General features: G+C 34.0%; 11 protein-coding genes across 11 annotated transcripts in view; 1 reads left to right on the forward strand and 10 right to left on the reverse strand.

The window, feature by feature from the left end:
- The window catches only part of LOC123883986 (expansin-A23-like), a 19,656-nt gene extending 16,899 nt beyond the window's left edge, over positions 1 to 2,757 (reverse strand). Inside the window, exon 1 of the mRNA XM_045932952.1 lies at positions 2,622 to 2,757. Within this exon, the coding sequence (XP_045788908.1) occupies positions 2,622 to 2,757 (136 nt within the window). The remainder of the gene's footprint in view (positions 1 to 2,621) is intronic.
- A 1,985-nt stretch (positions 2,758 to 4,742) lies between these two features.
- Positions 4,743 to 5,882, reverse strand: LOC123885486 (expansin-A23-like). The gene is made up of 2 exons (XM_045934771.1): positions 5,747 to 5,882; positions 4,743 to 5,449 (listed from the first exon to the last, which is right to left on the reverse strand). The coding sequence occupies exons 1-2, from the start codon at positions 5,880 to 5,882 to the stop codon at positions 4,836 to 4,838; spliced, it is 750 nt and encodes a 249-aa protein (XP_045790727.1). The 3' UTR covers positions 4,743 to 4,835.
- A 1,985-nt stretch (positions 5,883 to 7,867) lies between these two features.
- Positions 7,868 to 9,007, reverse strand: LOC123885511 (expansin-A23-like). The gene is made up of 2 exons (XM_045934793.1): positions 8,872 to 9,007; positions 7,868 to 8,574 (listed from the first exon to the last, which is right to left on the reverse strand). The coding sequence occupies exons 1-2, from the start codon at positions 9,005 to 9,007 to the stop codon at positions 7,961 to 7,963; spliced, it is 750 nt and encodes a 249-aa protein (XP_045790749.1). The 3' UTR covers positions 7,868 to 7,960.
- Positions 9,008 to 11,088: 2,081 nt separating this feature from the next.
- Positions 11,089 to 12,135, reverse strand: LOC123886235 (expansin-A23-like). Its single transcript, XM_045935568.1, has 2 exons — positions 12,000 to 12,135; positions 11,089 to 11,702 (listed from the first exon to the last, which is right to left on the reverse strand). Exons 1-2 carry the CDS (start codon positions 12,133 to 12,135, stop codon positions 11,089 to 11,091), a joined length of 750 nt encoding a protein of 249 aa, XP_045791524.1.
- A 1,984-nt stretch (positions 12,136 to 14,119) lies between these two features.
- On the reverse strand, positions 14,120 to 15,259 carry LOC123885720 (expansin-A23-like). Its single transcript, XM_045935036.1, has 2 exons — positions 15,124 to 15,259; positions 14,120 to 14,826 (listed from the first exon to the last, which is right to left on the reverse strand). The coding sequence occupies exons 1-2, from the start codon at positions 15,257 to 15,259 to the stop codon at positions 14,213 to 14,215; spliced, it is 750 nt and encodes a 249-aa protein (XP_045790992.1). The 3' UTR covers positions 14,120 to 14,212.
- A 12,056-nt stretch (positions 15,260 to 27,315) lies between these two features.
- LOC123886236 (expansin-A23-like) lies at positions 27,316 to 28,362 on the reverse strand. The gene is made up of 2 exons (XM_045935569.1): positions 28,227 to 28,362; positions 27,316 to 27,929 (listed from the first exon to the last, which is right to left on the reverse strand). Exons 1-2 carry the CDS (start codon positions 28,360 to 28,362, stop codon positions 27,316 to 27,318), a joined length of 750 nt encoding a protein of 249 aa, XP_045791525.1.
- Positions 28,363 to 30,401: 2,039 nt separating this feature from the next.
- Positions 30,402 to 31,500, reverse strand: LOC123885533 (expansin-A23-like). Its single transcript, XM_045934814.1, has 2 exons — positions 31,353 to 31,500; positions 30,402 to 31,055 (listed from the first exon to the last, which is right to left on the reverse strand). Exons 1-2 carry the CDS (start codon positions 31,486 to 31,488, stop codon positions 30,442 to 30,444), a joined length of 750 nt encoding a protein of 249 aa, XP_045790770.1. The 5' UTR covers positions 31,489 to 31,500; the 3' UTR covers positions 30,402 to 30,441.
- Positions 31,501 to 33,474: 1,974 nt separating this feature from the next.
- On the reverse strand, positions 33,475 to 34,626 carry LOC123885585 (expansin-A23-like). The gene is made up of 2 exons (XM_045934870.1): positions 34,479 to 34,626; positions 33,475 to 34,181 (listed from the first exon to the last, which is right to left on the reverse strand). The coding sequence occupies exons 1-2, from the start codon at positions 34,612 to 34,614 to the stop codon at positions 33,568 to 33,570; spliced, it is 750 nt and encodes a 249-aa protein (XP_045790826.1). The 5' UTR covers positions 34,615 to 34,626; the 3' UTR covers positions 33,475 to 33,567.
- Positions 34,627 to 36,601: 1,975 nt separating this feature from the next.
- On the reverse strand, positions 36,602 to 39,037 carry LOC123886237 (expansin-A23-like). The gene is made up of 4 exons (XM_045935571.1): positions 38,998 to 39,037; positions 38,640 to 38,779; positions 37,606 to 37,684; positions 36,602 to 37,308 (listed from the first exon to the last, which is right to left on the reverse strand). Exons 1-4 carry the CDS (start codon positions 39,035 to 39,037, stop codon positions 36,695 to 36,697), a joined length of 873 nt encoding a protein of 290 aa, XP_045791527.1. The 3' UTR covers positions 36,602 to 36,694.
- Positions 39,038 to 42,448: 3,411 nt separating this feature from the next.
- On the forward strand, positions 42,449 to 45,844 carry LOC123885541 (two-component response regulator ARR2-like). The gene is made up of 6 exons (XM_045934821.1): positions 42,449 to 42,866; positions 43,421 to 43,573; positions 43,718 to 44,095; positions 44,286 to 44,362; positions 44,626 to 45,582; positions 45,676 to 45,844. The coding sequence occupies exons 1-6, from the start codon at positions 42,692 to 42,694 to the stop codon at positions 45,760 to 45,762; spliced, it is 1,827 nt and encodes a 608-aa protein (XP_045790777.1). The 5' UTR covers positions 42,449 to 42,691; the 3' UTR covers positions 45,763 to 45,844.
- A 154-nt stretch (positions 45,845 to 45,998) lies between these two features.
- Positions 45,999 to 48,343, reverse strand: LOC123885540 (COBRA-like protein 7). Its single transcript, XM_045934820.1, has 3 exons — positions 48,021 to 48,343; positions 47,656 to 47,941; positions 45,999 to 47,428 (listed from the first exon to the last, which is right to left on the reverse strand). The coding sequence occupies exons 1-3, from the start codon at positions 48,264 to 48,266 to the stop codon at positions 45,999 to 46,001; spliced, it is 1,962 nt and encodes a 653-aa protein (XP_045790776.1). The 5' UTR covers positions 48,267 to 48,343.
- Positions 48,344 to 70,706: the final 22,363 nt, after the last annotated feature.

Raw genomic sequence — 70,706 nt, forward strand, 5'->3', positions numbered from 1 at the left:
TGTTTGTCACCAGTCATATGCCTTGAACATCCACTATCCAGATACCATGAGTGTTTCATGATACTTCTTTGAGTGGCAGGCTCATCAGTTACTTCTGAATCTGATTCTGATTCATCGTCTGAGTCTGCATCTGAGTCAGTTGAAGCCATCAGGGCTAGATTTGCCTCTTCTTCTTCCTCAACTTCTTCCTCAGATGATAGCTCTTCAAAAGTAGCCATCAGACTCTTTTTCAATTTGCTCTTGAATTGTTGCTTCTTTGAGCTGTATCTTTTGCTTTTGTCTTTAGCAGACATTTCTGGACAATCAGCAATAAAGTGTCCTGGCTTCTTACAGTTGAAGCAGTTCTTCTGATCATCCTTTTTGCTGACAAAATTTCTGGAGCTGTTACCTCTGAAATTTCTTTTGTTAAATCTGTTCCATTGCTGAAACTTGGTGAATAAAGCAAACTCATCTTCACCCATTTCCTCCTCTTGACCATCTGCAGAAGATTCCTCTTCAATGTCAAGAAGCTGAGTCTTAAGAGCTTTAGAAGGAGTCCTAGTTGACTGTAAAGCTACAGACTTGGACTTCTTCTTAGCTTCTGAGTCAGCGTTCAGAACCATCTCATGGCTTCTGAGATTGCTTATCAGAGCCTCAAGACTCAGAGTCTTGAGATTTTGAGCTTCCTCTATTGCAGTGACCTTAGGTCTCCAAGCAATAGGAAGACTTCTCAGAATCTTCTGAACATGGTCATAGGTGGAATAACTTCTCTTAAGAGCTTTAAGACCAGATACAAGGATTTGAAACCTTGTAAACATAGTCTCAATGTTTTCATCTTGTTGCATAGTGAATAGTTCATATTGCCTTATCAAGAGACTAGCCTTAGCCTCTTGAACCTTTTCATTACCATCATAGGTAGCACACATAGAGTCAAAGATAGATTTAGCAGTAGACTTGTTCTCTATTCTGACATAATCCTCATGTCTAATAGCACCAACAACAATGTCCTTTACTCTATGATGCTTAGTGTAGGTTTTTAAGTTAGCTGGTGTGAGTAACTTTCTATGCTCAATGGACAATCTTCCATGTTCATTTAAGTTTTCAAAAGTTACTCCCAGCTCAACCAAATCCCACAACTCATGATCAATAGCAGTAATATTGCTATACAGTCTTTCCTTCCACCACTCAAATAATGATGCATCACCATTGAATATAGGGGCTTTTCTATTGCCACTATGTTCATGTGATTCATTACTTAAGTAGTCAAAACCAAAGGCATTTCTAGGACCACCACCAGCACCACTGGCCTCACCGGCTTCACCGGTTGTTCTAGTACTACTATCGTCTCCTCCAGACATAGTGTTCTCACAAGATCTTTACTGTCTCACTGTTAAGTGAAAGTAACAGACCAGAGCTCTAGATACCAATTGAAGGTGTGAAAACACAAGAAGGGGGGGGGGGGTTGAATTGTGTTTTAGTCAAGTTTAAAACTTTTTCAAGTTCTTAACTTAACTACAACAGCAGCGGATAAATAATACAATAAAACAAGTTAAGAAAGAGAGAGAGAGATCACACAAGCAATTTATACTGGTTCCTCTCACAAAACGAGAGTAGTCCAGTCCCCTTGCACTTCCAAGGGATTTCACTATAATCACACAAGATTACACCTGCTCAAGCACACAAGCAAGAGACTTCACAACAATGCTCAAGCACACAAGCTTAAGACTTCACACTTAAGCACACAAGCTTAAGTTTCCTCAAGTAATAGTAAAGTATATGAAAATATACAAATGCTCTTAGAAGAACCTAAAGAGAGCAAATACAAAGAGTACAGAGTATTTGACTAAAGTGCAAAAACACTTGATAAGAGGTTCAGAGCTTGTATACAGAATTCAGAGTTTGTTCAGCGCACGTTCAATCCTTGATTATTGTTATATTTAATGCAGCTGATCCTTCTAGTATATATACCACCAGAAAAGAGTCGTTGCAAAAAGAACCGTTGGAGTTGATAATCTTTTGTCTTCAAGCAGTCTGTCTTGATGCAGTTTGTTTGTATCTAAACTGAGTAAGAGTTTCAGATACTTTGACTACTGCAGAGTGGACTTTCCTTATTCAGCTAACAAGTCTGAAGACCCACGTTCTCAAGTGAGGACAGACAAAACGAGAGTAGCTGAACTGATCAGGCTTGAAAGGTCCTTTTCTTCATTGGTAGAAGAGTTGACTTGCAAAGGGAATCTTTACAGCTATCAAAGAGATCTTCAGATGTTGATGAAGCTTTAGTCATTCAAGAAGTTCTGAAGACTTCATCATCTGAAGGTTGTAACTTCTGAAGTCCAACATCTTCTGAGCGCTTGTGAACTTCTGAATTCACATCCTCTGAGCTTCACTCAGAGCTTATCTGATGCTTATATCTGCGCACTTAAAATAAATTTTTAGTCCTTCCAATTGTTTATTAATACTTTGTTATCATCAAAACCTTTATAGATTTAGGGGCAAACATTTTTAAATCAATTTTGTTCCAACAAAACAAAATAATTGAGATTCATTGTTCTTTATTGTTGAGAGAATAAATTACGTATAAACAATTTGTATCATCTAAAATGTTATAAAGTAAAAAATCGAAGTTTAATTTTAGAACTTACGCATGGTTCCAGCTCCTGAAGGACCACCGTAGAAGGTTGCATGAGCATCATACCAATTTAGGTCAATGCCAGCTATGGCCTGTATAAGTAGCAATATGAAAAAGACCAGAGGAATGAAAGAGTGAGACATAGCCATGACTGAGGTACGTAAAAGACACAAAAAAGGGTTGTGGAATATTTGCATGTTAGAGTGGTGAATAAATGATGGTATTTAAAGGAAATGAAAATAAATATAAAAGGATATATTTCAATTCTCAAGACAAATAAAGATATAAAGTCAATTCTCGAGACGACTAAAAATAATAGTCAACTCTCAAGACTAATAAAAAGTCAATTGTCCAAAAAATAAAGAAGATAAATTCATTAAAGAATTAACATTTGCATATATATGATAAAATCTTAGAAAATGATTTTCAAAATAATAGATTTTGAAAAAAGCTATTGGAAATAGCTTTTCATTTTGTAGGAAAAAATGATTTTCTTTTTACTAAAATGATTTTTAAAAAAATCTAAAACAAACACAAGTAAAATAAAAAAAATTGATTTTTTTTTTTTGCTAGAAAGTCTGAAACAAACCAGGCCTAAAAGAGGGCAAACACCACAATAAAGTCAACTCATTTTTGCTTAAGATTCTATAAAATGACTTCATCACCATTTCATCTTATGTCCCATCAACCTTAGTTTTCTCGAACCAAATTCCCTTTCTCTTTCTTTTTGTTACATTTTGTTGGTATAAAGACGATATAGAGCTAATTGACTATAAATAAAACATATAACAACAACTTATTTGAAACGATAATCACAAAATTGGTTGTCGTCAATATAATACAAATGATAAAACTAATTTGATTGTAAATTGTGGTGACATGTTCAACATTTAACAACGATCAACTATGAAAAAAGTTTCTTATAAAAAAAAACTATGAAAACAGTTAACAGAAAATGAACATCGTTAATGAGAAAGGGAGGTATTTGTGTATTTGATATGAATTAAAGGGAGATTAGTGTAAGTTTATAAAACTAGAGGGAGTTATCGATATCATTTAAATAGATTCCAGGGGTTGTGAGTGTAATTTTTCCTTCTTCTATAATATGAAATCTCAAAAAAAATGTTTCAAACGGTGCTACTTTCATCCAAGGTCAAACTCGAAACTTTGCAATTGTGTATGCAAGTTTCAGTGGTATTTGTCACTTTGCCTATAGAAAGAAAAATTTAATGGAGCATGTGAAAAATGTTATGTGAGTTTTAGTGATACTTGTCATTTGTTTGTGAAATTTGTGACTCAAGCTATTCCAACTTACTATATGAGCACATTTTTGCTACCGTCATCCCTCGGTGAAAAATTGGAGAGGATGATGAATTCTTTTTGGTGGGGTTCAAATAAGGGTGTCCGGAGAGGTATTAATTTTCTAAGTTAGGAACAATTATCCATGCGGAAAGTGGTATGGGCTTATTTGGAGCAAAAGTTTTAACGGGGTTAGGGTGTGTTCCACGTATTATTGTACCATGAAGGAAGTTATAGATAATTCGGAGTTTCGAGTTGAATGAGAGTGGATTCATCTCCGGAACTTGATAAGGAGAAAATGAATCATATTCCACAGTTTTTATACGTGATAGCGATGAAATACGAGAAACAATGAGATAATAAGGTTGATTCATTGAACAACTCTGTCACTGACGCGCAAGCTTTAATAACAGATAAATGCCCCAAATTTCGACAACTATACTCTATTACGTACACTATTAATGAATATATATACCATAAAAAAGTGTATGTGCGCGCATACACTCACATGTATATATATATAATAACTAAATTTGTCTTGAATGTATTAAATAGCTTTTTTAACAAATGAATTGTATATAGAATTTCACAATATGTAAATTTTTATAAGTCTATATTCAATTCACTTGTGAAAAATGTCATTTATATAAGTCTAAAAATATTGACCAAAAAAATAAATTAGTATTTTTTTTATATATAAATGGCAAAAACAAACTAGAATTCTAAGTGGATTTGGAAATATCATTTAAACATAAATTATACAACGAAAAGACGTACAAGAAAACCATTTTAAAAATTATAAACCGTAGACTTTTATTTCATCAAAATGCTAGAATTGAAATAACATGATACTCACAATAATTATTATCTCTTAACTCAATTCTCCTAATAATTTTGTGACTTGATATATTTATGAGTTAAATTTTATCTAAAAATTACCCTGGCTCTGATAAGTCTGTCCAAATTGCCAGTTGTAAGGAGAAACTGAATAAAACTCCAAAGTTTTTCCATCACTTGTAGTAACTTGAAATGACAAAGCTTGTCCTACCAAATTCACTCCAGTATTCCACTTTTGTCCAAAATTGCGCTTCATGGGAATCCATCCAGTCTTAGACCCTTTGACACTAACACGAGAAACATCACCAGCATTGGCAACATTGAACACCAAAACAAACAAGAAATTAGGGTTTCCGTTGATCTCAAACCTAACACCCCCTTGTTTCACACATGAAACACGTCGATATTTAACGGGTATGATACCGCCTTTTTCGTAGGCAATAGAAGTGAACATTTTATAACTTAAGTCAAAGTGTTTTAGTGGTGGGTTACAAGCACCGGGCTGGGCGGAATTTGGAGGACAAAAATTTGTTGCGGTTACTGTGATTGGCTTTGCGCCCTTTATGCACCATTGGGGATCGTTGACACAAAATAACTGAAAACAAGCACCACAAGTAGCTCCATTATTGAATAGAGCTGTGCTTAGTGCTGTGTTTGCAAGTCCATATCCTTGTTTGTACAGATCACCATAACCACAAGCCCCCTCTGCACAAATACAAGAAAGGATTAGCGGCACAATTTGTTGCTCATTTATTCTTAATTCATGTATATATAATAAATAATAAGGATTAGTCATCTGAACTTCATCTAACGCATACCATATGATATTAAAAAATTGAAATATGATTTTATTTACAATTGCATGTGGGTGAAGAATATTAGACAAACAAAATAATTGAGATTCATTGTTCTTTATTGTTGAGAGAATAAATTACGTATAAACGATTTGTATCATCTAAAATGTTATAAAGTAAAAAATCGAAGTTTAATTTTAGAACTTACGCATGGTTCCAGCTCCTGAAGGACCACCGTAGAAGGTTGCATGAGCATCATACCAATTTAGGTCAATGCCAGCTATGGCCTGTATAAGTAGCAATATGAAAAAGACCAGAGGAATGAAAGAGTGAGACATAGCCATGACTGAGGTACGTAAAAGACACAAAAAAGGGTTGTGGAATATTTGCATGTTAGAGTGTTGAATAAATGATGGTATTTAAAGGAAATGAAAATAAATATAAAAGGATATATTTCAATTCTCAAGACAAATAAAGATATAAAGTGAATTCTCGAGACGACTAAAAATAATAGTCAACTCTCAAGACTAATAAAAAGTCAATTGTCCAAAAAATAAAGAAGATAAATTCATTAAAGAATTAACATTTGCATATATATGATAAAATCTTAGAAAATGATTTTCAAAATAATAGATTTTGAAAAAAGCTATTGGAAATAGCTTTTCATTTTGTAGGAAAAAATTATTTTCTTTTTACTAAAATGATTTTTGAAAAAATCTAAAACAAACACAAGTAAAATAAAAAAAATTGATTTTTTTTTTTTTGCTAGAAAGTCTGAAACAAACCAGGCCTAAAAGAGGGCAAACACCACAATAAAGTCAACTCATTTTTACTTAAGATTCTATAAAATGACTTCATCACCATTTCATCTTATGTCCCATCAACCTTAGTTTTCTCGAACCAAATTCCCTTTCTCTTTCTTTTTGTTACATTTTGTTGGTATAAAAACGATATAGAGCTAATTGACTATAAATAAAACATATAACAACAACTTATTTGAAACGATAATCACAAAATTGGTTGTCGTCAATATAATACAAATGATAAAACTAATTTGATTGTAAATTGCGGTGACATGTTCAACATTTAACAACGATCAACTATGAAAAAAGTTTCTTATAAAAAAAAACTATGAAAACAGTTAACAGAAATTGAACATCGTTAATGAGAAAGGGAGGTATTTGTGTATTTGATATGAATTAAAGGGAGATTAGTGTAAGTTTATAAAACTAGAGGGAGTTGTCGATATCATTTAAATAGATTTCAGGGGTTGTGAGTGTAATTTTTCCTTCTTCTATAATATGAAATCTCAAAAAAAATGTTTCAAACGGTGCTACTTTCATCCAAGGTCAAACTCGAAACTTTGCAATTGTGTATGCAAGTTTCAGTGGTATTTGTCACTTTGCCTATAGAAAGAAAAATTTAATGGAGCATGTGAAAAATGTTATGTGAGTTTTAGTGATACTTGTCATTTGTTCGTGAAATTTGTGACTCAAGCTATTCCAACTTACTATATGAGCACATTTTTGCTACCGTCATCCCTCGGTGAAAAATTGGAGAGGATGATGAATTCTTTTTGGTGGGGTTCAAATAAGGGTGTCCGGAGAGGTATTGATTTTCTAAGTTAGGAACAATTATCCATGCGGAAAGTGGTATGGGCTTATTTGGAGCAAAAGTTTTAACGGGGTTAGGGTGTGTTCCACGTATTATTGTACCATGAAGGAAGTTATAGATAATTCGGAGTTTCGAGTTGAATGAGAGTGGATTCATCTCCGGAACTTGATAAGGAGAAAATGAATCATATTCCACAGTTTTTATACGTGATAGCGATGAAATACGAGAAAAAAGGAGATAATAAGGTTGATTCATTGAACAACTCTGTCACTGACGCGCAAGCTTTAATAACAGATAAATGCCCCAAATTTCGACAACTATACTCTATTACGTACACTATTAATGAATATATATACCATAAAAAAGTGTATGTGCGCGCATACATTCACATGTATATATATAATAACTAAATTTGTCTTGAATGTATTAAATAGCTTTTTTAACAAATGAATTGTATATAGAATTTCACAATATGTAATTTTTTATAAGTCTATATTCAATTCACTTGTGAAAAATGTCATTTATATAAGTCTAAAAATATTGACCAAAAAAATAAATTAGTATTTTTTTTTATATATAAATGGCAAAAACAAACTAGAATTCTAAGTGGATTTGGAAATATCATTTAAACATAAATTATACAACGAAAAGGTGTACAAGAAAGCCATTTTAAAAATTATAAACCGTAGACTTTTATTTCATCAAAATGCTAGAATTGAAATAACATGATACTCACAATAATTATTATCTCTTAACTCAATTCTCCTAATAATTTTGTGACTTGATATATTTATGAGTTAAATTTTATCTAAAAATTACCCTGGCTCTGATAAGTCTGTCCAAATTGCCAGTTGTAAGGAGAAACTGAATAAAACTCCAAAGTTTTTCCATCACTTGTAGTAACTTGAAATGACAAAGCTTGTCCTACCAAATTCACTCCAGTATTCCACTTTTGTCCAAAATTGCGCTTCATGGGAATCCATCCAGTCTTAGACCCTTTGACACTAACACGAGAAACATCACCAGCATTGGCAACATTGAACACCAAAACAAACAAGAAATTAGGGTTTCCGTTGATCTCAAACCTAACACCCCCTTGTTTCACACATGAAACACGTCGATATTTAACGGGTATGATACCGCCTTTTTCGTAGGCAATAGAAGTGAACATTTTATAACTTAAGTCAAAGTGTTTTAGTGGTGGGTTACAAGCACCGGGCTGGGCGGAATTTGGAGGACAAAAATTTGTTGCGGTTACTGTGATTGGCTTTGCGCCCTTTATGCACCATTGGGGATCGTTGACACAAAATAACTGAAAACAAGCACCACAAGTAGCTCCATTATTGAATAGAGCTGTGCTTAGTGCTGTGTTTGCAAGTCCATATCCTTGTTTGTACAGATCACCATAACCACAAGCCCCCTCTGCACAAATACAAGAAAGGATTAGCGGCACGATTTGTTGCTCATTTATTCTTAATTCATGTATATATAATAAATAATAAGGATTAGTCATCTTAACTTCATCTAACGCATACCATATGATATTAAAAAATTGAAATATGATTTTATTTACAATTGCATGTGGGTGAAGAATATTAGACAAACAAAATAATTGAGATTCATTGTTCTTTATTGTTGAGAGAATAAATTACGTATAAACGATTTGTATCATCTAAAATGTTATAAAGTAAAAAATCGAAGTTTAATTTTAGAACTTACGCATGGTTCCAGCTCCTGAAGGACCACCGTAGAAGGTTGCATGAGCATCATACCAATTTAGGTCAATGCCAGCTATGGCCTGTATAAGTAGCAATATGAAAAAGACCAGAGGAATGAAAGAGTGAGACATAGCCATGACTGAGGTACGTAAAAGACACAAAAAAGGGTTGTGGAATATTTGCATGTTAGAGTGTTGAATAAATGATGGTATTTAAAGGAAATGAAAATAAATATAAAAGGATATATTTCAATTCTCAAGACAAATAAAGATATAAAGTGAATTCTCGAGACGACTAAAAATAATAGTCAACTCTCAAGACTAATAAAAAGTCAATTGTCCAAAAAATAAAGAAGATAAATTCATTAAAGAATTAACATTTGCATATATATGATAAAATCTTAGAAAATGATTTTCAAAATAATAGATTTTGAAAAAAGCTATTGGAAATAGCTTTTCATTTTGTAGGAAAAAATTATTTTCTTTTTACTAAAATGATTTTTGAAAAAATCTAAAACAAACACAAGTAAAATAAAAAAAATTGATTTTTTTTTTTTTTTTTGCTAGAAAGTCTGAAACAAACCAGGCCTAAAAGAGGGCAAACACCACAATAAAGTCAACTCATTTTTACTTAAGATTCTATAAAATGACTTCATCACCATTTCATCTTATGTCCCATCAACCTTAGTTTTCTCGAACCAAATTCCCTTTCTCTTTCTTTTTGTTACATTTTGTTGGTATAAAAACGATATAGAGCTAATTGACTATAAATAAAACATATAACAACAACTTATTTGAAACGATAATCACAAAATTGGTTGTCGTCAATATAATACAAATGATAAAACTAATTTGATTGTAAATTGCGGTGACATGTTCAACATTTAACAACGATCAACTATGAAAAAAGTTTCTTATAAAAAAAAACTATGAAAACAGTTAACAGAAAATGAACATCGTTAATGAGAAAGGGAGGTATTTGTGTATTTGATATGAATTAAAGGGAGATTAGTGTAAGTTTATAAAACTAGAGGGAGTTGTCGATATCATTTAAATAGATTCCAGGGGTTGTGAGTGTAATTTTTCCTTCTTCTATAATATGAAATCTCAAAAAAATGTTTCAAACAGTGCTACTTTCATCCAAGGTCAAACTCGAAACTTTGCAATTGTGTATGCAAGTTTCAGTGGTATTTGTCACTTTGCCTATAGAAAGAAAAATTTAATGGAGCATGTGAAAAATGTTATGTGAGTTTTAGTGATACTTGTCATTTGTTCGTGAAATTTGTGACTCAAGCTATTCCAACTTACTATATGAGCACATTTTTGCTACCGTCATCCCTCGGTGAAAAATTGGAGAGGATGATGAATTCTTTTTGGTGGGGTTCAAATAAGGGTGTCCGGAGAGGTATTGATTTTCTAAGTTAGGAACAATTATCCATGCGGAAAGTGGTATGGGCTTATTTGGAGCAAAAGTTTTAACGGGGTTAGGGTGTGTTCCACGTATTATTGTACCATGAAGGAAGTTATAGATAATTCGGAGTTTCGAGTTGAATGAGAGTGGATTCATCTCCGGAACTTGATAAGGAGAAAATGAATCATATTCCACAGTTTTTATACGTGATAGCGATGAAATACGAGAAAAAAGGAGATAATAAGGTTGATTCATTGAACAACTCTGTCACTGACGCGCAAGCTTTAATAACAGATAAATGCCCCAAATTTCGACAACTATACTCTATTACGTACACTATTAATGAATATATATACCATAAAAAAGTGTATGTGCGCGCATACACTCACATGTATATATATATTAACTAAATTTGTCTTGAATATATTAAATAGCTTTTTTAACAAATGAATTGTATATAGAATTTCACAATATGTAATTTTTTATAAGTCTATATTCAATTCACTTGTGAAAAATGTCATTTATATAAGTCTAAAAATATTGACCAAAAAAATAAATTAGTATTTTTTTTTATATATAAATGGCAAAAACAAACTAGAATTCTAAGTGGATTTGGAAATATCATTTAAACATAAATTATACAACGAAAAGGTGTACAAGAAAGCCATTTTAAAAATTATAAACCGTAGACTTTTATTTCATCAAAATGCTAGAATTGAAATAACATGATACTCACAATAATTATTATCTCTTAACTCAATTCTCCTAATAATTTTGTGACTTGATATATTTATGAGTTAAATTTTATCTAAAAATTACCCTGGCTCTGATAAGTCTGTCCAAATTGCCAGTTGTAAGGAGAAACTGAATAAAACTCCAAAGTTTTTCCATCACTTGTAGTAACTTGAAATGACAAAGCTTGTCCTACCAAATTCACTCCAGTATTCCACTTTTGTCCAAAATTGCGCTTCATGGGAATCCATCCAGTCTTAGACCCTTTGACACTAACACGAGAAACATCACCAGCATTGGCAACATTGAACACCAAAACAAACAAGAAATTAGGGTTTCCGTTGATCTCAAACCTAACACCCCCTTGTTTCACACATGAAACACGTCGATATTTAACGGGTATGATACCGCCTTTTTCGTAGGCAACAGAAGTGAACATTTTATAACTTAAGTCAAAGTGTTTTAGTGGTGGGTTACAAGCACCGGGCTGGGCGGAATTTGGAGGACAAAAATTTGTTGCGGTTACTGTGATTGGCTTTGCGCCCTTTATGCACCATTGGGGATCGTTGACACAAAATAACTGAAAACAAGCACCACAAGTAGCTCCATTATTGAATAGAGCTGTGCTTAGTGCTGTGTTTGCAAGTCCATATCCTTGTTTGTACAGATCACCATAACCACAAGCCCCCTCTGCACAAATACAAGAAAGGATTAGCGGCACGATTTGTTGCTCATTTATTCTTAATTCATGTATATATAATAAATAATAAGGATTAGTCATCTGAACTTCATCTAACGCATACCATATGATATTAAAAAATTGAAATATGATTTTATTTATAATTGCATGTGGGTGAAGAATATTAGACAAACAAAATAATTGAGATTCATTGTTCTTTATTGTTGAGAGAATAAATTACGTATAAACGATTTGTATCATCTAAAATGTTATAAAGTAAAAAATCGAACTTTAATTTTAGAACTTACGCATGGTTCCAGCTCCAGAAGGACCACCGTAGAAGGTTGCATGAGCATCATACCAATTTAGGTCAATGCCAGCTATGGCCTGTATAAGTAGCAATATGAAAAAGACCAGAGGACTGAAAGAGTGAGACATAGCCATGACTGAGGTACGTAAAAGACACAAAAAAGGGTTGTGGAATATTTGCATGTTAGAGTGGTGAATCAATGGTGGTATTTAAAGGAAATCAAAATAAATATAAAAGGATATGTTTCAATTCAAAAGACAAATTAAGAAATAAAGTCAATTCTCGAGACGAGTAAAAATAATAGTCAACTCTCAAGACTAATAAAAAGTCAATTGTCCAAAAAATAAAGAAGATAAATTCATTAAAGAATTAACATTTGCATATATAGGATAAATTCTCAGAAAATGATTTTCAAAATAATAGATTTTGAAAAAAGCTATTGGAAATAGCTTTTCATTTTGTAGGAAAAAATGATTTTCTTTTTACTAAAATGATTTTTGAAAAAATCTAAAACAAACACAATTAAAATAAAAAAAAATTGATTTTTTTTTTTGCTAGAAAGTCTGAAACAAACCAGGCCTAAAAGAGGGCAAACACCACAATAAAGTCAACTCATTTTTGCTTAAGATTTTATAAAATGACATCATCACCATTTCATCTTATGTCCCATCAACCTCTTAGTTTTCTTGAACCAAATTCCCTTTCTCTTTCTTTTTGTTACATTTTGTTGGTATAAAGACGATATAGAGCTAATTGACTATAAATAAAACATATAACAACAACTTATTTGAAACGATAATCACAAAATTGGCTGTCGTCAACATAATACTAATGATAAAACTAATTTGATTGTAAATTGGGGTGACATGTTCAACATTTAACAACGATCAACTATGAAAAAAGTTTCTTATAAAAAAAAAACTATGAAAACAGTTAACAAAAAATGAACATCGTTAATGAGAAAGGGAGGTATTTGTGTATTTGATATGAATTAAAGGGAGATTAGTGTAAGTTTATAAAACTAGAGGGAGTTGTCGATATCATTTAAATAGATTTCAGGGGTTGTGAGTGTAATTTTTCCTTCTTCTATAATATGAAATCTCAAAAAAATGTTTCAAACGGTGCTACTTTCATCCAAGGTCAAACTCGAAACTTTGCAATTGTGTATGCAAGTTTCAGTGGTATTTGTCACTTTGCCTATAGAAAGAAAAATTTAATGGAGCATGTGAAAAATGTTATGTGAGTTTTAGTGATACTTGTCATTTGTTTATGAAATTTGTGACTCAAGCTATTCCAACTTACTATATGAGCACATTTTTGCTACCGTCATCCCTCGGTGAAAAATTGGAGAGGATGATGAATTCTTTTTGGTGGGGTTCAAATAAGGGTGTCCGAAGAGGTATTAATTTTCTAAGTTAGGAAAAATTATCCATGCGAAAAGTGGTATGGACTTATTTGGAGCAAAAGTTTTAACGGGGTTAGGGTGTGTTCCACGTATTATTGTACCATGAAGGAAGTTATAGATAATTCGGAGTTTCGAGTTGAATGAGAGTGGATTCATCTCCGGAACTTGATAAGGAGAAAATGAATCATATTCCACAGTTTTTATACGTGATAGCGATGAAATACGAGAAACAATGAGATAATAAGGTTGATTCATTGAACAACTCTGTCACTGACGCGCAAGCTTTAATAACAGATAAATGCCCCAAATTTTGACAACTATACTCTATTACGTACACTATTAATGAATATATATACCATAAAAAAGTGTATGCGCGCGCATACACTCACATGTATATATATAATAACTAAATTTGTCTTGAATGTTTTAAATAGCTTTTTTAACAAATGAATTGTATATAGAATTTCACAATATGTAATTTTTTATAAGTCTATATACAATTCACTTGTGAAAAATGTCATTTATATAAGTCTAAAAATATTGACCAAAAAAACAAATTAGTATTTTTTTATATATAAATGGCAAAAACAAACTAGAATTCTAAGTGGATTTGGAAATATCATTTAAACATTAATTATACAACGAAAAGGTGTACAAGAAAACCATTTTAAAAATTATAAACCGTAGACTTTTATTTCATCAAAATGCTAGAATTGAAATAACATGATACTCACAATAATTATTATCTCTTAACTCAATTCTCCTAATAATTTTGTGACTTGATATATTTATGAGTTAAATTTTATCTAAAAATTACCCTGGCTCTGATAAGTCTGTCCAAATTGCCAGTTGTAAGGAGAAACTGAATAAAACTCCAAAGTTTTTCCATCACTTGTAGTAACTTGAAATGACAAAGCTTGTCCTACCAAATTCACTCCAGTATTCCACTTTTGTCCAAAATTGCGCTTCATGGGAATCCATCCAGTCTTAGACCCTTTGACACTAACACGAGAAACATCACCAGCATTGGCAACATTGAACACCAAAACAAACAAGAAATTAGGGTTTCCGTTGATCTCAAACCTAACACCCCCTTGTTTCACACATGAAACACGTCGATATTTAACGGGTATGATACCGCCTTTTTCGTAGGCAACAGAAGTGAACATTTTATAACTTAAGTCAAAGTGTTTTAGTGGTGGGTTACAAGCACCGGGCTGGGCGGAATTTGGAGGACAAAAATTTGTTGCGGTTACTGTGATTGGCTTTGCGCCCTTTATGCACCATTGGGGATCGTTGACACAAAATAACTGAAAACAAGCACCACAAGTAGCTCCATTATTGAATAGAGCTGTGCTTAGTGCTGTGTTTGCAAGTCCATATCCTTGTTTGTACAGATCACCATAACCACAAGCCCCCTCTGCACAAATACAAGAAAGGATTAGCGGCACGATTTGTTGCTCATTTATTCTTAATTCATGTATATATAATAAATAATAAGGATTAGTCATCTGAACTTCATCTAACGCATACCATATGATATTAAAAAATTGAAATATGATTTTATTTACAATTGCATGTGGGTGAAGAATATTAGACAAACAAAATAATTGAGATTCATTGTTCTTTATTGTTGAGAGAATAAATTACGTATAAACGATTTGTATCATCTAAAATGTTATAAAGTAAAAAATCGAAGTTTAATTTTAGAACTTACGCATGGTTCCAGCTCCTGAAGGACCACCGTAGAAGGTTGCATGAGCATCATACCAATTTAGGTCAATGCCAGCTATGGTCTGTATAAGTAGCAATATGAAAAAGACCAGAGGAATGAAAGAGTGAGACATAGCCATGACTGAGGTACGTCAAAGACACAAAAAAGGGTTGTGGAATATTTGCATGTTAGAGTAGTGAATAAATGATGGTATTTAAAGGAAATCAAAATAAATATAAAAGGATATATTTCAATTCTCAAGACAAATAAAGAAATAAAGTCAATTCTCAAGACGACTAAAAATAATAGTCAACTCTCAAGACTAATAAAAAGTCAATTGTCCAAAAAATAAAGAAGATAAATTCATTAAAGAATTAACATTTGCATATATAGGATAAATTCTCAGAAAATGATTTTCAAAATAATAGATTTTGAAAAAAGCTATTGGAAATAGCTTTTCATTTTGAAGGAAAAAATGATTTTCTTTTTACTAAAATGATTTTTGAAAAAATCTAAAACAAACACAAGTAAAATAAAAAAAATTGATTTTTTTTTTGCTAGAAAGTCTGAAACAAACCAGGCCTAAAAGAGGGCAAACACCACAATAAAGTCAACTCATTTTTGCTTAAGATTCTATAAAATGACTTCATCACCATTTCATCTTATGTCCCATCAACCTCTTAGTTTTCTCGAACCAAATTCCCTTTCTCTTTCTTTTTGTTACATTTTGTTGGTATAAAGACGATATAGAGCTAATTGACTATAAATAAAACATATAACAACAACTTATTTGAAACGATAATCACATAATTGGCTGTCGTCAACATAATACTAATGATAAAACTAATTTGATTGTAAATTGGGGTGACATGTTCAACATTTAACAACGATCAACTATGAAAAAAGTTTCTTATAAAAAAAAACTATGAAAACAGTTAACAGAAAATGAACATCGTTAATGAGAAAGGGAGGTATTTGTGTATTTGATATGAATTAAAGGGAGATTAGTGTAAGTTTATAAAACTAGAGGGAGTTGTCGATATCATTTAAATAGATTTCAGGGGTTGTGAGTGTAATTTTTCCTTCTTCTATAATATGAAATCTCAAAAAAAATGTTTCAAACGGTGCTACTTTCATCCAAGGTCAAACTCGAAACTTTGCAATTGTGTATGCAAGTTTCAGTGGTATTTGTCACTTCTCCTATAGAAAGAAAAATTTAATGGAGCATGTGAAAAATGTTATGTGAGTTTTAGTGATACTTGTCATTTGTTTGTGAAATTTGTGACTCAAGCTATTCCAACTTACTATATGAGCACATTTTTGCTACCGTCATCCCTCGGTGAAAAATTGGAGAGGATGATGAATTCTTTTTGGTGGGGTTCAAATAAGGGTGTCCGGAGAGGTATTAATTTTCTAAGTTAGGAACAATTATCCATGCGGAAAGTGGTATGGGCTTATTTGGAGCAAAAGTTTTAACGGGGTTAGGGTGTGTTCCACGTATTATTGTACCATGAAGGAAGTTATAGATAATTCGGAGTTTCGAGTTGAATGAGAGTGGATTCATCTCCGGAACTTGATAAGGAGAAAATGAATCATATTCCACAGTTTTTATACGTGATAGCGATGAAATACGAGAAACAATGAGATAATAAGGTTGATTCATTGAACAACTCTGTCACTGACGCGCAAGCTTTAATAACAGATAAATGCCCCAAATTTCGACAACTATACTCTATTACGTACACTATTAATGAATATATATACCATAAAAAAGTGTATGTGCGCGCATACATTCACATGTATATATATAATAACTAAATTTGTCTTGAATGTATTAAATAGCTTTTTTAACAAATGAATTGTATATAGAATTTCACAATATGTAAGTTTTTTATAAGTCTATATACAATTCACTTGTGAAAAATGTCATTTATATAAGTCTAAAAATATTGACCAAAAAAACAAATTAGTATTTTTTTTATATATAAATGGCAAAAACAAACTAGAATTCTAACTGGATTTGGAAATATCATTTTGTTGGATATTTGAATTGGCTTAATTTTGCTAAAACAAATATACTAACAAGATGTTGGAAAACATGTTACAACATCATATTTATTCAAGGAAATCTCGCGCATTTATGAGAGCATCTGCTATTTATGGAAATCCACTTAAAGAGCACGCTCAATGGAGATTTGATCTGATCAGGAGCTTTAAGGATAAGATAAGACTTAATGGTACAACGGTATGATCACAATTATCCTATAAAGTCCTTAAACACTTTTGGAAAGTTTCTATACACTCTTGATGAAGATCAAAAGAAAATCAGATCACCTTTTATGAGCTACAAGGAGCGTCCTATCAGTAATGAAGAAAGAGGAGCGTGCTAGATCATTATATATACGAAGACCAAGCTCAAGACTAAGTATCTTATTGAAAAATATCAGTTACACATATTGAGTCTTTGTTGAGTCTTTGTTGAGTCTTTTATTATTTGATTGTAATTCTTGCTTGTGGATTCTATAACACGAGCTAAGAAGTAAGTTTATTAGTTTAAGGTTACTCCTAAGCTTTGAAGTACGGAGTTTACCGTGTGTGATTCACTTGAAGCTTTTAAGCAAAAGTGAAGTGTTGTCTTGGCAAGTTGTCGCCACATCATTCTTAACATTGTATAATCAACACAGGTTGTGTTGTGTGAGTGGAAGTGAGATGGGATCTCATGTCTAGGAGTTCCTAGGCAGAAGTTGCATGAGTAGTGTCGAGGTTATAAGACGTAAACCAGGGGTTTGCTGGAGGTCTTAGTGTAAGGCGTAAATCCTAGGGTTTGCTGGAGGTCTTAGTAACTAGAGCTATTAGTGGATTTCCTTCCTGGATTGGTATCCCCCAGAGTAGGCAGTTGGCTGAACTGGGTTAACAATTACTTGTGTCATTTATTTATTTTCTGTCAGTTTTTTATATGTTATATAAGATGTGCCAACAAAAGAAACAACATTAATCATAAAGTAGTTGTTGGGACATCTTAGGCAACATCATTCTAGTGATACCAGAATTTCAATTGGCATCAGAGCAGGCACCCTGTTCTGTTATTTTGGGTGAGCTCCAGGGAGAGTACTTTCTGGTACAATGGATAAAGAAGGAGGGTCAGTGTCTAAACCCCCCTTACTGACAGGTCCTGAGAACTATGATTATTGGAAATCTAAAATGGAGGCTTTCATAAAATCAATTGACAGTAGGACATGGAAGGCTGTGTTACGTGGATGGGAACCACCAATGGTTCTTGACAAAGATGGCAATAAAACTGATGTCAAGAAGCCAAATGATGAATGGACTAAAGATGAGGATGATCTGGCACTTGGCAACTCCAAAGCCTTTTATGCTATTTTTAATGGTGTGGATGCAAACATGTTCAGGCTTGTTAAGAGATGTATTACTGCTAAGCATGCCTGGGAAGTTCTGAGAAAAGCTCATGAAGGAACATCAAAAGTTAAGCTATCTAAACTTCAGATGCTCAAAACCAATTTTGAGAATCTCAGAATGAAGGAGGAAGAAACCATTCATGACTTTCAGATGAATGTGCTTGATTTTGCAAATTCGTTTGATGCACTTGGAAAACCTATCTCAGATGAGGAGCTAGTTGGAAAAATACTCAGATCTTTGCCTAAAAGATTTGATATGAAGGTGACAGCTATTGAGGAGGCTCATGATCTTTCAAGTCTAAATTTAGATGAACTCATAGGATCACTTCAGACCTATGAAATTGGCCTAAACAGGAGAAATGAAAAGAAAGATAAGAATCTAGCCTTTGCTTCAAAAAGTGCTGCTGATGACTTACAAATTGAATCTGAAGGTGAAGAAAGCTTAGCTGAATCTATGGCTATGCTTGGAAGACAGTTCAACAAGTTGATGAAGAAAGTGGATCAAAGGCACAAGCCAAATGGACGACTCAACAACAACAAACAGTCCAGCTTTCAGAAAAAGACAAATGAAGATGAAAGAGGAATGAAATGCCATGAATGTGAAGGTTTTGGACATATCAGACCTGAATGTCCAACCTTTCTAAAAAGGCAAAAGAAAAGTCTTGTGGTTTCATGGTCTGATACAGATTCAGAGGAGGAAGAATCTGCCAAGTTTGTTAATGCTTTAACAGGAGTTTGTGTATCTGACTCAGAATCATGTGATGAGGAGGTAACTTATGAGGAACTAGCTGCTACTTATAAAGATCTTCATACTAGAAGTATAGAAGTTTGCAAAGCATTAGAGAAACAAAAGAAGATCAATGGTAAACTACAAGCTGAGAAAAATGACTTACTCATAAACATTGATAATCTCAATGCTAAGGTTGAAGATCAGAGTAGTCAAATTCAACAGCTGGAAATGGAGAAGTCTAACCTCTTGTGTAAAGTTGCTGAACAGAATGAAGAAGTAACCAAATTAAATGCTGATTTAGATCAAGTCACTAAAGTGGCTAAAATGATGACCAAAGGTACTGATGCCTTTGAGGAAATGTTACAGAGACAAAACTATGGGAAACCTAAGCCCATTGGTTTTGAACATGAAAGAGTAAAGCAGCAGATGAAGTTCAACAATGCTACTATACATACTCCAATCAACAGCACGTTTGTGTCAGGAGGATTGTCGCAACATCTGATGGGACATTCTATGCCCAGGTTCTATAACTGGACATGTCATCATTGTGGCAGGAAAGGACACATTAGGCCTTTCTGCTATAGGCTGCACGGATATCCAAGGAGAGTTCATCAAGAATTCTATACTCCTGTCTTTCCTAATGTTACGACAAGACAGGAATGGAGAGAAAAGAAGAAGATCACAGGTCTAATAGCTCATACATCCTTGAGAGCTTCTTCAAGAGAAACCTGGTACTTTGATAGTGGCTGTTCTAGACACATGACAGGTGTTGAACATTATCTTGAAGACTTGAAGTCATATGCTACCAGTTTTGTGACCTTTGGAGATGGAGCCAAAGGAGAGATCAAGGGAGTTGGTAAACTTGCAAACCATGGCTTACCAAAGCTTGATAATGTGCTGCTTGTAAAAGGGCTTAAAGCTAATCTAATCAGCATAAGCCAACTTTGTGATCAAGGCATGAAAGTTAACTTCACAAAAGCTGAATGCCTAGTTACAAACGAGCAAGGAGAGCTGTTGATGAAAGGAGTAAGGTCTAGAGACAACTGTTATCTCTGGATTCCTAAAGAAGAAGATGTATCCACATGTCTTATTAGCAAAGAAGATGAGGTAAAATTGTGGCATCAAAAACTTGGCCACCTACACCTCAAAGGCATGAAAAAGGCAATAGCTAAAGAGGCAATCAGAGGACTTCCAAAGCTCAAAATAGAGGAAGGGAGTATATGTGGAGAATGTCAAATAGGAAAGCAGACAAAGATGTCGCATCCAAAGTTGCAACATCTTACCACAACAAGGGTACTAGAATTATTGCACATAGACCTGATGGGGCCAATGCAAGTGGAGAGCCTTGGAGGAAAAAGGTACGCGTTTGTCATGGTAGATGATTTTTCAAGGTTCACATGGATTGAATTTCTAAAAGACAAATCTGAAAGTTTTGATGCATTCAAAGAACTTTGTCTTCAACTCCAAAGAGAAAAGAACTCTGCTATTGTTAGGATACGAAGTGATCATGGTAAAGAGTTTGAGAATGCAAGCTTTCTTGAATTCTGCATCTCTGAAGGAATCAAGCATGAATTTTCAGCTCCAATCACACCTCAACAAAATGGTGTTGTTGAGAGGAAGAACAGGACAATACAAGAGTCAGCCAGAGTGATGTTGCATGCAAAACATCTTTCATATCAATTCTGGGCTGAGGCTATGCATACTGCTTGTTATATTCACAATCGTGTCACACTCAGAACTGGAACTTCTACTACACTATATGAACTGTGGAAAGGCAGAAAACCATCTGTCAAACACTTTCATGTGTTTGGAAGTAAGTGCTATATCCTATCTGATAGAGAGCACAGAAGAAAAATGGATCCCAAAAGTGAAGAAGGATTGTTTCTTGGATACTCAACAAACAGCAGAGCCTATAGAGTTTACAACCAGAGAACTAAGGTAATAGTAGAATCTATCAATGTTGTGATAGATGATTTGACACCTGCTAAAACATCTGATACTGAAGATGATGTTGCAACAACTTTGCCAACATCTGAAGAAGCTGTAGCAGATAAGGAATCAGATTCAGATGATGAATCAACCATTCCTACACCGCGTCCTGTGAGTAAAGTTCCTTCAATAAGAATACAGAAGAACCATCCCAAGGATCTCATCATAGGAAACCCTAACCAGGGAATTGCTACAAGAAGGACAAATGAAGTGGTTACTAATTCATGTTTTGTCTCAAAGGTCGAGCCTAAAAATGTAAAAGAGGCTCTCACTGATGAGTTTTGGATAGAAGCCATGCAAGATGAATTAACTCAGTTTAGAAGAAGTGATGTGTGGGATCTTGTACCTAGACCCAATGGTGTTAATGTCATAGGCACAAAATGGGTGTTCAAGAACAAGTCAGATGAAAATGGTGTTGTAACAAGAAACAAGGCAAGATTAGTGGCTCAAGGGTATACTCAGGTTGAAGGACTTGATTTTGATGAAACATTTGCGCCAGTAGCAAGACTGGAATCCATTAGGCTACTTCTTGGTATAGCTTGCATCTTCAAATTTAAGCTGTACCAAATGGATGTCAAAAGTGCCTTTCTTAATGGGTACTTACATGAAGAAGTTTATGTGGAGCAGCCAAAAGGTTTTGTAGATCCTGCCAATCCTGATCATGTGTACAAGCTGAAGAAGGCGCTTTATGGATTGAAACAAGCTCCAAGGGCTTGGTATGAGAGGCTGACAAATTTCCTTGTTAGTCAAGGATACAGAAAAGGAGGCCATGACAAAACCTTGTTTGTCAAAGAACAAGAAGAGAAGTTGATGATTGCCCAAATTTATGTTGATGACATAGTATTTGGTGGAATGTCTGAAAAGATGGTGCAACATTTTGTACAACAAATGCAATCAGAGTTTGAAATGAGTTTGGTAGGTGAGCTGACATATTTCCTTGGTCTGCAAGTAAAACAAATGGAAGACACCATATTTGTCTCTCAAAGCAAGTATGCGAAGAACATGGTCAAAAAGTTTGGAATGGACACTGCAGCACACAAGAGAACACCAGCTGCTACTCATCTGAAGCTAACCAAAGATGAGAATGGCATTGATGTTGACCAAAGCCTATACAGGAGCATGATTGGCAGTCTCTTGTATCTTACAGCTAGTAGACCAGACATCACCTTTGCTGTTGGTGTTTGTGCAAGATATCAAGCCAAGCCAAAGATGAGCCATCTTGTGCAAGTCAAGAGGATTCTGAAGTATATAAAGGGCACCAGTGATTATGGGATTCTGTATTCCCAGACCAAGAACTCAACTTTGATAGGGTATTGTGATGCAGATTGGGCTGGAAGTGCTGATGATAGAAAGAGCACTTCAGGAGGATGCTTCTTTTTGGGTGACAACTTGATCTCCTGGTTCAGCAAGAAGCAGAATTGTGTGTCTCTATCCACTGCAGAGGCTGAATACATAGCTGCAGGTAGCAGTTGTTCACAGTTGATGTGGATGAAACAGATGCTGAAAGAATATAATGTCGACCAAGATGTCATGACATTATATTGTGACAACTTGAGTGCAATCAATATATCAAAGAATCCAGTTCAACACTCAAGAACCAAACACATAGACATCAGGCATCATTTCATCAGAGACCTTGTTGAAGAAAATTGTGTGGAACTCAAGCACATTGGTACAAGTGAACAGCTAGCTGACATTTTTACAAAGGCGCTTGATGCTAATCAGTTTGAATTTTTAAGGGGCAAATTGGGAATTTGCCTGCATGAAGAAGCATAGCAGTTACAGCAGTTGAGGCGTGCAAAAGGAAACCGTTTTCTCTCCCATCAATCAATGCACGCTAATTTAGGGAAATCATTACAAACTTCCCTTAAATACATCATCACACGCATTCAATTGTTCTTCTTCCAAATTCTAACCTTTGTCTGCAAACCCTATTCTCTCACTTTGCTCATCAAACTCCATCTATCCAACTTCTCAAACTTCAAAAACCTTCATTCAAACATGTCTGAATCATCACAAACTACAAAGTCTGGCCGTTCTACTCGATCAAAGGCGAAGATCGATTCCTCGAAGATCATCAAGGACGCCGTCCCTGTTACGACTGTTCGTGCTTCCAAACCCAAAGCTCTAACAAATGTCGCTGAGAAGAAAGGAAAAGAAAAATCTGTTGAGAAAAAGGAAGAAATCATCAAAGTAAGTGATGCTATCTCCCCTTTGGGTAATAAATCTAGTAAAGGAAGTTCTAAAAGGAAAAGAAGGGATTACAAATCTAAGTTTTCTCTGTCTATGTCTGATTTGGTGTTTGATTCGAATGTTAACACATCTGAGAAAACATCTGAAACCAACGAAGGAGAATCTCAGAACCCTAAACCTGTGTCTGAAGTTGTTGAAACAATTCCTCCTGCTGGTGACCCTCGCGAAGAAAATTTGGGATCTGACGCTGCAAAGCAAGATCTTAACTCTATGCCTGTTGAAACGGAGATTGAAGACACCCATACAGAAGTTGAGTCTGACATTGCTGATAAATCACCAACTCTTGCTGAAATGGTAACTGAAAAATCAGCCCCTGTGGAAACAGAAGAAGTTGTGATGAAGGATGTTGAGACATCCTTGAGAGAAGATGAAGAAACTGAAACCGCTGAGGAAGAACCTGTGAAGGAAACTGATGCTGCAAAAGATGTTGAGACAACTGTCACAACATCTGAAACCTCAGATGAAGAGACTGAAATTGCTGATGAAGGAGTTTCTGCTGATGAAGAGGAAACTCAATCTGAAGAGAGCAACCAGTCCATCCCAACAGAAGAACCAGAAGTTGAAGCTGACAAATCTGTAGAACCTGAGAAAGAAAAAGAGAAAGATGTTGTTGATGTTGATGATTATGTCACCACCAAGACTGCTGAAAAATCAACTGGTGGTATAACAAAAAGGTTGAGAAGCTGTACAGGGAAGGCTGTGGCCACTGCAAGCAAGACTCCTGCACCAAGAGTGAAAACAAAAGGTGTTGGACCAGTCAAAGGTTGGAGCAAGGTTCTCTCCCCTCCTGCCAAGAAGAAGGAAACTCTGAAGAGAAAGAAGGAGTCATCCAGTGACTCAGATTATGATGCTGCTGAAGATGTTGCTAACATCTCATCTCCCAACCCTAAGAAGGCTACTATAAAGAAGGTTCCTCAAGGTATTGAAGAAGCCCCCTGTGATAACATCTCCTTCCATCGTGCTGCCTTTGCACTGAGATGGGACTACATTTACCAAAGGAGATTGGCTGTTGAAAGGGAACTGACCAAAGATGCTCTCAAATGTCAAGACATCTTTGACTACATCAAGGAAGCTGGTCTGATGAAGACAGTCTGTGACTTCAGTCCCTGCTATGAGCTGCTGGTGAAAGAGTTTCTTGTGAACATCCCTGAAGAATGTGATAACCCACTGAGCAAGGACTACCATAAAGTTTTTGTCAGAGGTAAATGTATCAAATTTTCTCCTGTTGTCATAAATAACTACTTAGGTAGGTCTGTAGAACCTAAGGCTGAATTAGAGGTTGCTAATGATGTTGTGAGTGCTGAGATAACTGGTGGTAAGGTTAAGGTCTGGCCTACAAAGAAGCTGATACCCACGAGTAAATTGAATGTCAAATATGCCATCCTCAATAGGATAGGGTCAACAAATTGGGTGCCAACCAAGCATGCAACCAATGTTGCTACAAACCTGGGTAGATTTATATATGCTGTAGGAACCAAGTTTGATTATGACTATGGAACATTTATTTTTGATCAAACCATTAAGCATATTAGATCAACTGCTGTGAAGATGCCAATAGCATTTCCATCTTTGCTATGTGGAATCATTTTGGCCCAATATCCAGACATTAAGACTGTGACTGACACTCCCAAGAAAAGGGAATCTGGCTTTACTTTTCATCATAAGCTTTTTGGTAATCACAATGTTACTGATCATGTTGGGACATCTGCTGCTGGAGCTGATGTTATGATCAAAAAGGAGATTATTGCTGGCTTAAAGGTTCAATGTCAGGAAATAGATAAACAGCAGGCTGAGCTTGAGGAAAGGAAGAAAGTGTTCTTGCAGATGATTGAAGGATTAGAAGCTGATGAAATACCTGTCAAAGCTAGTGCAAATGTGACTGCTACAGGTGAACAAAATAATGCAGATGAGGATGAAGGTTATGCTACTGCTACAGATGAGGATGAAGCCTCTGACAGTAGTGATGATGAATGATTTTTGTAATCTGTTTAATGTTTTACTATACTTTGTTATTTGGTTTGTGGGTGGTTTGTGCCCTGGATTTTAGCACCTTCTGAGTGCATGGTCTGTACTTTTAATTCTGCACTTTGTATACTTAACTTTCCTGTTTTGGCACATTTTGTGGCTAAAAAGGGGGAGTAGTACTTTGCTTTGTTTGTTTCTGCTACATGTTGTTGTGTCTTTTGTTATGACATGTTTTTAAGTAGCAGTAAGCAAGTATTCAGGGGGAGTAAAAATTTTACCCTGAGATGATGCACAAGCTGATGAAGTCAGGGGGAGTTTGCTACTGAATGGATACTGCCCTGATTGGACGAACATGTGCTAGAAGATGTGCTCCCATATGTCACAACACCTTTGATGACATATGATATATGTTTTGCTCTGATACCACGTTTTATTTTTGCTCGAGGCTAATTGATGATAACTCCGCTGCTGCTGCCTCTGATGCATATATTTTTCACCTATGTGAAATTTTGTTTAAATGATGCTCTAACATTCCTTCTTTTGTGTGACCATGGTGATTTGAAGGATTGCGCTCTGTATATCTCTCAAAGGTAATGGCCTGAAATTGTTTTAGCCAAAAATTGCCAAAGGGGGAGATTGTTGGATATTTGAATTGGCTTAATTTTGCTAAAACAAATATACTAACAAGATGTTGGAAAACATGTTACAACATCATATTTATTCAAGGAAATCTCGCGCATTTATGAGAGCATCTGCTATTTATGGAAATCCACTTAAAGAGCACGCTCAATGGAGATTTGATCTGATCAGGAGCTTTAAGGATAAGATAAGACTTAATGGTACAACGGTATGATCACAATTATCCTATAAAGTCCTTAAACACTTTTGGAAAGTTTCTATACACTCTTGATGAAGATCAAAAGAAAATCAGATCACCTTTTATGAGCTACAAGGAGCGTCCTATCAGTAATGAAGAAAGAGGAGCGTGCTAGATCATTATATATACGAAGACCAAGCTCAAGACTAAGTATCTTATTGAAAAATATCAGTTACACATATTGAGTCTTTGTTGAGTCTTTGTTGAGTCTTTTATTATTTGATTGTAATTCTTGCTTGTGGATTCTATAACACGAGCTAAGAAGTAAGTTTATTAGTTTAAGGTTACTCCTAAGCTTTGAAGTACGGAGTTTACCGTGTGTGATTCACTTGAAGCTTTTAAGCAAAAGTGAAGTGTTGTCTTGGCAAGTTGTCGCCACATCATTCTTAACATTGTATAATCAACACAGGTTGTGTTCTGTGAGTGGAAGTGAGATGGGATCTCATGTCTAGGAGTTCCTAGGCAGAAGTTGCATGAGTAGTGTCGAGGTTATAAGACGTAAACCAGGGGTTTGCTGGAGGTCTTAGTGTAAGGCGTAAATCCTAGGGTTTGCTGGAGGTCTTAGTAACTAGAGCTATTAGTGGATTTCCTTCCTGGATTGGTATCCCCCAGAGTAGGCAGTTGGCTGAACTGGGTTAACAATTACTTGTGTCATTTATTTATTTTCTGTCAGTTTTTTATATGTTATATAAGATGTGCCAACAAAAGAAACAACATTAATCATAAAGTAGTTGTTGGGACATCTTAGGCAACATCATTCTAGTGATACCAGAATTTCACATTTAAACATTAATTATACAACGAAAAGGTGTACAAGAAAACCATTTTAAAAATTATAAACCGTAGACTTTTATTTCATCAAAATGCTAGAATTGAAATAACATGATACTCACAATAATTATTATCTCTTAACTCAATTCTCCTAATAATTTTGTGACTTGATATATTTATGAGTTAAATTTTATCTAAAAATTACCCTGGCTCTGATAAGTCTGTCCAAATTGCCAGTTGTAAGGAGAAACTGAATAAAACTCCAAAGTTTTTCCATCACTTGTAGTAACTTGAAATGACAAAGCTTGTCCTACCAAATTCACTCCAGTATTCCACTTTTGTCCAAAATTGCGCTTCATGGGAATCCATCCAGTCTTAGACCCTTTGACACTAACACGAGAAACATCACCAGCATTGGCAACATTGAACACCAAAACAAACAAGAAATTAGGGTTTCCGTTGATCTCAAACCTAACACCCCCTTGTTTCACACATGAAACATGTCGATATTTAACGGGTATGATACCGCCTTTTTCGTAGGCAATAGAAGTGAACATTTTATAACTTAAGTCAAAGTGTTTTAGTGGTGGGTTACAAGCACCGGGCTGGGCGGAATTTGGAGGACAAAAATTTGTTGCGGTTACTGTGATTGGCTTTGCGCCCTTTATGCACCATTGGGGATCGTTGACACAAAATAACTGAAAACAAGCACCACAAGTAGCTCCATTATTGAATAGAGCTGTGCTTAGTGCTGTGTTTGCAAGTCCATATCCTTGTTTGTACAGATCACCATAACCACAAGCCCCCTCTGCACAAATACAAGAAAGGATTAGCGGCACGATTTGTTACTCATTTATTCTTAATTCATGTATATATAATAAATAATAAGGATTAGTCATCTGAACTTCATCTAACGCATACCATATGATATTAAAATATTGAAATATGATTTTATTTATAATTGCATGTGGGTGAAGAATATTAGACAAACAAAATAATTGAGATTCATTGTTCTTTATTGTTGAGAGAATAAATTACGTATAAACGATTTGTATCATCTAAAATGTTATAAAGTAAAAAATCGAAGTTTAATTTTAGAACTTACGCATGGTTCCAGCTCCTGAAGGACCACCGTAGAAGGTTGCATGAGCATCATACCAATTTAGGTCAATGCCAGCTATGGCCTGTATAAGTAGCAATATGAAAAAGACCAGAGGAATGAAAGAGTGAGACATAGCCATGACTGAGGTACGTAAAAGACACAAAAAAGGGTTGTGGAATATTTGCATGTTAGAGTGGTGAATAAATGATGGTATTTAAAGGAAATGAAAATAAATATAAAAGGATATATTTCAATTCTCAAGACAAATAAAGATATAAAGTGAATTCTCGAGACGACTAAAAATAATAGACAACTCTCAAGACTAATAAAAAGTCAATTGTCCAAAAAATAAAGAAGATAAATTCATTAAAGAATTAACATTTGCATATATATGATAAAATCTTAGAAAATGATTTTCAAAATAATAGATTTTGAAAAAAGCTATTGGAAATAGCTTTTCATTTTGTAGGAAAAAATGATTTTCTTTTTACTAAAATGATTTTTGAAAAAATCTAAAACAAACACAAGTAAAATAAAAAAAATTGATTTTTTTTTTTTTTTGCTAGAAAGTCTGAAACAAACCAGACCTAAAAGAGGGCAAACACCACAATAAAGTCAACTCATTTTTGCTTAAGATTTTATAAAATGACATCATCACCATTTCATCTTATGTCTCATCAACCTCTTAGTTTTCTTGAACCAAATTCCCTTTCTCTTTCTTTTTGTTACATTTTGTTGGTATAAAGACGATATAGAGCTAATTGACTATAAATAAAACATATAACAACAACTTATTTGAAACGATAATCACAAAATTGGTTGTCGTCAACATAATACTAATGATAAAACTAATTTGATTGTAAATTGGGGTGACATGTTCAACATTTAACAACGATCAACTATGAAAAAAGTTTCTTATAAAAAAAAACTATGAAAACAGTTAACAGAAAATGAACATCGTTAATGAGAAAGGGAGGTATTTGTGTATTTGATATGAATTAAAGGGAGATTAGTGTAAGTTTATAAAACTAGAGGGAGTTGTCGATATCATTTAAATAGATTTCAGGGGTTGTGAGTGTAATTTTTCCTTCTTCTATAATATGAAATCTCAAAAAAATGTTTCAAACGGTGCTACTTTCATCCAAGGTCAAACTCGAAACTTTGCAATTGTGTATGCAAGTTTCAGTGGTATTTGTCACTTTGCCTATAGAAAGAAAAATTTAATGGAGCATGTGAAAAATGTTATGTGAGTTTTAGTGATACTTGTCATTTGTTTATGAAATTTGTGACTCAAGCTATTCCAACTTACTATATGAGCACATTTTTGCTACCGTCATCCCTCGGTGAAAAATTGGAGAGGATGATGAATTCTTTTTGGTGGGGTTCAAATAAGGGTGTCCGAAGAGGTATTAATTTTCTAAGTTAGGAAAAATTATCCATGCGAAAAGTGGTATGGACTTATTTGGAGTAAAAGTTTTAACGGGGTTAGGGTGTGTTCCACGTATTATTGTACCATGAAGGAAGTTATAGATAATTCGGAGTTTCGAGTTGAATGAGAGTGGATTCATCTCCGGAACTTGATAAGGAGAAAATGAATCATATTCCACAGTTTTTATACGTGATAGCGATGAAATACGAGAAACAATGAGATAATAAGGTTGATTCATTGAACAACTCTGTCACTGACGCGCAAGCTTTAATAACAGATAAATGCCCCAAATTTTGACAACTATACTCTATTACGTACACTATTAATGAATATATATACCATAAAAAAGTGTATGCGCGCGCATACACTCACATGTATATATATAATAACTAAATTTGTCTTGAATGTTTTAAATAGCTTTTTTAACAAATGAATTGTATATAGAATTTAACAATATGTAATTTTTTATAAGTCTATATACAATTCACTTGTGAAAAATGTCATTTATATAAGTCTAAAAATATTGACCAAAAAAACAAATTAGTATTTTTTTATATATAAATGGCAAAAACAAACTAGAATTCTAAGTGGATTTGGAAATATCATTTAAACATTAATTATACAACGAAAAGGTGTACAAGAAAACCATTTTAAAAATTATAAACCGTAGACTTTTATTTCATCAAAATGCTAGAACTGAAATAACATGATACTCACAATAATTATTATCTCTTAACTCAATTCTCCTAATAATTTTGTGACTTGATATATTTATGAGTTAAATTTTATCTAAAAATTACCCTGGCTCTGATAAGTCTGTCCAAATTGCCAGTTGTAAGGAGAAACTGAATAAAACTCCAAAGTTTTTCCATCACTTGTAGTAACTTGAAATGACAAAGCTTGTCCTACCAAATTCACTCCAGTATTCCACTTTTGTCCAAAATTGCGCTTCATGGGAATCCATCCAGTCTTAGACCCTTTGACACTAACACGAGAAACATCACCAGCATTGGCAACATTGAACACCAAAACAAACAAGAAATTAGGGTTTCCGTTGATCTCAAACCTAACACCCCCTTGTTTCACACATGAAACACGTCGATATTTAACGGGTATGATACCGCCTTTTTCGTAGGCAATAGAAGTGAACATTTTATAACTTAAGTCAAAGTGTTTTAGTGGTGGGTTACAAGCACCGGGCTGGGCGGAATTTGGAGGACAAAAATTTGTTGCGGTTACTGTGATTGGCTTTGCGCCCTTTATGCACCATTGGGGATCGTTGACACAAAATAACTGAAAACAAGCACCACAAGTAGCTCCATTATTGAATAGAGCTGTGCTTAGTGCTGTGTTTGCAAGTCCATATCCTTGTTTGTACAGATCACCATAACCACAAGCCCCCTCTGCACAAATACAAGAAAGGATTAGCGGCACGATTTGTTGCTCATTTATTCTTAATTCATGTATATATAATAAATAATAAGGATTAGTCATCTGAACTTCATCTAACGCATACCATATGATATTAAAAAATTGAAATATGATTTTATTTATAATTGCATGTGGGTGAAGAATATTAGACAAACAAAATAAATGAGATTCATTGTTCTTTATTGTTGAGAGAATAAATTACGTATAAATGATTTGTATCATCTAAAATGTTATAAAGTAAAAAATCGAAGTTTAATTTTAGAACTTACGCATGGTTCCAGCTCCTGAAGGACCACCGTAGAAGGTTGCATGAGCATCATACCAATTTAGGTCAATGCCAGCTATGGCCTGTATAAGTAGCAATATGAAAAAGACCAGAGGAATGAAAGAGTGAGACATAGCCATGACTGAGGTACGTCAAAGACACAAAAAAGGGTTGTGGAATATTTGCATGTTAGAGTGGTGAATAAATGATGGTATTTAAAGGAAATCAAAATAAATATAAAAGGATATATTTCAATTCTCAATACAAATAAAGAAATAAAGTCAATTCTCGAGACGACTAAAAATAATAGTCAACTCTCAAGACTAATAAAAAGTCAATTGTCCAAAAAATAAAGAAGATAAATTCATTAAAGAATTAACATTTGCATATATAGGATAAATTCTCAGAAAATGATTTTCAAAAATATAGATTTTGAAAAAAGCTATTGGAAATAGCTTTTCATTTTGTAGGAAAAAATGATTTTCTTTTTACTAAAATGATTTTTGAAAAAATCTAAAACAAACACAAGTAAAATAAAAAAAAATTGATTTTTTTTTTTTGCTAGAAAGTCTGAAACAAACCAGGCCTAAAAGAGGGCAAACACCACAATAAAGTAAACTCATTTTTGCTTAAGATTCTATAAAATGACTTCATCACCATTTCATCTTATGTCCCATCAACCTCTTAGTTTTCTCGAACCAAATTCCCTTTCTCTTTCTTTTTGTTACATTTTGTTGGTATAAAGACGATATAGAGCTAATTGACTATAAATAAAACATATAACAACAACTTATTTGAAACGATAATCACATAATTGGCTGTCGTCAACATAATACTAATGATAAAACTAATTTGATTGTAAATTGGGGTGACATGTTCAACATTTAACAACGATCAACTATGAAAAAAGTTTCTTATAAAAAAAAAACTATGAAAACAGTTAACAGAAAATGAACATCGTTAATGAGAAAGGGAGGTATTTGTGTATTTGATATGAATTAAAGGGAGATTAGTGTAAGTTTATAAAACTAGAGGGAGTTGTCGATATCATTTAAATAGATTTCAGGGGTTGTGAGTGTAATTTTTCCTTCTTCTATAATATGAAATCTCAAAAAAATGTTTCAAACGGTGCTACTTTCATCCAAGGTCAAACTCGAAACTTTGCAATTGTGTATGCAAGTTTCAGTGGTATTTGTCACTTTGCCTATAGAAAGAAAAATTTAATGGAGCATGTGAAAAATGTTATGTGAGTTTTAGTGATACTTGTCATTTGTTTGTGAAATTTGTGACTCAAGCTATTCCAACTTACTATATGAGCACATTTTTGCTACCGTCATCCCTCGGTGAAAAATTGGAGAGGATGATGAATTCTTTTTTGTGGGGTTCAAATAAGGGTGTCCGGAGAGGTATTAATTTTCTAAGTTAGGAAAAATTATCCATGCGAAAAGTGGTATGGGCTTATTTGGAGCAAAAGTTTTAACGGGGTTAGGGTTTGTTCCACGTATTATTGTACCATGAAGGAAGTTATAGATAATTCGGAGTTTCGAGTTGAATGAGAGTGGATTCATCTCCGGAACTTGATAAGGAGAAAATGAATCATATTCCACAGTTTTTATACGTGATAGCGATGAAATACGAGAAACAATGAGATAATAAGGTTGATTCATTGAACAACTCTGTCACTGACGTTCAAGCTTTAATAACAGATAAATGCCCCAAATATCGACAACTATACTCTATTACGTACTATATTAATGAATATATATACCATAAAAAAGTGTATGCGCGCGCATACACTCACATGTATATATATAATAACTAAATTTGTCTTGAATGTATTAAATAGCTTTTTTAACAAATGAATTGTATATAGAATTTCACAATATGTAAGTTTTTTATAAGTCTATATACAATTCACTTGTGAAAAATGTCATTTATATAAGTCTAAAAATATTGACCAAAAAAACAAATTAGTATTTTTTTATATATAAATGGCAAAAACAAACTAGAATTCTAAGTGGATTTGGAAATATCATTTAAACATAAATTATACAACGAAAAGGTGTACAAGAAAGCCATTTTAAAAATTATAAACCGTAGACTTTTATTTCATCAAAATGCTAGAATTGAAATAACATGATACTCACAATAATTATTATCTCTTAACTCAATTCTCCTAATAATTTTGTGACTTGATATATTTATGAGTTAAATTTTATCTAAAAATTACCCTGGCTCTGATAAGTCTGTCCAAATTGCCAGTTGTAAGGAGAAACTGAATAAAACTCCAAAGTTTTTCCATCACTTGTAGTAACTTGAAATGACAAAGCTTGTCCTACCAAATTCACTCCAGTATTCCACTTTTGTCCAAAATTGCGCTTCATGGGAATCCATCCAGTCTTAGACCCTTTGACACTAACACGAGAAACATCACCAGCATTGGCAACATTGAACACCAAAACAAACAAGAAATTAGGGTTTCCGTTGATCTCAAACCTAACACCCCCTTGTTTTACACATGAAACACGTCGATATTTAACGGGTATGATACCGCCTTTTTCGTAGGCAATAGAAGTGAACATTTTATAACTTAAGTCAAAGTGTTTTAGTGGTGGGTTACAAGCACCGGGCTGGGCGGAATTTGGAGGACAAAAATTTGTTGCGGTTACTGTGATTGGCTTTGCGCCCTTTATGCACCATTGGGGATCGTTGACACAAAATAACTGAAAACAAGCACCACAAGTAGCTCCATTATTGAATAGAGCTGTGCTTAGTGCTGTGTTTGCAAGTCCATATCCTTGTTTGTACAGATCACCATAACCACAAGCCCCCTCTGCACAAATACAAGAAAGGATTAGCGGCACGATTTGTTGCTCATTTATTCTTAATTCATGTATATATAATAAATAATAAGGATTAGTCATCTGAACTTCATCTAACGCATACCATATGATATTAAAATATTGAAATATGATTTTATTTATAATTGCATGTGGGTGAAGAATATTAGACAAACAAAATAATTGAGATTCATTGTTCTTTATTGTTGAGAGAATAAATTACGTATAAACGATTTGTATCATCTAAAATGTTATAAAGTAAAAAATCGAAGTTTAATTTTAGAACTTACGCATGGTTCCAGCTCCTGAAGGACCACCGTAGAAGGTTGCATGAGCATCATACCAATTTAGGTCAATGCCAGCTATGGCCTGTATAAGTAGCAATATGAAAAAGACCAGAGGAATGAAAGAGTGAGACATAGCCATGACTGAGGTACGTCAAAGACACAAAAAAGGGTTGTGGAATATTTGCATGTTAGAGTGGTGAATAAATGATGGTATTTAAAGGAAATCATAATAAATATAAAAGGATATATTTCAATTCTCAAGACAAAAAAAGAAATAAAGTCAATTCTCGAGACGACTAAAAATAATAGTCAACTCTCAAGACTAATAAAAAGTCAATTGTCCAAAAAATAAAGAAGATAAATTCATTAAAGAATTAACATTTGCATATATAGGATAAATTCTCATAAAATGATTTTCAAAATAATAGATTTTGAAAAAAGCTATTGGAAATAGCTTTTCATTTTGTAGGAAAAAATGATTTTCTTTTTACTAAAATGATTTTTGAAAAAATCTAAAACAAAAACAAGTAAAATAAAAAAAAAAATTGATTTTTTTTTTGCTAGAAAGTCTGAAACAAACCAGGCCTAAAAGAGGGCAAACACCACAATAAAGTCAACTCATTCTTGCTTAAGATTCTATAAAATGACTTCATCACCATTTCATCTTATGTCCCATCAACCTCTTAGTTTTCTCGAACCAAATTCCCTTTCTCTTTCTTTTTGTTACATTTTGTTGGTATAAAGACAATATAGAGCTAATTGACTATAAATAAAACATATAACAACAACTTATTTGAAACGATAATCACATAATTGGCTGTCGTCAACATAATACTAATGATAAAACTAATTTGATTGTAAATTGGGGTGACATGTTCAACATTTAACAACGATCAACTATGAAAAAAGTTTCTTATAAAAAAAAAACTATGAAAACAGTTAACAGAAAATGAACATCGTTAATGAGAAAGGGAGGTATTTGTGTATTTGATATGAATTAAAGGGAGATTAGTGTAAGTTTATAAAACTAGAGGGAGTTGTCGATATCATTTAAATAGATTTCAGGGGTTGTGAGTGTAATTTTTCCTTCTTCTATAATATGAAATCTCAAAAAAATGTTTCAAACGGTGCTACTTTCATCCAAGGTCAAACTCGAAACTTTGCAATTGTGTATGCAAGTTTCAGTGGTATTTGTCACTTTGCCTATAGAAAGAAAAATTTAATGGAGCATGTGAAAAATGTTATGTGAGTTTTAGTGATACTTGTCATTTGTTTGTGAAATTTGTGACTCAAGCTATTCCAACTTACTATATGAGCACATTTTTGCTACCGTCATCCCTCGGTGAAAAATTGGAGAGGATGATGAATTCTTTTTGGTGGGGTTCAAATAAGGGTGTCCGGAGAGGTATTAATTTTCTAAGTTAGGAAAAATTATCCATGCGAAAAGTGGTATGGGCTTATTTGGAGCAAAAGTTTTAACGGGGTTAGGGTTTGTTCCACGTATTATTGTACCATGAAGGAAGTTATAGATAATTCGGAGTTTCGAGTTGAATGAGAGTGGATTCATCTCCGGAACTTGATAAGGAGAAAATGAATCATATTCCACAGTTTTTATACGTGATAGCGATGAAATACGAGAAACAATGAGATAATAAGGTTGATTCATTGAACAACTATGTCACTGACGCGCAAGCTTTAATAACAGATAAATGCCCCAAATATCGACAACTATACTCTATTACGTACAATATTAATGAATATATATACCATAAAAAAGTGTATGCGCGCGCATACACTCACATGTATATATACAATAACTAAATTTGTCTTGAATGTATTAAATAGCTTTTTTAACAAATGAATTGTATATAGAATTTCACAATATGTAAGTTTTTTATAAGTCTATATACAATTCACTTGTGAAAAATGTCATTTATATAAGTCTAAAAATATTGACCAAAAAAACAAATTAGTATTTTTTTTATATATAAATGGCAAAAACAAACTAGAATTCTAAGTGGATTTGGAAATATCATTTAAACATTAATTATACAACGAAAAGGTGTACAAGAAAACCATTTTAAAAATTATAAACCGTAGACTTTTATTTCATCAAAATGCTAGAATTGAAATAACATGATACTCACAATAATTATTATCTCTTAACTCAATTCTCCTAATAATTTTGTGACTTGATATATTTATGAGTTAAATTTTATCTAAAAATTACCCTGGCTCTGATAAGTCTGTCCAAATTGCCAGTTGTAAGGAGAAACTGAATAAAACTCCAAAGTTTTTCCATCACTTGTAGTAACTTGAAATGACAAAGCTTGTCCTACCAAATTCACTCCAGTATTCCACTTTTGTCCAAAATTGCGCTTCATGGGAATCCATCCAGTCTTAGACCCTTTGACACTAACACGAGAAACATCACCAGCATTGGCAACATTGAACACCAAAACAAACAAGAAATTAGGGTTTCCGTTGATCTCAAACCTAACACCCCCTTGTTTCACACATGAAACACGTCGATATTTAACGGGTATGATACCGCCTTTTTTGTAGGCAATAGAAGTGAACATTTTATAACTTAAGTCAAAGTGTTTTAGTGGTGGGTTACAAGCACCGGGCTGGGCGGAATTTGGAGGACAAAAATTTGTTGCGGTTACTGTGATTGGCTTTGCGCCCTTTATGCACCATTGGGGATCGTTGACACAAAATAACTGAAAACAAGCACCACAAGTAGCTCCATTATTGAATAGAGCTGTGCTTAGTGCTGTGTTTGCAAGTCCATATCCTTGTTTGTACAGATCACCATAACCACAAGCCCCCTCTGCACAAATACAAGAAAGGATTAGCGGCACGATTTGTTACTCATTTATTCTTAATTCATGTATATATAATAAATAATAAGGATTAGTCATCTGAACTTCATCTAACGCATACCATATGATATTAAAAAATTGAAATATGATTTTATTTATAATTGCATGTGGGTGAAGAATATTAGACAAACAAAATAATTGAGATTCATTGTTCTTTATTGTTGAGAGAATAAATTACGTATAAACGATTTGTATCATCTAAAATGTTATAAAGTAAAAAATCGAAGTTTAATTTTAGAACTTACGCATGGTTCCAGCTCCAGAAGGATCACCGTAGAAGGTTGCATGAGCATCATACCAATTTAGGTCAATGCCAGTTATGGCCTGTATAAGGAGCAATATGAAAAAGACCAGAGGAATGAAAGAGTGAGACATAGCCATGACTGAGGTATGTAAAAGACACAAAAAAGGGTTGTGGAATATTTGCATGTTAGAGTGGTGAATCAATGGTGGTATTTAAAGGAAATCAAAATAAATATAAAAGGATTTGTTTCAATTCAAAAGACAAATTAAGAAATAAAGTCAATTCTCGAGACGAGTAAAAATAATAGCCAACTCTATAAAAAGTCAATTGTCCAAAAAAAGAAGATAAATTCGTAAAAGAATTAACATTTGCATATATATGTTAATTCTCAAATTATAAATATATTTTTTTTCAAAAATATATGTCCAAAAATAAATATAAGTCAATTCTAAAATTTAGGCCGTTTAAATAATTTGGGCCCAAAAATCATTAATTAAGATTTGTTGTTATTTTAGAGTATACCGTATGCAAAATTTTAGGCTCTAAAAAATTTGCAACATTATTATATTATTGTTCCGGACTAGGCAACACTCATAAAGGTGGTCGCCCATTTGTATCTCAAGCCCATCAACCTTATCTGTCATCCTTAAGATACCTCACTCAGAACATATAAATGACACCTTTACAAGATCACTATATTCTTATGATGTGTTGTCCATAGTGGATAAATGACCTCTATCAAGAGATATTTATTCCCCATTCCACTCTCATAGTGAGACCCATGAAACAATTATTCCATCATTCTCCTACATATACGCACGTGCACTCATTCTCAACGTACACACGATTCACCCATTTCATACACTCTCATCTTGAGCAGTTATTGACTTGAGCGCTATTGTTAATATTTTTGCATGTACCCTTCCCATCACACTTGAGCTCGCCATCACCATCACCAACTTCATCAAACTGCCTATTCATATCAAGGGTGCCGTCTGTGGGGAAGATTTTCCCCATAAATCTTCACTAATTCACCATCTCTACCCATTTCATCTCGATGCAACAAATTCCAATGGCAAGATCTGAAAACTCTGAACAACACCATATTGTATCCACCATCTCAGGTGGAATCATTCCACGCGAAGAGTCATCAAGCATCATCAAATGCAAGACGCCTGAGTTAGACCCCAAGCCAGGAAGGAGATCATAATCCTAGAGTTTGGAGATCAAGAATTGGTAGATGGAGTCCCCAACAAGGAACTACCCCTCATAATTTTAACCACCACAAACAACCACGATGTATCCCGGATACTAATTGACGAGGGAAGTTTATGTGATGTTATGTACGAGGAGTTATTTTCCAAATTGAAGATGAAGAAAGAGCACATGTTACCATATATTGGAGGACCTTTGGTAGCCTTCGACGAATCCATTACTTAACCTTTGGGAAGGACACTGGCATCTAGAGAACCGGTTGTATTCTAGGCAGGTCGACCCAAGCTTATGTAATTTTTAATTTTGCATTCTAATATAATTTTGTTTCCTGTAAAATATTGGTTTGGATTCTAAAGTTCAAAAATGCAAGTTCAAATTCTATAATCTGAAATCGCAAAAACATGCTTCTATAGCATGGTAGCTATGAAATTTTAGGGCTGTCTGGGAGCCTTGGGGGTGGGGTGGGGGGTGAAATTATATTAAGGCCTATAAATGTTTCGAATGGTGCTACTTTCATTCGAGGTCGAATTCGAAACTTTGCAATTGTGTATGTGAGTTTCATACATGTCACTTTGCCTATAGATAGGAAAAAAATGTAATGTGAGTTTTAGTGATACTTCTCATTTTCTTTGTAGAGAAATTATGTATATACAAAACAAGTTAATTCTGTTAAAACTTAAAAGACAACAACATAAAGTTCATTAGCCATTGGTGGGTCGCTATTTAAATCCCTTTATTCATAGAATCTGTCAGATGAAGTTGTGTATGTATGTGATGTACTTGTTGTTTTTCTGCTTAAACAAAACTGGGTATAGCTTATAGTTCAGCGGTATATCACAACACTTACACCATATTGTAACTGCAATAAGGCCAGGTTTTTGACTTTTAGCAATCATAATTTAAGATTCTACCACTTGAGTAGATGATGCAAAGAAAAAAGTGAATGATTATGTTGTCCTAACTGGAAGGACACCTAGATAAGGACATATTTTATGGACACATTGTAAATTTAGATCAAGTTCAAAGAACATGGCATTTAAATGATTATTGCTATTATTTTTAATTCCATATTATACGAGGGATATCAGTTCAACCGCTAATTAGTAAATAGTTCAGTTAAATGATTTCTGCTTGTATACGACACATTTATTTTGTAACTCCTTTTTTATTGGTCTATGTTCATCTTGTGTAGAGATTTAATTTTTTATTAATAATATATTTGTCGTTCAAAAAAAAAATAGTCAATGAAAAGTTAGAGCTTTATTCTGCATGAACAAACTTAATATAGAAAATGACATTAGGAGAATTCGAATATGAGATATTGAAAGTAACACATTTCAAAAATTTAAGCTTTCACCATCACACAAATCCATGTAGGTTAATTATACATACAAATTCGTCAAAACAATATAGCTTATATATATTTTCAAAACAAGACTAATCAACAACAATGTAATTTAGAATTGCAGAGATAGTTGGTGATAAATAACAATTATGATAATGTTTCGTAAAGGTAATTTGGTTGATAACAATTAAAGACATTATTAAAGGAGTTAGAGTTCGAATATCAGATTTTTCACTTCTTCATATTTATAGTATGTAAATCTAGTTACTATAGAATTAGAAAAAAAAATAAAAAAAATTGAGAGCATAATTACCCTTATTATCATTTAGCTGATGACAACATCTTTATTAGGCTTAATAGAATAATCTAACCCATATTGTAACCAAAAAAAAAAAGAATAATCTAACCCATATGGATTAAGACCTTTCTTGCATTATTCTCAAAATTTCCCTAAAAAAACTCAAATGAGAAATTTATATAACATAATTTATATAGAGAACGAACCTAATAATGAGAAATTTGTTTGACAGTTAGTAGTAGTTAAATCAGATTGAAATGATCATTAATATGTATTTGGCAGGTATGTGCTGATTTATCATCAAATGTGCAAATTATTACAATGATAAACTTGTACACATTTCCTTCATGGCCTATTTTTAGTGACCAAAACAAAAATGTCCTGATCCACATTTATGAGATTATAACACTTTATGGTATTACTCGTCAGAATGGGCCAATTATTACTGTTTTGTATAGTGGTCCAACCTAAAATCCCTCCCTGTCCTTGCACGTGGCTCTAGTACCCTTCAATATTAGGGTCCACACATCATAGTACATCTCAGGATTTATTTGCTTATCTTGGGTGGGTCTTGCTAACCAGTGCCCCTGGGGCACTAGTTAAGGAACCAAAAGAAGAAATAAAATAAAAGTTGTGCATGGAAAATATCAAAATATAGACTTTTGTTGTATTGAATACACAATTTTCAAATAAAACTTTCTAAATTTGAATCCTTAACAAGTGCCCCTGAGGCACTATATAGCATTTGCCATCTTTTTAATTGGAAAATGGATTTTATGCGGTCAAGATAGACGGTCAATGTAGAATTAACACTATAAAATGTATTGATCTGATTTAAGAGCTGAGATTCAACTGCAACAGAGAATTCATATCTGTAGAATTGTTACTCGAAATTATTGTTAATACATCAAAATAAAAAGAAAGCATATTTTAAAATATTAATTGCAATTTTGTTTTGATGAGGTTCTCACCCCTATCCTCCCGACATAGTTCTCCGAAAATGCACCACATTCAATTTTTCGTGCTCTTGCTACGATTAAGCGATCCTCTTCAGATAATTCGTCCAAAATAGAATCCTATCTACAATATTTGTTTCAACTTTCATCATTTTAAAAAGATGAAAATAGTAGTTTAAAATTTTATAAAATGTATTATACATATTTTGGATTAATTCATTTTAGTCTTTCGAGTATTATGCTAGAATTAAAGAAATGTTTGGTAAAAGATAGCAGATATTTGATAAACTAGTGGATAAAGGATAAACTTATAGTTAATTAAATAAATAAATTGAATTTGTAAAAATTGATAAAATTAACAGCTACACTAGCTGATAAATATTAGTATGAAAAAAAATATTTTTTTTTTGAAAAAAATTAAGCTAGTATAAAATAAGTTGATTTCTCCTTCCATATCTCACTCGGTAAAGACATTATGGTACAATATACATGGATTGATATTCGAATTCGAAATTATTCACTTATTTATTTTTAAGGGTTAATTTTTTTTTTCTTTTCAGATAGCCTAATGGTAAGAAATTTCACCCTTGAGGTATATAAGTGGAATGCAAGAGGTTCGAACTCCAGCCACTACTTATAATATGTGATGTCCCTTACCAACTGAGCTAAGCTCATTGGAACACTTTAAAAGTTAAATTCTGATTGTTAAACATATTGACAAAGAAAAAAAAGAGGCTTATAAATATAAGTGAAACTAATAATGTAAATGACTAACCTCTATAAGAGAAAAAAAAACCTTTAAAACACACGAGGTGAGCCAAAGATCAAACTCCTCACCATTATCTTAACGAGTTCAAATCCAATTCAGATTAACTACATTAGCAAAACACAATAATTGATTACAACGGTTAATTTATAACCAAATGATTTAAATTATATATCAATATCTTAACTGTTAATTTAAATCAGACGGTTGAAAGTAACAAATGTGTAAAGCCAAAAATGTCCAAGAAAAAAAAAACATCAACGTCAACTTGCAAAAGTAATAAGGCTTCAAGAATCAAGACAGCATCAAACCTATAGAGTATTTTTTCACTAGGAGTATAAATAACAATAACATTATCTTCTACTAAAAAACTAAATTAGATTACCCTTTTCTCCATTTCTTCCACATAAAATCATCAATTTTCACTTCCAACACATTTTCAACCATGTGAAAAACAACAAAACAAAAGTGTTGTGTTTTCTTTGTTTTTTGTTGGATCTCTAAACCATGAAACTCAGCAACAACAACAAAGTTTCCATGCCAACTTCAACTTCACCATTAAACTCCGGCGACAACTTCATCTCCGACCAGTTTCCGGCGGGTCTCCGTGTACTTGTTGTCGATGATGACCCAACCTGTCTCATGATCCTTGAAAGGATGCTTCGTTTTTGCCTCTACGAAGGTTTCAATCTTCATCTTTGTTTCACTAACGTTCATGTCTTCTTGATTAATTAGCACTAAAAATCTTAACTTTATCTTCATTTTTCAACGGTTATGTTCTTATAGATACAAATTAGCAATACCCTTTTGTTATGAAGTTTGATTGAGTTATTTTTATGCTGACCCATTTCATTTTTTTTTTCTTTCTTTAGATTCTTATTTGCAAGTTGCCACCATCTTTCTTTTGAATTATGCTTTTGATATGGTTTAACCCTTTAATGGCAGATTTGTTTGAAACTTGAAAAAATTGCTTCTTTTTTTTTTTTTTTCCAGCTATTGGAATATATTTCATACTATGAAGCACGACTGAACACGTGCACCGACACGTCGACACCGGTAATAATTTGAGAAAATGACATGATGATGTGTGGTGTCCGACACTGGGACACACCTAATATGAGGAGTGTCCGTGCTTTATAGATTTCAAATGAAAGTATGAGACTTGAATATATTGTGTAAGATTTGTTTTTCATCATTTGATTCTATTTTGCTTGTTGGGTCTATTTCAATTTTCAGTTACCAAATGCAAGAGAGCCGAGGTTGCATTATCACTTCTTAGAGAGAACAAAAATGGGTTTGACATTGTTTTAAGTGATGTGCATATGCCTGATATGGATGGATTCAAACTTTTAGAACATATTGGATTGGAGATGGATCTTCCTGTTATTAGTAAGCATTGTTTTTTATTGATTTGCATTGATTATCTATGAAGCACAGACACATACACGAACACGCCTAATCTGAGGAGTGTCTGTGCTTCATAGTTGAGTATTGACATTAACTGACATATTGTGTGTGTGAATGTGTTTATAGTGATGTCGGCTGATGATGGAAAAAATGTGGTAATGAAAGGTGTGACACATGGTGCTTGTGATTATCTAATCAAACCGGTGAGAATTGAGGCTTTGAAGAATATATGGCAGCATGTGGTTAGGAAGAGAACGAATAAGTGGAAGGATGTGAAGCAATCTGGTGGATTAGATGAAAGAGATCGAGAAAAAAAGGTGTCCAGTGATGCTGATTACTCATCTTCAGCTAATGAAGGCAAGAGCTCGTCAAAGAAGAGGAGGGATGAGGAAGATGAAACAGATGAGAGGGATGATTCTTCCACGTCAAAGAAGCCACGAGTTGTTTGGTCTATTGAGCTCCACCAACAGTTTATGGCTGTTGTGAATCAATTGGGATTAGACAGTATGTATCCCTCAACTATGTTATGTTCTTGCAAAGAATGTTCGCTTTCATCTTTGTTTTCAATGGTGTCTCATCTTACGCGCAAAAAATTACCTAATAATAGTATATCAAATACTTCTGTTTGTCTGGTTGATTTATGTATAACGTAAAGGCCTCATCTTTTGTTTTCCAATTTGATTTTCATGTGCAGAGGCTGTTCCTAAAAAGATTATGGAAATGATGAATGTTCCTGGGCTCACTAGAGAAAACGTTGCTAGTCATCTTCAGGTATGACACTATAATGACTCGTGTTACATTTACTTTCGGAGAGACTCAGGAATTGCTGTTATCATACTTCTACTTTTGTTACCGTTAATAGTCTCACATTGGATGAGACACGGCCTAAAAAAGTGTTTATAAGTGGTGGACAATCCTCACCAACCGGTTTTGTAAGGGTTAAGTTAGGCCCAACTCAAATTCTAAGAGTTACAGTCATCAATGATATTAATTGAAGAAGCTAACTTTTTTCATCTGTGTTTTGTTTGGTACAGAAATACCGTTTGTATCTTCGACGGTTGAGCGGAGTTTCCCAGCAGCAGAGTAACTTGAACAACCCCTTCATGAATCCACAAGAGTCAATATTTGGGGCAACGCCAATAAATGGAATTGATCTTCAAACTCTTTCAACTTCTGGCCACCTCTCGCCTCAAAATCTAGCCAAGCTTCAAGCGGCAGGACTTTTCAGTTCTGAGAACTCAAAACTAAGATTTGGAGAAGGACAACTGCAACATATGAGCAGCATTAAACCGACGAACTTTCTTCACGGGATCCCTATCAACATGGAGCCAAAACAGTTTGCCAATTTCCATCAATCTGCTCAATCATTTAGCAGCACGAACACGCGAGTCAATGCTTCTTCTCCAAAGAGAAGCCCCTGGTTGATGCAGATGGCTCAGTCTCAACCAAGAGGTCATATGCTAAATGAGAATATCAATTCTCATACTACAAGGTTTCCATCATCTTCGATGCAACCTACAGGACCAAATGGAATATCAGTCAATAGTTTCCCTCTTAGATGCACTCCGGGTTCATCCAGTAGCAGTTCAAAAGGTGCATTTCATGCGGAAGCTACTTCGGGAATTAAAGAATCAGGTGGATTTAGTTATGATATTTTTAATGAACTTCATCAGAAGTCCAACAATTGGTGCTTAGCAAATACAGGCCTGTCATATGATGCTTCTCAACATGCAAATCCTTTACAAGGCAGCATTGATGTCTCGCCGCCGATTTTAGGCAATGGTGGTTTTCACTCTATCCAACAGACTCGACAAAATAGAGATGGTATGAGTCAAGGTAGTCTTCAAAATGTTGGTCAACACCTCAATACACCTTTTTTTGACAATTCATTAAGGGTTAAGAGCGAAAGAATTCTGGATACAAACTCCGAGATTAACCCTTTCTCTGATCAATTCAGTCAAGAGGATCTCATGAGTGCATTTCTGAATCAGGTTGGTTCTTCCTTTCCATTGACTCTAAATATTTATGTTTCCTTAGTTTTCCTTTATAGACAAATCAATTTATTTATCTTTCTGTTCTCGCAGCACGAAGGCATTGGTCCACTTGAAAATGAGTTTGACTTTGATGGATATTCCTTAGACAACATTCCGGTTTATAATAGATCATGTTAGTTCTCTTTCTAATTGTAGTTGCCAATGTAAATAGTTGGTGCGCCACATGAATCTAATCATCATTATGCAATTGGCTAGCTCATATCTGAGTTTAAATTGTTCAAAATATAGAAATTAGTTTATGCGAATATTTCAGGCTTAGGTAGTTTATCATAAAAAAATTGTATGTTTATATCGTCTTACACAAATCTGAAAACTTGGAGCAACAACGAATCATCCAAAATATAAATACAATGTCACCATTGTTGCATCAAGATGATTGACAACAATATTAGGATCGTAATAGTAACCGAGGAAAATTCATTCCTCAAACCATTGCTTGGATACACCGAAGGGAGAGAACATTCCTCCCCATTGAAGAACACTTTACTAGGAAAACCATCACCACCAGCCACATTGATTTCATCCTTTTTTTTCTTCGTAAACAAAATTACCGACTGCTGTTTCCCAGGCACCCTCGGATCTCTTTGAGGGTTTGACCCATTTGCTTCTGCTACAAGAAAGTTCAATCCTTTCTTACCTTGCATGAATATTGTATTGTTTAATTTCTCTAATAAGCTTCCATTGAATGAATACATTTCCTTAAAACCTACTGCACCTTTGTCCATTTGCACCGCAGCAAACCAATCGGCGAAATCCGTCTCACCCCAGTTAAAAATTGTGATCCTTGCAGTCCAACCTTTTTTATCATCTGTGTTTACATGCCAATTTATACTCACACCACAATTATCACCACATGGTATAGGGTTAGGTACTTGTAAATTTTTGTACCTAGCCCATTTATGTGCTATTTCACTTCTATTCTCAAATGGAAAAAGAAGTGCTTTTGATGGAAGCCACATAGCTGGTGTATTAGCACTACATGTTCTCTCTTGATTACTAGGACATCCACATGCACATGTATTACAAGGAATAACTGATTCATTATAATAAGCTGAAAATGAGACACAACATTTAGGAGAATCACTTTTTGATGATGACTTTGTAGTTATGTTGCACACAACTTGCCAACTTGCAATTGAAGATATGTTTGAAGGTAACCCTGTTGGATCTTGAGATTGACTAGGACTAACCCTAATCGGGGCGCCGCATTTGTAATCAGGGTTAATCGTATCACCTTTAATCTCCCAATTTTGTGGCGGTATAAGGTTTGACCGATTGATATTTGGTGGCATTTTAAAGACATGTATTTGGAACCTTGAAATTGACATGCTAAGGTCCATATGTGGTGGTAGTATAGTACCATTCCTACAACAAAATGGTACTTTACCAAGTTGTGTATCATTGAACCTTGTTGGAGGTAAATCAATTATTGTTGGTCTTTTTTCACAATTCAATACATTAGAAAAATCAAGTTCCTTGTAAAATTCACTTTGTGAACCAAAAATACAGTTTGAAGAATCTATAGTTGATGGATAAGCACCTTTAATTGTGTGGATAAATTCATCATTTGTCCAATTCCAGCTTAATTTCCAATTGTCAAGTCGTCCTAGAGTGTTATGGTTTGAAATTGTTACTTCTGCCCAATAATTGGAATTGTATGCTTTGATCACATCATACATTATGGTAAGATCACCATTCTGTCTAGGTAGAAATTTTTCATTTGGTGTGATTTTTGTCTTGAAATTGGGATCACTTTTGCAACATACATGAGTTTCATTGTTCCCTGAAGAAGTGTCATGAGTCATTAAAATCGAGTATAGTTATATCCCTCTGGATATAAATATAAGCAAAAAGTCACTTTTCAGATTCATTGAATAATGGATAAATCTGGTCTATATTATAGTTCATATCCATTTATTATTCAATGAATCTACAAAATGACTTTTTGCTTAAATTTAAAACCGGAGGGAGTATCAATTTAGACACCATATTACATTACTGCATACGAACCTTGAGAAGCGGGTTCACCACAAACGAATCCATCATTAGCAAGGTTTATGGTAGAAGGCATAGGAACGCTTGGTGGCGCAACCCCTAATGTTGTCCCCACCATTTCTACCTGAACCTGCATCTGCGTTAAGTCGCCTGCAGTTGCTGCTGCTGTCTTCAAATCAATTACTGAAGATCCTGCAAATATGGTCCCGTTCCCAACTGCGTTTGGAATGCTTCTCCCGTCGGCGAGGACTGCATTGGACGCCGACACCAACCACTCTTGGTGCCGAAACCCAACGAATACCTATTTGAAATATAGAGTTAGTAACTACTGTAACTAATAACAAACTAGTATTAACTAACTATATTTCTAATAATACCACCTTCCAAGACTTCAGCTCCACCAGTCCATTGTTGAGCACTCTTAGTGTCGACTCAAACCGGTACGGTTGATCCACCTGATCAGACACGTTCGGCGGTAGCTTTGCACCTCTGTTATATGCGTACGACAGGAATATTCCGTTGCATGAATCTGAGGTTTGTGGCTGAGATGTTGCTGGGGTTACAGTGAAGATTGATAAGACAACCAAGATGAAAAAGCACCGGCAGCTACACAAGTTTGAGGCCATTCAACAGTTATGTGTTTTTATTAAAGAGAGGTATTTGAAACTAAAAAAAGTAAGAGCTAGTAATACTAATTCATCATATATATATATATATATATATATATATATATATATATATATATATATATATATATGTATGTGACCTTGTTAAGAATCATTAAGAATGGATTCATGAATAGTAATTAATAATTAATTGTGTTGAGTATTTCAAAGGGATATATAAAATTTGCAAGAGTGTCCAAAGGCTAACATCATTCATGAGTGTCTTTGTATGCTTATGTTTGTTTGCATTGCCAAATAGATGACATTAGTCCCATAGGGGGGAGGTTTGGTTGATTTTGACTGTTAAATGTGTTGGTAGATATGATGATCATACATTTTTTTTTACCTAATGCTAGATGACATTACTGCTGATTTTTGACATATATTTTTGTCTTGCATGTAACTAAAGATTCATTTTTCAGGTTTATTTAATAACTTATGTATTCGGTCCATGATGATAAAACAATTTTTGTTTATATATGAGACCAAATGAAGTGTATAAAGACATGGTCAACGACTCAAGGACAAAGATTGTTTGCCAAATGGATTGAGTTGACAATTGAAAAGGTATTGAGAATAGGTTGAACTTTTTTGTTTACATATTCTTATCGGGTAATTTAAAAAAAACTAAGTTATGGATTAATCTAACCGGATGAAACTATTGTGAAAACTAAAGTCCCATATAAAAAAGATAGAAAATCGAGTAAAAGTTCATAAAGAAATATAACACTCATCTTACAAACTGATTTTATAAGGATGATTCAATCTTGATATAAAAACGAAGTATCAAGCATATCGATTAGACCACCTACTGTTTTTATGGATTATACTATCCATTTAATAAAATAATAATAGATGGCTGTGTTTCCATCATACTTCCATATGTGTTCCGTTAGTTGGGCATTACAGAGTAAATCAAAATACCAAGCAGCGACCGTTTTGGCAATGGAAAATTGGAAATATCTAATGCTTCTTGGAATATTAATTTCATGTGTATCTAGAACAGATCCGGAAGCTTATCACACCGGGGGCCGAAAAATAGTAAAATAATAAAATTAATGAATTTATGTATAAAGTTTATTTTTGTGTACATCGATGTGAATTTTTTTTATTTAGTGATAGAAAAATGATGAACTTCAATTGTATCCCCTTTAATTCTCACCGCCAAAACTTTTTTCGCCTGGTTTTAAGGTTGGGTTATAAAAAAATATGAACTCATGTATCATCTGATCCGCAAATTCCCAAAATAAAATCATATCGTGCTATTGTGAAACCTTTAAAATCAAACCAATTCACTAATTTATTCTCATCCATTTCAAGTGGTAACAATGTTGGGTAATCAATGATCCATAGTGTATTCAATAGCAAAGCTTGCCTTATATAGGCTTACAAAGTTGGGCCAAGCCCAATCAATCTAGGCCCAAAGAGCTTCCTAACATACCCTCCCTTAAGCTGATCATTACAAACTTGATCAACTTAAACCTTCTAAAACCAACTTCAAACATTACGATTAAAACTGAACAACGAAAAAACGCAGTGCAAAGAACTAAGTAACAAAGTTGCAGTCAACAACTTGTAGGCTTGACACAAGTTGCAGGCACAGGTTGCAGGCGCGCCTATGAGCACAAGCAGTGCAACAGTAAGCAAAGCACACGAACCCAGCTGCAAGCCAACACAGTCAAGCAAAACAAGCAATTCCATCAAGAACAAGCAATTTCAGCTACAATCTAGCTGCCAACCAACACATACAGGCCACACCAATCCTTAATTCGAAATTGAAAATTCACACATTCCAATTCCCTCCCTTAATTTGCAAAAGCTATCAAGCTTGAGGGGCTTGGTCATGATATCTGACAGCTGCTCTTGTGACCTACAAAACTTCAATTCAATTACTCCATCTCTGCTTAGATCCCTCAGAAAGTGGAACCTCACATCAATATGCTTGCTCCTTCCATGCATAATGGGGTTTTTAGACAACTTGATAGTGGAACTATTATCACAGTTAACAGTAATGCTGCCAACTTGCTCAATGTGCAAGTGATCCAAAACATTTTTTAACCACAAACAGTGACAAGCACATGAGGCTGCAGCAACATACTCAGCCTCAGTTGTTGATAGAGTAACAATAGGTTGCTTTTTTGAGGACTAGCAAATTGCACTATCACCTAATGTAAACACATAACCTGAGGTGCTTTTCCTGTCATCATAATCTCCAGCATAATCTGAATCACTCCAACCTTGCAGAGTTAATCCAATGCTGCTCTTACATTTGTACAAAATACCAAACTTCATTGTTCCTTTCAAGTACCTCATTATTCTTTTCACCACTGCAACATGAATTTCAGTTGGTCTTTCCATGTATCTAGCAGCCAAACACACAGCAAAAGTCATATCTGGTCTAGTGGCTAGTGGATACATTAAGCATCCAATCATCTGCTTGTATGTAGTAGCATCAGTAGCTTTCCCATTTTCATCCTTCACTAGCTTGCATCCAGTGACAATTGGGCTACATACCTTGTTGCAGTCCATCATTCCAAACCTTTTCAGAATTTCAGCACTATACTTATGCTGATATATGAAGATTCCTTGTTCACTCTGACTTACTTCAACTCCTAAGAAATACTTCATTTTCCCAAGGTCTGTCATTGCAAATTTCTGTTTCATTGATGCTTTGAATTCATCCATCATCAAAGCATCATTACCAGTGTAGATAAGATCATCCACATATATGCTAACTATCAAAATCTTCTGATTACTGCCTTGCTTGACAAACAAGGTAGCTTCATGAGTGCATTTCTCAAACTTTTCTGTCATGAAGTGAGATTCTATCTTGCTATACCAAGCTCCGGGAGCTTGCTTTAAACCATATAGGGCCTTTTTAAGCTTGTACACTTCATCACTCTTTCCTCTCTGATATCCCAGTGGCTGCATTACATACACATCCTCCATTAGTTCACCATGAAGGAAAGCACTCTTGACATCAAGTTGCAGCACAGGCCATTTTTCATAAGCAGCTAAGCAAAGAATTGTTCTTATAGTATCCCATCTAGCAACAGGTGCATATACTTCACCATAATCAACACCATATTTTTGTGAATATCCCTTTGCAACTAGTCTGGCTTTGTACTTCTCTACTTTGCCATTTTCATTAAACTTGGTTTTGAATATCCACTTAACACCTATTGCTTTTGCTCCTTGAGGAAGGGTGGTCAATTCCCAAGTATCATTTGATTCAATTGAGCTGATTTCTAATTCCATTGCTTCTCTCCAAACTTTTAATTTTGCTGCATCTTCATAGGTTTCTGGATCCTCGCTTGTGCTGAACATAGCTATTGCAAGGTTTTGTAGTTGATCAATGTTGTCCAGCTCTTCTGTTCTAGTCACATAATCACTAAGATATCCTGGAGGTCTTCTTTGCCTGGGTGAAAGTGATTCATCACTGGTATTTTCTAAGTCCATGTCACTGTCAAGATTTCCATTGACATTTTCATTGTCAATGTCAGCCTCATCATGATTAACACCTTCATTGTCTGCTGCAATATCATCTTTTTCATCATCATTATCACTTCCATACTGAATATTCTTTGAGCTTTCAGCCTTTTTATCCCAATTCCAACTTTTATTTTCTTCAAATACCACATCCCTACTGACAATGATCTTCCTTTCTTTTGGATTATAGAGCTTGTAGGCCTTGGACTCTTCACTAACACCAAGATGAATACATCTGATGCTTTTCTTGTCCAGCTTCTTTCTCTGAGCATCTGGAATGTGCACATGAGCCACACACCCAAATATTCTGAAGTACTTCACTGATGGTTTGTGTCCACTCCATGCTTCTTCTGGTGTGATGTTTTTCACAGCAAAAGTAGGACACCTGTTCATGACATGAGTGGCCCAATTGACTGCTTCTGGTCAGAATCTTTTAGGCACTTCTCTGCAAGATAACATACTTCTCACCATATTCAATAGTGTTCTATTTTTCCTTTCTGAGACTCCATTTTGTTGTGGAGTATAAGCAGCTGTCAATTGTCTCTTTATACCCTGAGAACTACAGAAATCATTGAACATAGCAGATGTGAATTCACCACCCCTATCAGTTCTAAGACACTTAATCAAGCATCCAGATTCCTTTTCAACTAGGGATTTAAACCTTTTAAACAGTTCAAATGCAGAAGATTTTTCTTGCATAAAGTAAGTCCAAGTTTTTCTAGTAAGATCATCAGTGAAAGTGATAAAATACATGTTCCCTCCATTGGACTTAGGGTTTAAGGGACCACAAATATCTGAATGCACAAGTTCTAATTTCTCAGAAGCCCTCCAATTTGCCTGCTTTGGAATACTATCTCTGTGTTGCTTCCCTGACAAGCAATCACCACACTTCTCTTCACTATCCTTTAATTCAGGCAAGCCTCTAACCATCTTCTTTCCAGTCAATACTTTCAACCCTCTAAGGCTGAGATGTGCATATCTTTTGTGCCATAGATCAGTTTCTTCCTCTTTTGTTATTTGCAGACAATTTGGAATTATCACAGGTGCATAGATGATGTACATTCTATTTGCAGTCATAGCAGTGCTAATGATCAATCCCTTCTCTTCATGAAACAATTGACACATATTGTTTTTAAAGATAATAGTGATACTCTTCTGCTGTAATTGCCCTATACTAAGCAGATTATTGCTTAAGCCAGGCAAATAATACACATCAGTAATCACTATTATTTTTCCTTCCATATCCAATTTCACATTACCTTTGCCCATTACAGCCATCTTTGAGTCATTCCCAAGCTTCACTGATTCTCTGAAGCTTTCATCAAATTCAAACAGCCAATCTTTGTTGCCAACCATATGATTGCTGCAGCCACTATCAAGATACCAAGCCACATGCTTGCAGTTAGTATTCATACCAGAAAAAGCCATTAGCAACATTTCTTCTTTGCTACCAAACTCAGCATAGTTTGCATTTGTATCCCAATCAGGGCATTCATTCTTGTAGTGTCCCAATTTGTGACACTGGAAGCATTCTACATGTTCTTTACTCTGGCTTCCTCTCCCTCTCCCTCTTGAGGAAGAACCACGACCTCTCCCTCTACTAGCATTGGATACCTTGAGAGCTTGCTCCTCTCCAACTGTGACACCATAACTCTTTTTGCCTTTCATAAGTTTCTCATGAACAAGAAGACTGCTTTGTAACTCATCTATGGACATAGTAGTTACATCATTGGATTTAGTGATTGAGCACACTACATAATTGAATTTCTCAGTCATTGATCTGAGAATCTTTTCAACAACTGTCACTTGCTCCATTCTTTCACCATGTGCAGTCATGTTATTTGCAATCTTGAGAGTTCTTGCAAAGAATTCAGTGATAGATTCAGTTTCTTCCATTTCAAGAATCTCAAATTCACGTCTTAGGGATTGCAATTGCGCACGTTTCACCTTGTTTGAACCTTGATACTTGCGTCTCATTGCATCCCAAATGTTCTTTGCAGTGTCACGTTCCAATATGGTTTCCAAAATTGTTCGATCAATAGATTGGAAAAGATAGTTCTTTACCTTCAAATCCATAAGCTTGCTCGCATCTGCAAGCCGTTGTTGTTCCACCGTCGCATTCACGGAGCTGCAAGTACTCCATGTTCAATCATTGTCCAGTATTCCTTCGATCGGAGAAGATTTTCCATAAGCATAGCCCAATGTTCATAATAACCATCGAACTTTGGGATGGATGGTTGAGCAAAATTGGAGTTTTCTGTCATTGTGATTGAAAGTGGATGGAAGGAATGAGCTGAATGATGATGAATGCGAGCAAAAAAGATGAAGAAAACGGTTAGCAACCACCGTAACTTCCTAAGCAAACCACCGTAACTGCCACCGGAAAACTGCAGTTTCCTTGAAAAAATGGTTAGCGCGCGCGCGAAAAAAAAAACGGAGGTCTTGGATCAAGGCTTAACTGATACCACTTGTTGGGTAATCAATGATCCATAGTGTATTCAATAGCAAAGCTTGCCTTATATAGGCTTACAAAGTTGGGCCAAGCCCAATCAATCTAGGCCCAAAGAGCTTCCTAACAAACAAAAATCAAAATCATAAATCTTAGATTTTGGAGCTTCCTCTCTCATATCTATATTTGCAGAATTGGCGTTGATATGAAGTGTAGTTTTTTTTTTTTTTAATCATTTTTTGATTTTTTTCTTGTGATTTTGATCCGTTTGTGGTGAATGTTGAAGCAGTGCAAAAAAGAAGGAGTATCATAAATCTTAGATTTTGGAGCTTCCTCTTTCATTTGATCCGCTTGTGGATCATTAACTTATGATACTCTTTATGATATTTTTATTGGAGATGCTCTAAAAAATTGGATGGTAAGCTTTTTGTACCATACAATAGACATTTTCATAATTACATAAATAGTATAGAATTTTGGGTTACATATCTTTTTAGTCCTTTTTATGCTACTTTTTAAGTTAGTCCATACTATAATTTTATTAGATTTTTAGTCCTAACAATTTTTCCATTTTTAATATTGATCTTTACCTTTAAATTATTGTTGAGTGGACAAACTAACATTCCACGTTGACGCCACATATTATGCCGCGTGGACTCAAATTGACATGTCATGCCATGTGTTAAAAACCAGATTTAAATTAAATTTCTTATATATATATATATATATATATATATATATATATATATATATATATATTTAATTTTTCGGTTATGTAGATATACATCGATACATTTGCTGAGGTGGATGATTCTGATTGGTTTATAAATAGTATTGATTTTTCTATATTAAATATTTTTTGTGGACCAATCACAATCATCCACCTAAACCGTATACCGATACAAATCCACATAATATGTGTACCAGAGTGTTCCCCTATCATATACCCAAAAAACTCGGAAAATTCAATGCATGAAGAAGTCTTAAACACACTTCTCCCTCTCCTCTGTTTTTCAAGTACTTTTTCCAATTTCAACAATCAAAACCTAAACCTTAAAATTGAAATTTTTTTTTTGTATTGTGTGAATTAACTCTCAGTTCTGCTTACAAGATTTTATGAATGGATTACAAAGAAAATAATTTCTAGTAAAACTTTTGAAGATATATCATCAAATGCACATCAAGAACAACTCAAGGTCTTGCCTCATTCACAACCATGTCTAGTTATTATAACATTTTCCAATTTTACCAAGGTGTTGGCCGGGTGAAGATTGAAGAAGATTAAGAACAAAAAGATGAAGGAAATTAATGGTGGTCTAGTGTTTATATTTTTTTTTTTCATTTTAATTAACAATTTAAATGTACATGTGGCGTGCCACGTCATTAAATGTGTCCATGAGGCATTACATGTGGTGTTGTGTGGCATATTCCGTTTGTCCACTCAAGCCGTGAACCACGAACCAATTCATGCGAACCAGTTCACAATGCTTTTGCGAATTCGGTTCACACAAATTCGTGAAGAATTCACGTAAAATGGCGAACCAAGCGAACCAGCATATAATTATTATAAATATTAACACTGCATTAAAATTTAAAACTGCGTTTAGGCATTGTCTACACTTTGGAAAGTAACAGTGGCCCATCAATGAAGATGTGCATTAAGCATTGCCCAATGTTGTTCTTTGAATTCCTTTTGTACACTTATTTATATACCTCAAGCTTTAGAACTTGTGAAACTAAGCAATGTGGGACTTTTTTCCTCTTCGTACTCCTAGCTTTATAACGTAAATTATGATAAATAATAGATACATAATTTTTATTTATTTTGAGGGTAGGCTTGGCGAGCCATCCCTATAACTTATGGCAGTCATATGTCTTGATAGCCATACATACAACACTCACCAACAAGGATGAACGTGACATAATTAGCCAACTGACCATTTTTAATAAATAATAGATACATAAGTGTAATAGGGTTTTATAAATATATAATAAAATAATAAGAGTTCAAATTTACAATCACTTTGTATTTCAATCATATATATATAAAATTTATTCTCACATGACATGCATGAATAAATAAAAATAAATAAGAGATCTATTATTCTTTACTATATATATATATATGTTGGGTTTTTGTATGTTGGCTACATTTTGCAAAAACATATTTTAGCCAAGTGTTGAGACATATGTGCTGACCCCAAGTGTTGTGACAAATGTTGGTACACTTTGGAACAACACCTGTCTGTGTATCTGTGCGCGCCAGCTAGCGGTTATTATTTTCTACTCAATCTTTTGAAGATTTGTTTGAAGAATTGTTTCAAGGTTTCTTACAGAGGAAGGCGCACGTGTTTAATGTGTTTCAGGAGGCAGCCAAACCCTAGTTTTATTTTCCAAAGGAATTATATTTTTGGAAAATATATTTTTGCGTTTCAAAAATATAACTATTATTTTCAGAAATATATCACTGCTGCCGCAGTTCTAGAAGCCCTAATTTTGTCTTGAAGCCCAAGTCGTTCTACTACTATAAATACGAAGGCAAGCATATGGTTTCAAGTATCTAAAACAGTGTTCTTACAAAGCGTGCGTTATTAGGGTTTTAGAGTGTTAATTGTGAGCCTTTCTTGTATCTCATTGATGCAAGCTTAGGACCTGTGTTTTACTGAGTTGTAATTGTGAACTTCTCCCAAGCTTTGAAGTACGGAGATTGTTCTAGTGTGTTGTGTGATTCGCTCGCAAGCTTTTAAGCAAGAGTGAATCTTAGTTTTCATAGGAGTGTGTCTCCACCTTTTGTAATCGTTGAAGTTGTTAACAACGCTGAGTGTGTTGTTAAGGTGGGAAGTGGGACGGGGTCTCATATCTAGGAGTTCCTAGGTAGAAGTGTCATTGGGTAGTTATTAAGTGAGAAGTTGTAAACGGGTGAGTTTAGCTTCAAAGTAATACTGCTGATAGTGGATTTCATTCCTGGATTGGTATCCCCCAGAGTAGGCAGGTTGGCTGAACTGGGTTAACAACTCTTGTGTGTTATTTACGTTACTGTCTTTATTATTTTGTGTTCTGTGTTCTGTGTATAGACAAGTGTTGACGCACGTTGGTCAACATCTGTCTACTACGTGACAGACAAGTGTTGACACACTTTGATCAACACTTGTCTACTGTGTGTTAGGAATTTCAATTGGTATCAGAGCAGGCACCCTGTTCTGAATTTTAGGGTGAGCTCCAGGGAAACTTTTTCTGGCAGGTATGGACAAAGAAGGAGGGCTTGTCACCAGACCACCTCTTCTGGTTGGTGCTTCAAATTATGACTATTGGAAGTCTCGTATGATGGCTTTCCTAAAACAAATTGATAGCAAGACATGGAAAGCAGTTCTGAGAGGGTGGACACCACCTGTGAAAATGGACAAAGATGGTAAACCAACTCTTGAGTTGAAACCTGATGAAGAATGGTCCAAAGAAGAGGATGCGCTTGCTCTTGCAAACTCAAAAGCATTATACGCATTGTATAATGGTGTTGACAAGCACATATTCAGACTCATCAAAAAGTGTGTCTCTGCTAAGGAAGCTTGGAACATCCTTGAAACTGTTCATGAAGGTACCTCTAAAGTGAAGATGTCAAGGCTACAACTCCTAACCACTAAGTTTGAGAATCTAAGAATGAATGATGATGAAACCATTCAGGAATTTCACATGACCATACTTGACTATGATAATCAGTTTGATGCCTTGGGTGAAAAGATACCTGAAGAAAAGCTGGTAAGGAAGATGCTTAGGTCTTTACCTAAGAAGTTTGATATGAAGGTCACAGCTATTGAAGAAGCCAAAGATATCACAGAAATGAAGCTGGATGAACTGGTTGGTTCATTACAAACTTACGAGGTGGCTACAAATGAAAGGACGGATAAGAAGACCAAGAGCATTGCCTTTGTCTCGAATTCTGAGGAAGAAGATCAACAGAGTGACACGGAGTCTGAGAATAGCATCTCTGATGCAATGGTTCTTCTAGGAAAACAATTTAATAAGGTGCTAAAAATAATGGACAAACGTCCAAAGACAAGTGCAGCTGACACTGGTCGCAACACGTACAGAAATTTCAGAAAACCTATGTCAGATGAGAAGACAGCTCTTAATAAAAGTGTCCAATGTCTTGAATGTGAAGGGTATGGACACATTAGAACTGAATGTGCAACCTTCTTGAAGAAACAGAAAAAGAGGTTAACTGTTTCATGGTCAGATGAGGACTCTGAAGGAGAAGCTGACACTGCAAAATCTATCCATGCACTGACAGGTGTATGTACATCTGACACTGAATCATGTGATGAGGAGCTAACCTTTGATGAACTTGCTGAGTCATACAAGGAGCTGTGTCTAAGGAGTGAAGAAGTCTGCAGAATCTCAGAAAAACAAAAGGAGACAATCTCAAAGTTGCAAACTGAAAGAATTGTCAATCTAACAAAAATCTCTGAGATTGGTGTCAAGTGTGAAGAAGGGTTGAAAACAATTGAGGAGCAGAAGGCAATCATCGCCAATCTGGAAACAGATAAGCTTGAGCAACTAGCAGAAATATCTAAGCTGAATGAAGAGGTAACTGAATTGAACTCTCATCTTGAGAATCTAAAGAAGCATGTTGTTATGTTATTTAAAGGAACTGACCTAGATGAAATCCTAGAAAAACTACCTACCCCTAGTAGAGCCAAAACAGGCATTGGGTATGAGTATAAAAGTGTTAATAGAATTAAGGATTACAACAAAGATGGAAAATATATGCCTGAGAAAAGTAAGCAACCCTCTCCAACAATGTATGGAAAAATATCACCACACTTGTCCACCGGACATCATACTTCACACAGACAAGTGTTACCACATATGGCTCCACATCGTCAAAGAAGGCAGAATCCTAAATTTATACCAAGGCATAAAAGCAAATATCGTTCATGGAGATGTCATCACTGTGGAAGAAAGGGGCACATAAGACCTTACTGCTATAAGTTATATGGGTATCCAAATGAAACTATTCAAGAGAAACTTGATCCATCCATAACTAATGCAAAGAAGGAGTGGAAACAAAAGGTTGATGTAACCAACACCAAGGGTTATGTAGCTGAAAGTTGTGAGAAAAGCTTGATTGCTCACACTTCTCTTAGAACCTCATCAAAAGAAGATTGGTACTTTGATAGTGGTTGTTCTAAACATATGACCGGTGTTGAAAAATATTTGATGGATATAAAATCCTATGCAACAAGTTTTGTAACATTCGGAGATGGAGCTAAAGGAGAAATTAAGGGTATAGGAAGGCTGATTGACAATGGTCTACCTAAACTTGAAAATGTTCTTATTTTAAAAGGGCTAACTGCTAATCTAATTAGTATACGCCAACTATGTGATCAAGGCATGCAAGTCAACTTTACAAAAAATGAATGTCTTGTTAGCAATGATGAAGGTGACATGCTGATGAAGGGTGTTAGATCGAAGGATAATTGTTACTTGTGGGTTCCTCTAGAAGAAGTTAATGTATCTACATGTCTCTTAACAAAAGAAGATGAGGTTAAGTTGTGGCACCAAAAACTAGGACATCTTAACCTGAAGAGTATGAAAAGAGGTATATCTGAGGAAGCTATCAGAGGCTTACCAAACTTACAAATACAGGAAGACAACATCTGTGGCGAATGTCAGATTGGCAAGCAAACCAAAGTGTCGCACCAAAAGCTGCAACACTTGTCCACTTCTAGAGTTCTTGAGCGACTACACATGGACTTGATGGGTCCTATGCAAGTTGAAAGCCTTGGAGGTAAGAAATATGTTTTTGTTGTTGTTGATGATTTCTCTAGATACACTTGGGTTAACTTCATTAGGCAAAAATCTGAAACCTTTGATGAATTCAAAGATCTTTGCTTACAACTTCAAAAAGAAAACGACTGTGGTATTTTAAGAATTAGAAGTGACCATGGAAAGGAGTTTGAAAACTCTAAATTTGCTGAGTTTTGTGCTAGCTCTTTACAAAATGGTGTGGTTGAGAGAAAGAACAGAACTTTACAAGAATCTGTTAGGGTTATGTTACATGCCAAAAACCTTCCTTATAAATTTTGGGCTGAAGCTATGAATACTGCATGTTACATCCATAATAGAGTAACATTAAGAACAGGTACTGCAACAACACTGTGTGAACTATGGAAGAACAGAAAGCCTACTGTAAAATATTTCCATGTGTTCAGATCAAAATGTTACATCTTGGCCGATAGAGAACCTAGGAGGAAATTGGATCCCAAAAGTGATGAGGGAATATTTCTAGGTTATTCAACCAACAGCAGAGCCTATAGAGTTTTCAATTCTAGAACGAAAACCATGATGGAATCAATCAAAGTCGTAATTGATGATACTGATTTGACAAGTATAGATTCAGCTGAAGAGACAGATGTAGTCACACCTGTCCCAACACCAGATGATGATCAAGCTGAATCTGATTCTGTTCAAGACTTTGAGCCTAATACAGAGAATTTGAGACCAAACAAAGGTCCATCAATCAGAGTTCAGAAGAACCACTCAAAGGAAATCTCTATTAGAAATCCTGACCAAGGAGTTACCATAAGAAGATCTACATATGTAATTCCCAAGAATTTGAAAGAAGAAGCTCAATCTAGAAAATTAAGGGGCAAGCTAAGTATTTGCCTATTTAAAGAATTGTAGCAGTTACTGCATGTAACGCGTGCAACCGCCTCTTTTTCCTCTCTTCATTGTATGGTGCACGCTAAACAAGGGAAATGTGATATGAACTCTTCTCCTAAAGTTAATGTTAATGTTGGTACTTTTGGTAAAGTCATGATTGACTATGTGATTGATTGGCTCAAGAAAACCGGTCTTGAGACTAATGTTGTGCAAGATGTTGACACATCTTTGGCCCGAGAGAATACACAAGGTGAAACTGTTCCTGAAATCCCCAAACATGTGACTGTTCCTGTAAATGAAAATAGCCAGGTGATGACTGATAATAAGGAAGAAGTGTCTGATGAACACACTGATGTTAATTCCCCATCTAATGAGAAAAGTTGTTTGAACTTAGAGAAGTTCATATTGGTTGAATGGTCCCTAGAAGTGAAGGATGGACTATTCATGACAGGGTATGTAATAGACCTGTCCATTATTATTCAGGCGTGTAGCTTTAGTGATGATTTGTTGTATGGTTTGATTTATTTTCAAACCTATTTTAACCTGTTGCACCTAGAATGTGGAGTTTGTGCAAAGGTCATTATGTTGTGCCTGAAGTTTGTTGATGAGTTTTCTAGTTTGAATTCCGCTGCACATATATCTAATGGAAAACTCCTGGTGATTTTGAGTGCTGAGTATGCAACACTATGTTGTTCTCTAAAGATGTATCCCTTGGTGTGGTGATACTCGATGAAAGGTCCAACTAACTTGTTAGTGAAGGGATTTAAGAGGAGTTTTTCAAAAAATTTAATCCTCTTAGCCGAACAATCCCGATGAACGGATCTTGATTAAACCATTAATCACAAATCAAAGAACACAAAACCACAAGTTTATGTGTTTACCTCTTGAAGTGCAGAACCTTTGAAGTAGAAACTGTTTCTGATCACGAGCAAAGCAAAGTAGCGATGCATCTACTCAGTCCACACGAACAGAATTTCTCCGATGATCGGTGCTAGCCAATTCCACGAGAGAGTCAGAGAGAACAGGGTTTAGAGAGCGGCGGCTAGGTTTCACTTTGTGAATTAGGTTAAGCTTACAAAACTTCATCACAAGGGTTCTATTTATAGAACCACTTGTGTGGTCATCAAACCAAGCACTGCACCGTACCTTACGGTGGACCGTATTTCTCTATTTTCATAAATTAAATAATAAGTCATACTTAATTATTTAATTACTAATAAGTCCTACTTATTATTTTATAAATAAGTCTTACTTATTTATTTCTCTCATCTATCTGTTCTTTGTGTGTGACCCTATAGGTTCTCGTAACGTTGGCAATAATATTAAATCACATATTTAATATTATAAACAGTGAGCGGTATCTAGCAACACATCACTGCTACCCAAGTGACGAGAATGTCATGTGATCTGACGAAACCTTTCTATGATAACGATCTTATGTATAATTACCCCTTTGCCCTTATATCTATATTGACCACAAGGCATAGATCGTGTCACCCTTGTATGGTTCAATATTTTATTTCTTGATCCCAGAATATACTAAACAACGAATAAGCTCAATATCTCATATTGACTTAGTTCGGCGTGGCCACGCATTTTATCAGTTATATTCCATCAAGAGGCCTACAGATATTGCTCCTGTTATGTAAGAGGGGCAAATTCCATCTAGGTCACTCATGTCCCTCAACATGATTTGTAGAGTACCCATCAACCGACTTTATAGTCATCCTGTTACGGACAATGTTTGAACGGCAACTAAGTATTCTATTCCACATCTAGGGTCCATAGTGGTTTCAGGTCGAAGGGTGGTATACACCATTATCATTATGAGAATAACTTATGACACTTTTAATAACATACAATGTAGCATTCTCATGGCGGGTCAATCCAATATAAATATTACTCCTAATATTTATATCTATGTGAAGACTTGATATCTCATATCCATGACTCGTGAGATGAAGTCATCGGTCTACTCACATAATAGTCTCTATGTTTTACTGTTATCCCACATCACAGTAAAACTTGACTATGGATACTTTAAGAATAGTGTCATTATGTTTAATGGAGTCTCACTATTAAGTCACACTTAATGTTCCATTAATTAGACTAGCTATTCTAGGGACTTTATTAGTTTGAAACAAGCATAATAAAGAAATGCCTTATTATATATATTAAATATATAAATCAAAGTCATCATACAAAAGACGATTCTATCAAAATAGATTGGCTTTTAGGGCTTACTCCAACAATCTCCCACTAGCACTAAAGCCAATCAGATATTAACTCAACATCTATTGGACTAGCGTCATCATCAAGCATCTTCTATGCAAGATTTTCTATTAGTGGATAAGAAACTCTTTCCTATGTTGGTACCCGATACATCTTCCAATTTACACTTTTGATCTTCTATAAAAAGAAATCAAGTGTCAAAACTTGTATTTGAATCGTTGGTGAGATCTGGTTTTCCGTTGCTTGCAAGATTAAACCATTACCATCTTTAATGAGGTCAAGGGAATCTGCAATGTAAGGAAAACAATTTTCTGCCTCATCTTATGAGACAAACGATTCAAATCATATATTTGACCTTTGTAATAGATATATCAATCTTCTGAAGCTTGTAAGCTTACAGATTTGACATCCGAGCATAAAGTTTATTCCAGACTACAATCTGGGTATACTGTTCTTCGGTTTTGGACAATCAATATCATTGTAACTCATTTACAATGATCATTTCCAGATCCGATCAAGAAGTCATCCTTAGTGATTTTAAGATATCCATGGATATTCTTGATGGTGATCTAATGACAATCACTAGAAATAATTGGTACATATTGTTTATACTAATAGCATATAGTACATCTGGTCTAGTACATATCATGATATACATGATCAATCCAATTGCCAAAGCATTTGGATACTTCTCATGCATCCCTTTCTCATCCAATGAGGTTGGATATTGTCTTTGAGACAAAAATACATCATGTGATGTATGCAATAATTTCAATAAAATTAAGCACATGAGGTGTCTGTACACTTCATCAAATTTGTACATAGGCTAAGGTTGATATATGTCAACAATCTATCTCTATAGATCTTGATTCCTAACTTTTAGGAAGTCTCACCTAAGTATTTCATCAAGAAACAATTACCTAATCATGTCTTACATGTGTAGTGTATGAAAATTGTCTTGATGATCAGTACGTCATCCACATACAATACCAGATTAATTTAAATACTCCCACTGACTTTCTTGTGTGCACAAGATTTCCTTTATTAATCTTTGTTTTCATAAAACTTGATCATTAAAATTGATAATTCAACTTTGAGAAATTTGAACAAATTCACAAATGAATTTTGTAATTTATATACTTTTCTAGCATCCTTTAGATTAACAAAACCCTATCCATATGTCAAATACATATGTAATGTCATTCCAATTAAGGAATAGAACCTCGTTATCTATCCGCCAGAAGTGTTATGGTGAGGCCATGTCCTTCAACTTTTGATAGGACATATTAGACTCATCTAGTTCTTGTGCTACTCGAACCGGTAGTCCAACAACAACCTTGTGGAATTGATTCGTGTTCCAATTTTGAAAGGACATGTGTTTTGTGTTACTTGAATTTACTCAAGTTTTACGTCACTCCCACTGTCTCTTTTAGAGACATATTTCTTCTAAAGAAATATTTCAGTTCATGTAATAAAACAACTTTTATCCTAGAGAGTGTCGTAAAATTAGTATCCCTTAGGTACTTCCACAAATACACATTCATTCAATTTGGGATTAAGTTTATCTAATAAACCTTACAATCTCAAACTATCATAAAGTCAAATAAGGTACTCTTACCTCCATATCGAATATGGTGTCTTTATGATTTGATTTATTGGAACTTGTTGTGGGTAAAGAATAACTGTAATTAAAATAATTTTTCAAAAAGAGTCGTAAGAGATATAAATGAACTATCTTATATGTAAACATGTCAAACATGATGTAATATAAATAGTTATTATTATACTTCTTATTTAAGCATTTACCATCACGACATGTTCGTATGGTCTAAATACTTTTCAAAATTTCCTTTACTTCATTCATTCATGAATTCTTTGAACAAATTCAAAGAATCATAGTTTGTGTCAAATACACATATTCACATCTATTAAACTTATTAGCAATGTAAATGAAGTAAGAGAAATGAAACAAGTAGTCCTTTTCTTGTCAATACAAGGTTTAGGCTCAATGCTTCTATTATTAAATGAAACTTAATAACAATTATTTGGTTCCATGTCAAACTCAACTTATACGATCAATGAAACTATTTCATTCTAAACGTAAGTTGACTTTATCTATAGTCAAATTTTTACTTCTTTAAAACAATTTCATATTTCAACAAATATGAAATTTGCATCTAGTATCATATACCTTAGATGTAAAAGTAAATAATTTAACTTTCTATAACAAGATGTATGAAGAAGTCTTACTTCTTTCTTCCATTTTGACTCTTTCAAAACTATTAGTAGTTTTTCTCGTATTTGAGAACAATTCTCAATATATGTACCAATTCAGAAACTCTTTTCCGAACCTTATGTCCTTCGTAAGGACCTTTAGTAAAATATAAACTATATGCCAAATATATCTAATTATGAAGATAAGAATATTTGTATCATGATTAAAACATATTTAACTAGGTCTTTAATTAAATATTCTCCCACTATTTTACTCAAAACAAATGACCCTCGACATTTGATTCGGAAAATCCCGTTGAAAATTTTCTAGTGGGAATGAGATCCATATTTCACTTTGTTTTAAGTCAGCGTTGGGCTGATTACACAAAACGTAGTTATTTAGGTAGGAAACTGTTTCCAATTGTATCTCATACAACTCTCATATCCTTTCCGTTGGGTGAATAACACTTATTTTAATCCATCATATGGAATAACCCAACATTTGCTTCTAAAGTCATATAATCATATTATATTTTTCTTAGTTAAGTTAAACCCAATAAATAGCAATCGGATAAACTGGTTATCTCACCGCAACTTATCAATATTGACAATGCACTTTACGTTGGCAAAACCTACATTAATCGATATTGATCTTGAAGGGTGCTATTCTTTGGAAAGCATAAAACTTAATATAGACACATCTTACTAGTATAGAAAATGCACCTTGCGTTGGCAAAACCTACATCTTCAATATTAGTCTTTATGAGTACTTGAAGGATTTTTTAATTAAATTTGATCTCACCGACATGTGTATCTTATACACGCATTTCACTTTACATGACATTCATGTAAATATGCGTTTAATAATTATATAAAACATACATGGCAAATATAATTAAAACATACATCTCATGCATCACATACATAAAATAAACATGGGTAGTATAGTTATGGCCTTCTAATAACGAAAGAATTAAATAAACTAATTTATTACAATTCTTTGACCCTCGAGCAGACTTCTCAAGTTACTCCGCCGGCGTCGTTGTTTGGTTTTGTCTCCGGTCATCTCATGAGCAATTTACAATTTACAAAATATTTAAATAAATAAAATAAATTGTCACGACACGCAGGCCGTATTTTTAAATAAACCACGACACGCAGGTCGTATTTAAACCAAACAAAATAAAATCAAACAAACTATGGCCATAACTATACACCTCTAATTAAAATTATAGTTATCATTATAAATTAAATTAATATATGTAAATCGGATATTCACGTAATTAATTTCTACTTTAAAATGTTAATGACAATATCAATAATTTTAAAAGCATTGACTTTATACGTTTTGTTTTGGACATAAAGCATGCGTATATCACGCTATATCCAAAGCAGCACACAAAATATGATCATATCATGTATATACTTTATCAAATAAAACAAACCAAATCAAATTTGAATATATGAAATGAATTTAAATAATTAATTTAAAATAGAATCAAACCTTTTGATTCACAATGGCTTTGAAAGTACCTTTGAAAGTACCGAATCAATTAAGTTTAATTCAAATCTTTTAATTCTAAATTAAATATTTGAAATTAAATCTTTGACAATTCTCCAATTATCAAATATGGTAATTTAATCAAAACTCTTTTGATTCATAATCAATTTTATAGTATTGAATCATATCATAATAATTATGAGCCAATCGCAACAAATTACGGGCAATTGATTCAAAGATCTCTTAACCATTAAGAAAAATCAAATAACAGTTTTATTTGTCTCACAAATATATTTATACCACATATAGCTACTGATTTGTTACAAGCACTTATGGAAACGATTTCCAGAGAATATACATAACTAATTCATATCAGTCAAGTACTGAATGCGAAATTTTATAAAAAAAAAAAAGAATTTTGCATCGGTACACGAATGAATTTAAAACTGTTCCATTATTTAAAATCACACATCCGTTATTATATCTCATATATGTATGGACAAGGTGGTCAATTTTAAAATTATGAATCATATTCATGTAAGCATTCATTAGGTGATGAAGAAAGTAATGAATCATATTTTAAAATTGAATATCACATCACGTTTATCAAATTGTATATATCTCATATATCAAATTAGGTGATGAAGAAAGTAATGAATCATATTTAAAACTAGTGAAATAGTCACATGTTACCGTGCAATTTGGATCATCTGCTGCAATTCTATCTGCTGCCACCTCTGCTGCAATGTATTAGCCATGCGATTAAAATATTGATAATCCTTTAGATTACAACTAAACAGCAGATTACAAAGGTTCTAATCCCACATTTATTAACGGGGTCACAGTATTTATTGAATTACTTTTTTCTTCTTTTCTTTATTTTTATAAAAGAAGGAAGTATTTTTTTTCTCTAACATTAGCAACGATGTTTACATTAGTTTTTTTTTCCAAATAAGAAAAAAATACATTGTTACATTAGACATTAGTTTTTTTTTTTAAAAAAAATTATTTTAATAATAACATTGTTACCTTTGTTACATTAGTTAAATTGTTGGAGTTTTTTTTTTAGCTTGCTAAATTGGTAGTGTTGATTGGACTAACAGTTTGTTTTCATTTGAATTATTTTTAAGTTTATGAAAATATAACTTATACAAATAAATAAATTTTTATGTTAATTTGTACATTTTCACTAACAAAAATTGTATATTTATAAGTTGTTTTCTCGTAAACTACCTTAAAAAATTTATAATAATACATAAAAACTTATTTATTTGTATAAATTATTTCACATAAGCTTACAAATAAGTCAATTCAAACATGCACTAACTATGGTGTCTATTGTAGAGTCATTAAAATATAGATCAAATGCATTTGTAAGTCCTTTAAGTTTTGTGTTTGTATACAGTTAGATCATTTAAATTTTTTAGGTAATAAATAAATCATTTAAGTTTTTTAACTAAAAAAATCGATTCTTTTTATAAATGTCGGATAATCGGAAGGGCAATTGTGCAACAAATTAGAAACTTAAAGACATATTTGTTATTTGAAAAATTTAAAGACATATATGTTACAAATGCGAAAATTAAAATACCTCAAAATACATTTGGCCTAAAATATCTAAGCCACTAGATTCTGTCGTAAATAAAATAATTTTTTTTTGGTCTTAGATGAAATTAAACTCACATTTGTGAGATTCTGGGTTCGAACCTGGGTCATGACGTCCGGCCTAATAATTTTGGTATTTTTGTCGGTTGAGCTAGGACTTGTGGAACTAAAATAAAAATATTTTATTGTTTATCTTATTGTTAAGCAAATTTTTGTTTGACTTGTTAAAATTTAAAATTATCGAATATTTTGTTAAAAATAAAATATTCAGCATAGCACAGCCTAAAGTATGTAAAAAAAAAAAACACAATCTAAAGTGGGAAAAAAAGGTGTGGTTGAAAGAAGCAATGAAGCGAGGCAGACAGACAGGCAGTATATATCATTGTATACATTTACATTACACAAGTCAATTCAATCCAACGGTAGACACGTTGCAGCATGGGTTGCAGCAGGGATAACGCAGCAGAGGATTCGGATCGTGTTACCGTGCTATCATAAAATCATATGTTATTCAAGCACATAACGCAATCAGTCCTCTTTTAAATTCGACGATTAAAATTTAAAACTTCATCATACGATTAAACAAATCTAATCAAGCTGATGCACATATCCACGATCATATCATGTTATAAACATCACTATGCATCAAAGAGAGTTGAATTAATGATTTAATCAGAACCGAAGCTCTGATACCACTGAAGGGATTTAAGAGGAGTTTTTCAAAAAATTTAATCCTCTTAGCGGAACAATCCCGATGAACGGATCTTGATTAAACCATTAATCACAAATCAAAGAACACAAAACCACAAGTTTATGTGTTTACCTCTTGAAGTGCAGAACCTTTGAAGTAGAAACTGTTTCTGATCACGAGCAAAGCAAAGTAGCGATGCATCTACTCAGTCCACACGAACAGAATTTCTCCGATGATCGGTGCTAGCCAATTCCACGAGAGAGTCAGAGAGAACAGGGTTTAGAGAGCGGCGGCTAGGTTTCACTTTGTGAATTAGGTTAAGCTTACAAAACTTCATCACAAGGGTTCTATTTATAGAACCACTTGTGTGGTCATCAAACCAAGCACTGCACCGTACCTTACGGTGGACCGTATTTCTCTATTTTCATAAATTAAATAATAAGTCATACTTAATTATTTAATTACTAATAAGTCCTACTTATTATTTTATAAATAAGTCTTACTTATTTATTTCTCTCATCTATCTGTTCTTTGTGTGTGACCCTATAGGTTCTCGTAACGTTGGCAATAATATTAAATCACATATTTAATATTATAAAAGAGTGAGCGGTATCTAGCAACACATCACTGCTACCCAAGTGACGAGAATGTCATGTGATCTGACGAAACCTTTCTATGATAACGATCTTATGTATAATTACCCCTTTGCCCTTATATCTATATTGACCACAAGGCATAGATCGTGTCACCCTTGTATGGTTCAATATTTTATTTCTTGAACCCAGAATATACTAAACAACGAATAAGCTCAATATCTCATATTGACTTAGTTCGGCGTGGCCACGCATTTTATCAGTTATATTCCATCAAGAGGCCTACAGATATTGCTCCTGTTATGTAAGAGGGGCAAATTCCATCTAGGTCACTCATGTCCCTCAACATGATTTGTAGAGTACCCATCAACCGACTTTATAGTCATCCTGTTACGGACAATGTTTGAACGGCAACTAAGTATTCTACTCCACATCTAGGGTCCATAGTGGTTTCAGGTCGAAGGGTGGTATACACCATTATCATTATGAGAATAACTTATGACACTTTTCATAACATACAATGTAGCATTCTCATGGCGGGTCAATCCAATATAAATATTACTCCTAATATTTATATCTATGTGAAGACTTGATATCTCATATCCATGACTCGTGAGATGAAGTCATCGGTCTACTCACATAATAGTCTCTATGTTTTACTGTTATCCCACATCACAGTAAAACTTGACTATGGATACTTTAAGAATAGTGTCATTATGTTTAATGGAGTCTCACTATTAATTCACACTTAATGTTCCATTAATTAGACTAGCTATTCTAGGGACTTTATTAGTTTGAAACAAACATAATAAAGAAATGCCTTATTATATATATTAAATATATAAATCAAAGTCATCATACAAAAGACGATTCTATCAAAATAGATTGGCTTTTAGGGCTTACTCCAACAGTTAGAGATGCCAAAGATACTTGAGGGTGATCTCAAGTCCACTCAAAAAGGCACTCA

The sequence above is a fragment of the Trifolium pratense genome, linkage group LG5, assembly GCF_020283565.1.
Source record: "Trifolium pratense cultivar HEN17-A07 linkage group LG5, ARS_RC_1.1, whole genome shotgun sequence".
NCBI lineage: Eukaryota > Viridiplantae > Streptophyta > Magnoliopsida > Fabales > Fabaceae > Trifolium > Trifolium pratense.

Coding starts and splice junctions, on each gene's coding strand:
- LOC123885486 (XM_045934771.1), bottom strand. CDS start 5,882: ATGGCTATGTCTCACTCTTTCATTCCTCTGGTCTTTTTCATATTGCTA. Junction 5,450..5,746: donor TTCAGGAGCTGGAACCATGC/GTAAGTTCTAAA, acceptor GTATTTGTGCAG/AGGGGGCTTGTGGTTATGGT.
- LOC123885511 (XM_045934793.1), bottom strand. CDS start 9,007: ATGGCTATGTCTCACTCTTTCATTCCTCTGGTCTTTTTCATATTGCTA. Junction 8,575..8,871: donor TTCAGGAGCTGGAACCATGC/GTAAGTTCTAAA, acceptor GTATTTGTGCAG/AGGGGGCTTGTGGTTATGGT.
- LOC123886235 (XM_045935568.1), bottom strand. CDS start 12,135: ATGGCTATGTCTCACTCTTTCAGTCCTCTGGTCTTTTTCATATTGCTA. Junction 11,703..11,999: donor TTCTGGAGCTGGAACCATGC/GTAAGTTCTAAA, acceptor GTATTTGTGCAG/AGGGGGCTTGTGGTTATGGT.
- LOC123885720 (XM_045935036.1), bottom strand. CDS start 15,259: ATGGCTATGTCTCACTCTTTCATTCCTCTGGTCTTTTTCATATTGCTA. Junction 14,827..15,123: donor TTCAGGAGCTGGAACCATGC/GTAAGTTCTAAA, acceptor GTATTTGTGCAG/AGGGGGCTTGTGGTTATGGT.
- LOC123886236 (XM_045935569.1), bottom strand. CDS start 28,362: ATGGCTATGTCTCACTCTTTCATTCCTCTGGTCTTTTTCATATTGCTA. Junction 27,930..28,226: donor TTCAGGAGCTGGAACCATGC/GTAAGTTCTAAA, acceptor GTATTTGTGCAG/AGGGGGCTTGTGGTTATGGT.
- LOC123885533 (XM_045934814.1), bottom strand. CDS start 31,488: ATGGCTATGTCTCACTCTTTCATTCCTCTGGTCTTTTTCATATTGCTA. Junction 31,056..31,352: donor TTCAGGAGCTGGAACCATGC/GTAAGTTCTAAA, acceptor GTATTTGTGCAG/AGGGGGCTTGTGGTTATGGT.
- LOC123885585 (XM_045934870.1), bottom strand. CDS start 34,614: ATGGCTATGTCTCACTCTTTCATTCCTCTGGTCTTTTTCATATTGCTA. Junction 34,182..34,478: donor TTCAGGAGCTGGAACCATGC/GTAAGTTCTAAA, acceptor GTATTTGTGCAG/AGGGGGCTTGTGGTTATGGT.
- LOC123886237 (XM_045935571.1), bottom strand. CDS start 39,037: ATGGATTCGTCGAAGGCTACCAAAGGTCCTCCAATATATG. Junction 38,780..38,997: donor CAAAGGTCCTCCAATATATG/GTAACATGTGCT, acceptor GGTCTAACTCAG/GCGTCTTGCATTTGATGATG. Junction 37,309..37,605: donor TTCTGGAGCTGGAACCATGC/GTAAGTTCTAAA, acceptor GTATTTGTGCAG/AGGGGGCTTGTGGTTATGGT.
- LOC123885541 (XM_045934821.1), top strand. CDS start 42,692: ATGAAACTCAGCAACAACAACAAAGTTTCCATGCCAACTTCAACTTCA. Junction 42,867..43,420: donor TCGTTTTTGCCTCTACGAAG/GTTTCAATCTTC, acceptor TTCAATTTTCAG/TTACCAAATGCAAGAGAGCC. Junction 44,096..44,285: donor GAATCAATTGGGATTAGACA/GTATGTATCCCT, acceptor TTTCATGTGCAG/AGGCTGTTCCTAAAAAGATT.
- LOC123885540 (XM_045934820.1), bottom strand. CDS start 48,266: ATGGCCTCAAACTTGTGTAGCTGCCGGTGCTTTTTCATCTTGGTTGTC. Junction 47,942..48,020: donor TGGAGCTGAAGTCTTGGAAG/GTGGTATTATTA, acceptor TATTTCAAATAG/GTATTCGTTGGGTTTCGGCA. Junction 47,429..47,655: donor TGGTGAACCCGCTTCTCAAG/GTTCGTATGCAG, acceptor ACACTTCTTCAG/GGAACAATGAAACTCATGTA.